Source organism: Coregonus clupeaformis, chromosome 2 (genome assembly GCF_020615455.1).
Source record: "Coregonus clupeaformis isolate EN_2021a chromosome 2, ASM2061545v1, whole genome shotgun sequence".
NCBI lineage: Eukaryota > Metazoa > Chordata > Actinopteri > Salmoniformes > Salmonidae > Coregonus > Coregonus clupeaformis.
The window spans coordinates 24,283,986-24,354,883 of NC_059193.1; the positions used below are offsets into that span (position 1 = coordinate 24,283,986).

General features: G+C 42.4%; 6 protein-coding genes, 1 long non-coding RNA gene and 1 other non-coding gene across 10 annotated transcripts in view; 5 read left to right on the forward strand and 3 right to left on the reverse strand.

The window, feature by feature from the left end:
• Positions 1-7,228: 7,228 nt before the first annotated feature.
• On the reverse strand, positions 7,229-7,301 carry trnaa-agc. The gene has a single exon. It is a non-coding gene; the product is annotated as a tRNA-Ala (tRNA).
• An 867-nt stretch (positions 7,302-8,168) lies between these two features.
• LOC121531834 lies at positions 8,169-42,567 on the reverse strand. Its single transcript, XR_005994201.2, has 3 exons — positions 42,456-42,567; positions 41,791-41,870; positions 8,169-8,753 (listed from the first exon to the last, which is right to left on the reverse strand). It is a non-coding gene; the product is annotated as an uncharacterized LOC121531834 (long non-coding RNA).
• LOC121531812 (ras-related protein Rap-2c) lies at positions 9,014-14,432 on the forward strand. Its single transcript, XM_041837291.2, has 3 exons — positions 9,014-10,180; positions 12,250-12,568; positions 13,320-14,432. The coding sequence occupies exons 1-2, from the start codon at positions 9,908-9,910 to the stop codon at positions 12,526-12,528; spliced, it is 552 nt and encodes a 183-aa protein (XP_041693225.1). The 5' UTR covers positions 9,014-9,907; the 3' UTR covers positions 12,529-12,568; positions 13,320-14,432.
• zgc:92907 (uncharacterized protein LOC436733 homolog) lies at positions 18,009-19,778 on the forward strand. Its single transcript, XM_041837302.2, has 4 exons — positions 18,009-18,353; positions 18,502-18,664; positions 18,776-18,914; positions 19,068-19,778. The coding sequence occupies exons 1-4, from the start codon at positions 18,273-18,275 to the stop codon at positions 19,177-19,179; spliced, it is 495 nt and encodes a 164-aa protein (XP_041693236.1). The 5' UTR covers positions 18,009-18,272; the 3' UTR covers positions 19,180-19,778.
• On the forward strand, positions 25,084-27,998 carry LOC121531825 (uncharacterized protein CXorf65 homolog). The gene is made up of 4 exons (XM_041837313.2): positions 25,084-25,285; positions 25,415-25,483; positions 27,148-27,260; positions 27,393-27,998. Exons 1-4 carry the CDS (start codon positions 25,084-25,086, stop codon positions 27,480-27,482), a joined length of 474 nt encoding a protein of 157 aa, XP_041693247.1. The 3' UTR covers positions 27,483-27,998.
• Positions 42,568-42,706: 139 nt separating the features above from the next.
• LOC121585911 (sestrin-3) lies at positions 42,707-51,697 on the forward strand. The gene is made up of 9 exons (XM_045227032.1): positions 42,707-42,953; positions 48,253-48,453; positions 48,750-48,932; positions 49,261-49,506; positions 49,651-49,765; positions 49,885-50,009; positions 50,239-50,405; positions 50,662-50,806; positions 50,996-51,697. The coding sequence occupies exons 1-9, from the start codon at positions 42,888-42,890 to the stop codon at positions 51,083-51,085; spliced, it is 1,338 nt and encodes a 445-aa protein (XP_045082967.1). The 5' UTR covers positions 42,707-42,887; the 3' UTR covers positions 51,086-51,697.
• Positions 51,698-59,439: 7,742 nt separating this feature from the next.
• Positions 59,440-66,193, reverse strand: LOC121531840 (forkhead box protein O4-like). Its single transcript, XM_041837335.2, is given in 4 exon segments — positions 59,440-61,951; positions 62,087-62,988; positions 62,991-63,555; positions 63,780-66,193. Coding segments are annotated over 3 exon segments (1,863 nt in total). The 5' UTR covers positions 64,206-66,193; the 3' UTR covers positions 59,440-61,951; positions 62,087-62,116.
• Positions 66,194-67,735: 1,542 nt separating this feature from the next.
• Positions 67,736-70,898, forward strand: part of LOC121531847 (sorting nexin-12) — a 7,036-nt gene continuing 3,873 nt past the window's right edge. For 2 of the 3 annotated variants that reach the window (XM_041837366.2, XM_041837348.2), the window contains exons 1-4: positions 67,736-67,974; positions 69,616-69,711; positions 69,847-69,971; positions 70,128-70,218. In XM_041837366.2, coding sequence (XP_041693300.1) covers positions 67,810-67,974; positions 69,616-69,711; positions 69,847-69,971; positions 70,128-70,218 — 477 coding nt within the window. In that variant the 5' untranslated portion in view covers positions 67,736-67,809. The remainder of the gene's footprint in view (positions 67,975-69,615; positions 69,712-69,846; positions 69,972-70,127; positions 70,219-70,898) is intronic. The other variant, XM_041837357.2, reaches the window with a different exon arrangement.

Below are 70,898 nucleotides of genomic sequence, written 5' to 3' on the forward strand. Positions count from 1 at the left end.
TTTCTGTACTTGTAATCTTCTGTAGGAAGTAACTTACTTTTACTCTGTTACATTTTAACAAATTACTTCAGTTACATAGCTTCATATTATTATATTGTCGCTGTCAGATGAAAACTTTGTCACGCCAAATGATACTTTTTTTACATGAAGCGATACTATTTGTTCCCAGTTACGTCTGTAAAAACATTTCACGACCTTTGACCAATGAAATGCATTCAAAATAGGTTGCCATCAAAACTCTTAAGTCCATTGGCTCTCAAAGTTGTCCGTCAAAACCTGTATCTCCACCACGGCTTTTGAAGTGAAGCCAGAGATGTGGATATAATGACGAGATACCTATGTCTCCACCATAACAATGGGATTCGTTATCCATAGAGCAGAACGGCGGGCTGTCAAGCTCCCACCTATTCCTCTCTTTGGATTGGTGGATACATGTTGTTATTTTAATACTTTTTTGAGTATTCAATGAGGGGTGTGGACGTCAACCGCCTGTCTTCAATGGAGAGAGATGTTACGCTACTAGCCTCATGTCATGAATTAGCATAGCCATCTCCAGACAACTCCGATATATAGTGTTTTTTCTCAAAGTTGCCGGGATCAGTGTTGCACACTTAGCAACTTTGTCGCTATATTTAGCGAGTATTCAGACCCCTCTAGTGACACATTTTCAAAAAATCGACTAGCGACAAATCTAGCTACTTTTTCTGGTGTTATTGGAGACTTTTGGAGACTGACGTGAAAGCACGTATCGTTCTTACTCTTCTCAACGAGCAGCAGGTGCTGCCGTGGGCCCCACCCCCGTCCCAAAGCACTCACAGCTGGCCCAGTCCTCACACAGCAGTCCCTCCCAGCTGCAGTCAGAACAGGAGATGTTCACCCCTCCGCGTCCAGACTGCAAATGAATCACGCATGCGGGAAGCCGCCGCTGGCGGGATGTAAATGAAAAATAAATCACTGCACAAAAATAAATCACTGCATTTGACTCACACAGCCTCAGTCACTTACTCACCTCTTCCACTGTGTGTGTGCCTCTATGTGACATAAGCTAAACATCTAGCTGGCTAGCTCATCATGTCTCAGTCTAAACTGTACACTCAAAAATACAGAAAGGAGTGGGAATCAAACCCTGAATTCAAAGGCTGGTTGAAGCCGTTTATTGGAGATGATTCACAGGCATACTGCCTGTATTGTAAGGCTGATTTCTACGCCAAACTTAGTGATGTAAAAAAACACATGACAACTCAAAAACATACTCAAAAGGCAAAGCCTTATAACAGTTCCACCCAAAACAAGCTGCCATTTATGGATTAAAAAATTGACTCTGCAAAAAAGGCTGAGGCCCCCATGGCATTAGCTATCGCTGAACCCTGTTCCATGCTGGCATGTGATCCCATTGGAGAAACATGTAGAGCTGCTTTCTCAGACTCCACTGCTGCTACCCACTTCAAAATGCACAGGACAAAGTGCACAGAAATGATTAATGGTGTTCTAGGACCATACTTTCTGAAAAAGTTGGTCGCAGATGTGGGTGACCAGCGTTTCAGCCTCCTCCTCGATGAGTCCACGGATGTAAGTGTTTCTAAGTACCTGGGGGTTGTGATAAGGTACTTTAGTGACACCAAGCAGACAATTGTATCAACATTTCTGGGGCTTGTTGAGTTGGAGGGAGGAGATGCCAAATCTATAGCACGTGCTGTTGTGGCTTTCCTCGAGAAGTGTTGTCTTAAAAAAGAGAAACTCCTGGGGACATGGACTGACAATGCCTCTGTTATGACGGGGATTAACAATGGGGTCCATAAAGTGCTGAAGGAGGAGTATGGCCTCAAAGATCTGGTTCTTATTCACTGTGTGTGCCACTCTCTGCAGCTTGCTGTAAGTCATGCTTCCAATGACACCATCCCCCGTAGTGTGGAGTACTTGGTTTTCAGTGTCTCCAAAGCGCAGGGAGGCCTACAAGGCCATATATGAGACCATCAACTGTGGGGAGAAACCTTTACAGATAACCAAGGTGTGTGCCACACGTTGGCTCTCCATTGAACCCGCAGTTTCACACATTTTGGACCAGTGGGAGGAGCTTAGGCTGCATTTCGCAGTCACCAAGTCCAGTGAACACTGCTACATGGCTGAGGTTTTATACTCCATGTACAGTGATCCTCAAAACATATTGTATCTGACTTTTTTGAAGTCAGTGCTGGGTGAGGTACAGTTGGCCATCAAGGCTTTTGAGGGAGAGCAAGTAGATCCTCTTAAGCTACTTGACAGCTTGGTTAGCCTGATCAAGTCTGTGAGCAGCAGGGTGCTGAATCCACTGGCAAATGTTGATGTACTCAAAGGGCCAATAGATGGATACATCAGTCCCAAACCATACCTTGGTTACCTTTTTGAGTCAAAGGCAGCTGAGCTCCACCTTGCGCCTGAGGATGAAAGCAATGTCCGAAAGCGGTGTGTAGCCTTCACCATCTCCCTCACTATTGAGTTGAGGGTGAGACTGCCGGACAACATCGAAGCATTGCAGTACATGTCAGTTTTCAATGTGGAGGAAACTCGAAAGCACAATAAGAGCCCTGGAGAAATAGAAAAAATAGCCAAGCTCCTTGGCTACTCCCCTGCAGAGATAGACAAGATTGTCCAGCAATGGCGTGCCATCCATCTTAGTAAATGGAATGAGACAAAAAACACACTGGGCTTCTGGAGTGAGATTTGGAAGTTCAGGGATGCAGCTGATATCAACCCTTCAAGAACTTGCCATGGCTGCTGTGTCTGTGTTGTCCTTGCCACACTTGAATGCTGAAGTCGAGAGAGTATTCAGCCAGATGAGTGTGGTAAAAAGCAAACGTAGAAATCGGATGTCCTTGCAGACCCTTAACTACATCCTGTACATTCGATATGGACTGAAGCTGTCTGGTGAGGCTTGCTATGAGCACCAGCTGCCTGATAATGTTTTGCAGCTTTTTGGCACATCAGCTGCTTACTCATTTAAGTCAGCTCCCTCAGTTGCTGAACCTGCCATAGAGAGCCTTGACCAAAATGACGACGACCCACTCTTTCTGTGAGCCAGCACAGCCTGTGTGTGTGTGGAGGGGGGTCTGATTTTTTTTTTTTTATAACCTGAATTAGGGCCAGACTAGTTACCATAATTTTCTCACATTGCCATTGACAGTTTTTTCTATTGTCTCTTTTTGGTCCATTTAGATTGTTAATGTAGATTGTATACAAAAAAAATGTATATAGATGTTATGGTTAAAAATGTTCCTTTTTTACTGTGACTTGTTGTAGGCTCCTAAGTGGACCATAAGGTTAAAAACCAAACCAAACTTAAGAAAACTAAACTAAAAAAAACGAAGTAACTCCGCCAGAGTGTCTCTTTTGGGTCACTTTTGCCGGTCCCAAGCCCGGATAAAGGAGGAGGGATGGAATTGCGACATTAAAAAAAAACAAGAATTGACAGAAGAAAGTTCATTTGTAGTTCTAAACATATTTAGGGTGTTTTTTACTCACTTTTTGTCTCTCCCACTATGTTATTCCTCTCTCCTACAGCGTCCATCACAATTACAGTGGGGGAAAAAAGTATTTAGTCAGCCACCAATTGTGCAAGTTCTCCCACTTAAAAAGATGAGAGAGGCCTGTAATTTTCATCATAGGTACACGTGAACTATGACAGACAAATTGAGGATTTTTTTTGTTTGTTTCTAGTGTCCTTTGACAGCTCTCTGGTCTTGGCATAGTGGAGTTTGGAGTGTGACTGTTTGAGGTTGTGGACAGGTGTCTTTTATACTGATAACAAGTTCAAACAGGTGCCATTAATACAGGTAACGAGTGGAGGACAGAGGAGCCTCTTAAAGAAGAAGTTACAGGTCTGTGAGAGCCAGAAATCTTGCTTGTTTGTAGGTGACCAAATACTTATTTTCCACCATAATTTGCAAATAAATTCATTAAAAATCCTACAATGTGATTTTCTGGATATTTTTTTCTCATTTTGTCTGTCATAGTTGACGTGTACCTATGATGAAAATTACAGGCCTCTCTCATCTTTTTAAGTGGGAGAACTTGCACAATTGGTGGCTGACTAAATACTTTTTTCCCCCACTGTACATGCACATGGACAATTATGCAAATTAGGTGATGACGTCATTTAGCGACTTCTAGCGACTTTTAGGACAGCCAATAGCTACTTTCCTTACTGAGGAGTTGGCAACACTGGCAGGATGTCACGTCCTACTTTTATCAGTACACTCTTAACAACCTAAACATTACGAAACTTCTATTCAATCAAATAAACCTCACGGAGCAAATAAGCTATTAAATTTTTTTGTTGACCAAATTCGACACTCTCATTGACCTCCATACAAAAACTCCTCGATGCCACCTGCTGAAGAAAACAGATTTTTGACCCAGCTATCCCTCTCCCTTCTTCCTCTCTGGTGAAGTGCACGTCTTCACTCCTGAGGATATTTTTATTAACAACTTGTAACCTCACTTTTGAGAAAATGGCCCTTGAATTCTTTGGTACCTACTGGAGAGCTCTTCATCTACACCCATTCAGTATCGTTCACACCCTCTTAAGCTTTAGCCCCACCCATCTCTTTAAGGATTCACATGTGAGGCTATGCACTAAACAACCAAAGACTTCAAGACTAAAGGCTGGCTTATACTACGGGTGTGTTCGTAAATTTAATCTTGAGTGCCAGAGTGTGCTCAGAGAGTTGTCAGATTGGCCTTTTGTAAATTCAGAGCGTTTCGCTCTCAGAGCATTCAGAGCGCACACTGGACGCTCTGGCCGAAAAGTAGGGTTGATCCGACCGTTCTGACCTAACAACAGCAGTCAAGCACCCAAGCTAACTGGCTAACGTTGGCTAGCTTGCTAGCTACTTCCAGACACAAATGAGAGAACAGCTCATTCTGACCATTTTACTAGCCCTAGCAGAGCTGGTTAGGCTGGTTTTATGTTATCCAGAGCATTGGTGACAATTTAATTACGTTTTTTTGCCAATGTTTACTGACACGGGCCATATTCAACGGGTGTTGAGCGTTCGTAAATTTGTCAGTTATTCTGCACTCTGGCACACTCAGACGAGAGTGCTCTGAAATCGGAGTAGATAGCCAGAGCGAATTTACCAGATACGTCTATCGACAGTCGTCGCAGTGACATCATAAACATTCTATTGAAATAGTTACTTGCATAGTGGAGTCTTTTGTTTAGACATGTAGCTAGCTAGCTAAACAATGAACCATAATCCCAACTCATAACGTTACTACCCTGCATGAATCTGCAGGTAGCTAACCAACCAGGTTCAATGTTAGCTAGCTACCATTAGGCTTAACTAGCAATGCAAATGGCTCTGAGATACGAATAATATTACTACACAGATCATACAAGTAATGTTAGCTAGCTAGCCAGCCAGCTAATGTTTGCTAGCTAGCTAACAGTTCACTTTAACTTGAAATGAAAACGACCTTCTGACAAAATTAGAAATGTGTAATATCTGAAATGTAGCTAGCTAGATTCTCTAACCTGTACACATGGATGGACACTTCTCCCTCTCTGTCATGGATGCCATGGTTGCCCTTAGTTTTAAGATGTAATCCGGAGACAGGTGTTTTATACAACAGCCTTCTGTGTGTTCTCTTTTCGACTCCGTCTGCATATTTGCAATCAAACGGCAGAATTTTCTCCATCGCCTTAGCTATCATACTCTTATTCCACTGATTACAAAACTTGGTCCTCCAGAAAGTGGAGAGCAATACTTATGCAGCGCTACTACGTGATATCTTTCAAAAAAGGATTACCTACACATACTGACCAACTCGTATTATAGACAGAAACGTGCTACATGGCAGACCAATCCAAACTCATCTCTCGGCATGTCCAACCCACTCATTATCTCAGCCAATCATGGCTAGAGGGAAGGTTGCTGTCTTTTTCGGTGGCTAAACCAACTAGGCTCGTAATTTAACTATTTTATTCGTATTTACAGATGGCATACAAGTTTGTTATTAAGGCACATGAAAGTTCACATATTCCAGAAGGCATTTCTGCCAAAAAAATGCATTTAGATTTTTAAAAAAAAGTTTATGTTCAAAAAATGTCGCGCTTGTGAAGTAGTGACGCGCGACACGCCTAGTTTCCTGAAACGAGTCACATATCGCAAGCCCATAATAAGTCAATAGGGCTAACTGACTAGCCTCTGTAGCTCAATTGGTAGAGCATGGCGCTTGTAACGCCAGGGTAGTGGGTTTGATCCCCGGGACCACCCATACGTAAAAAATGTATGCACACATGACTGTAAGTCGCTTTGGATAAAAGCGTCTGCTAAATGGCATATTATATTAGTACTGTTAGCTAGCCAGATAGCCACGAATAATTGTTAGCTAGCTACTGTACCCACGAATAATTTACAACTTTCTTGCATAATATTAGTTCTAGGTCATTTTTTCCTGTTTAACTAGCTGGCTAGCTAAATTATTACGATTTACATATCTAGTTGATAATTATTAAGTAAAACGTTTGCTTTGTGTATATCTTGTTTCATCTATTGTTGCCATTGTCCTGGCTGGAAGAAGGTTCAGTGAATGGGGAGGTGAAGCGTGAGGTAATACAGTAGGGGGGATGCGAGTGCTTCTCAAATGTATTGTTTTATGCATTCTCCACACTCTCGTCGTCACAAGAACATACTCAAGAGAACGTAGTCTGAGAATGCACTCGAAGCATGAGAGTGTGGAGCATAGTAGTATGCATATTGAGAAACATCCCTAGAGTTTGAAAGCTACAACCCCCCCACCCACTCTGTATGCATATTGAGAAACACCCCTAGAGTTTGAGAGCTACAACCCCCCCCCCCCCCACCCACCCAGTAATTTTCGAACTGTCCCTAAATAATCCTATTAAAACACTGCATGAGAAATATGTCTGAAACTCAAAACAATTGACAGTACAGGGTATAAAACACTACTTAGCCGAATATGCTATTAACAGCCATCATAGCATTGCCTACCGATAGGCCTATTTTGATTACTATTTCAATTCGTCACCACGCTCTACCGTCTACTGGTGTTTCCCAACTGCCGTCCTCGAGTACCCCCAACACACAGACTAAGATAAACATTTACATTTTAGCCCCGGACAAGCACACCTGAATCAACTTGTTAACTAATCCTTCGATTAGTTGAATCAGGTGTGTTGGTCCAGAGCTACAACAATAATGTGTGCTGACTGAATCGACTAAATAATTGGAGGATGCGGGCATCGATCCCGCTACCTCTCGCATGCTAAGCGAGCGCTCTACCATTTGAGCTAATCCCCCTGTGACGGAAATAAGAAGTATGAGATCTCAATGACGGCACTGCCAAATCCCTCGTCAACTAGAAAGGGTCATTTTTATGAATAAAAAGTATGCTCGCTTCAACTGTCTAAATGTATTTTTCATGGTAGTTCAGTAAGCCTAGTGGTAAAAATAGTTGTATTGTATTGTTTGTGAGTTTTGTGTGTTATATAGCAGAACAACCTGTGAGTCTGGAGTTCCCCCTGCTGGCTGTCTGTGGAATAAGATCAGGATCAGCTCGTGGGGAAATGAATGTATGTAGCCCGAACAGCCACTAATGTTCACTGTTTTCCTGTCTTTTGTCGTTCTAGTGCTCACTTGGTCTCAGTGGATTGGTCCAAGGCCTTTCTACAGTAAACAGAGGAGAGGACAACCTTTCAGTAGAATAGATTGAGAGTCACAGCTCCCAACATTTACTAACAAATTAACAGCTACTAAATGAAAGATCTGTCTCATAAACTACACATGTGCCTACATATGATAACGAAAGTTGATTTTTGCATCACCCCAAGCGACCATAGAATGTGTCCCTTTAATTTAAGCAATGATTAGGTGGTTTGGTGGGATTTTTTTAATTCCAGTGTGTTTCTGCTTGCCACAACAAAGGCAAAAGAGAGAACGAACTGGCACACAGACTAAGATATTATAACCTGTTTAGAAGTGGAAAGAAGGCTGTCCATCATATCTCAAAGCCATTATGACCAGGGCTCCTCCTCCACTGTAGGATAAATAATAATAATAATAATAATAATGATTTATTCTATATAGCACTTTTCATTACACACAGAATCTCAAAGTCGTGTTAAAAACAAAAATAAATTCAAGGTGATCTGATACATACTTGGCCGATGGCTTCCACAGCTTCAGATGATAATAATAAGATGGAGAGTGATGGAGTCTGTAGTTAGAGATGAGTTGAGTTGAGGCAGTAAGGCAGTTCACTTCAGACATTTAGCTTGCACTTGTATGTGCTAGAGAACTGTGCTACAAGCCCATTATTTTCACCATGTATAAATATATAGACAGAGATACATGTATGACTCCTGTTATTTTTGTTTTACCTTTTAATAAAGCACTTAAATGTTGATCTCTCTTAATGGTTCATGAGTAATTTGGTATTGTTAGTGTTTTTTAAATTGTAAAATGAGAAAGACAATGTAGCAGTGTGTGTCTGTGTCCCTGTCCGAAGTTAAGTTTCACTTGTGTGGTCATCTGGGTATCTGTTTTGGTTTGTCCACTAGCCCATTGACTACCTCTGTAGCATGGGTGATACGTTGATTAACAGAGGTCAACCCTAGACCTTACAGTCATCAACAACAACAAAAATAAGAGTCCTGAGCAAAAGTATCCAGAAAAAGAGGTCCAAAAAAAGCAGAGGAGAACATACATTCACATCAATGTTTGGAGTCTCCCATTCCACCTGCTGGGGAAAAGCTGAAACACACACACAAAATATATGACATATCAGACAAATTATTTCTTGCCAATAACATATAATATAGTTTCTGTAAATAGCGCACTAAATTTTGAAACGGAATCCTGAAAGTTCCATTCTATGCAGCACATTTCTATGTGCAATTTATAAACCTTCTAACGTTGTGATCTACTGTCCCGCCTGAAGTTATAGTTTAACCAATGGGAATGCCAATAGCTCTTCAAGGTGACCAATTAAATTGCACATTCCCCACCATGGTCCTTCCTTGACATTATGGCCTGCATTTTGGACTGTCACGTAGCGTTTTAATGTCCCTGCTTAGGACTTGAACATATATAGTATTCGCACCAACAAATTTGGTACTCCCTCATTTGATAGATTTGGAAAGAAAATACGAGTTGCTAACTTACTCGGTTCCACAAGACATTACAGCTCAGTGGTGGGCGCGAGGGTGAGGCAGTACCAGTCGGGAGAGGCCGTGAGGACGACATTAGGGAAGGGAGTGGGAGGTCTTCCACCGACTCATCCTAAACCGCAAGCAGTGTACTGTGGACAACATTGTACTGAAACTCCAACCCGAGGTTCCTAGACGCTATCTGGCTGCTAAGTGCAGCCCGCTCGGGATAAGGCCAGACGTTGGAATTGCGCTTTTGCGACACCGGTATGGTTTATGATGTGGTAGTATGTGAGCGAGACACATTCACATGCTCTCCAAAAATGGACACAATAGGAAATCATTCTTATATTGTGCATCTTAGCTAGTTAGCCACCAAGTCAGCTAATGCACAGTTTTGGGGCAGATTACTGATAGCAGCAACTGCCCATATTAGTGTCAAGGTATGTTTACTGTCTGTGTAGGATTTGGCATAAGAAGGCTCCTTTTCAAGAGCGAGCATGGAGGGGCGTTGTGGATTTAGCCAACTTTGCTAGCTAGCTAACTCAGTCCAAGACATCTATTTTTAACCAGATTGGTGGTTGTTTTAACTAGTTGCATGTTTGTCAATTGTAAAGCATACATGTTAACATTTTAACAGAGAGGTTGACTTGTTAGTTTACAGAGGAGTGCTTTCAAGGTTTGCTTGATTAATGTTGTCAAAGGATATAACAATCCAGCTAGCCAGCTAAGTAGCCCGGGTCAAGCTCGTGCACCCTAATGAAGGAGTACAAAGTGGTTGTGTTGGGAAGCGGCGGCGTTGGCAAGTCCGCGCTGACTGTCCAGTTTGTCACGGGCACGTTCATCGAGAAATATGACCCTACAATTGAGGACTTCTATCGGAAAGAGATTGAAGTGGACTCGTCGCCTTCGGTGTTGGAGATCCTTGACACGGCAGGGACAGAACAGTTCGCCTCCATGAGAGACCTGTACATCAAGAACGGCCAGGGTTTCATACTTGTCTACAGTCTCGTCAACCAACAGTCATTTCAGGTAAAGGCCCTTACTACCTGTTGTTACCAATACCTGCCCACATGTCAATGAGTTTACATCTTGATAGCCTCACCAGCTATCAAGATGCACTGTAGCCATGTTTTAAATGGGCCTACTGAGCAATCCCAGTTGTCTAGATATAATTTCGAGTCCTAACCCCATTGTTGACAAAGTACATTTACATTTTAGTCATTTAGCAGACGCTCTTATCCAGAGCAACTTACAGTTAGTGAGTACATACATCATTTTTTTTATTTTTCATACTGGCCCCCCGTGGGAATCGAACCCACAACCTTGGCGTTACAAACGCCATGCTCTACCAACGGAGCTACATCCCTGTAGGAACCAATTGGAGAGATCCTGCCATAGCCTTAATCTCTACAACTATGGGCCAAGTCCAAAATTGTATAAACTCAACAGGTTGGAAGAAGGGCCAATGGGCTGCTACTTAACCCATTGATATACAGTACCAGTCAAACGTTTGGACACACCTACTCATTCCAGGTTTTTCCATTATTTTTACTATTGTAGAATAATAGTGAAGACATCAAAAATATGAAATAACACATGTGGAATCATGTAGTAACCAAAAAAGTGTTAAACAATTTGAGATTCTTCGAAGTAGCCACCCTTTGTCTTGATGACAGCTTTGCACACTCTTGGCATTCTCTCAACCAGCTTCATGAGGTAGTCACCTGGAATGCATTTCAATTAACAGGTGTGCCTTGTTAAAAGTTAATTTGAGGAGTTTATTTCCTTCTTAATGCGTTTGAGCCAAACGCATGTGTTGTGACAAGGTAGGGGGTGGTATACAGAAGATAGCCCTATTTGGTAAAAGACCAAGTCCATATTATGGCAAGAACAGCTCAAATAAGCAAAGAGAAACGACAGTCCATCATTACTTTTAAGACATGAAGGTAAGTCAATACGGAACATTTCAAGAACTTTGAAAGTTTCTTCAAGTGCAGTCGCAAAAACCATCAAGCGCTATGATGAAACTGGCTCTCATGAGGACCGCCACAGGAATGGAAGACCCAGAGTTACCTCTGCTGCAGAGGATAAGTTAATTAGTTACAGAAATTGCAGCCCAAATAAATGCTTCAGAGTTCAAGTAACAGACACATCTCAACATCAACTGTTCAGAGGAGACTGTGAATCAGGCCTTCGTGGTCGAATTCCTGCAAAGAAACCACCACTAAAGGACACCAATAAGAAGAAGAGACTTGCTTGGGTCAAGAAACACGAGCAATGGACATTAGACCGGTGTAAATCTGTCCTTTGGTCTGATGAGTCCAAATTTGAGATTTTTGGTTCCAACCGCCGTGTCTTTGTGAGACATAGTAGGTGAACGGATGATCTCCGCGTGTGGTTCCCACCGGGAAGCATGGAGGAGGTGGTGTTATGGTGTGGGGGTGCTTTGCTGGTGACACTGTCAGTGATTTATTTAGAATTCAAGGCACACTTAACCAGCATGGCTACCACAGCATTCTGCAGCGATACGCCATCCCATCTGGTTTGCGCTTAGTGGGACTATCATTTGTTTTTCAACAGGACCCAACACACCTCCAGGCTGTGTAAGGGCTATTTGACCAAGGAGGGTGATGGAGTGCTGCATCAGATGACCTGGCCTCCACAATCACCCGACCTCAACCCAATTGAGATGGTTTGGGATGAGTTGGACCGCAGAGTGAAGGAAAAGCAGCCAACAAGTGCTCAGCATATGTGGGAACTCCTTCAAGACTGTTGGAAAAGTATTCCAGGTGAAGCTGGTTGAGAGAATGCCAAGAGTGTGCAAAGCTGTCATCAAGGCAAAGGGTGGCTACTTTGAAGAATCTCAAATATATTTTGATTTGTTTAACACTTTTTTTGGTTACATGATTCCATATGTTATTTCATAGTTTGTCTTCACTATTATTATACAATGTAGAAAATGACAAACCCTTGAATGAGTAGGTGTGTCCAAACTTTTGACTGGTACTGTACATCGAAGAGCTATGCAGCAATAACTGTTCCACAAACGTTTTCCCACAGTTCCTGAGAATATCCTTTCTATCCATCCCTAACTCCAGGACATTAGGCCGATGCGAGACCAGATAGTGCGGGTGAAGCGCTTTGAGAAGGTGCCACTGATCCTGGTGGGCAACAAGGTGGACCTGGAGTCTGAGAGGGAGGTTGCGGGTGCAGACGGCCGTGCCCTGGCTCAGGAGTGGGGCTGCCCCTTCATCGAGACCTCGGCCAAGAGCAAGACCATGGTGGACGAGCTGTTTGCTGAGATCGTCCGTCAGATGAACTATGCCACGCTGCCAGAGAAACAGGAGCAGTGCTGCACGGCCTGTGTGGTGCAGTAAGGGAGTAGGGGACACTGTCCTCTCCACAACTCTCCCCCAGGTAAGAGGCTGAAGCACTACACTTCACCCTCCACACACGTAGTAATACTAAGAAGTGAAAATGCACACTGATAGGCTTTTCACTGACAACAGGCAAGAATTCACAGGTTGTCAAAAGACTTATGGGCATGGATAGCAGCAGTGTAGAGTTCGTAATGCGTGTACAAAAATGTGCATGCGGAGGCAGGGAGATGAGAGGATCAGGGGTGGCACAAAGGGAACGAAATGACAGCTGTTAGAAGAAGCAGACAGGGAAAGGGTTTGCTGCACGGACTGATAAAACCGTTGGTTTAGCCTGTTATGATTAGATCAGACAAAGAATGTGGCGTGAAGAAGCCAACTGTCTAAGCAGTGAGCACAGGGGTGGAAAAGAGGAGTGAGAGAAGTGAATGGTAATGTACAAGCAGAGAGATGAGACCTATGAGCAAGAGGGCAGATCCCAGACAAAGGAAAAGGAAAACGCAACATCCTGAAATATAAATTGATGTTCCAAAACAGGAAGCAGATTTTCTTCACTGTGAACTACCTTCCCCACACATACAGTAGACACACATAAACATTGAGGTATTGGTCATTGTAACTGGGTTTCACAGTTTACATATTGATGAAATGCAAATGTCCTTAATTGTAAAGGTGGTAATTACTTAAATATTAATATCCTCATACCTACGAGTGTCTCAACACCTATTGTCTTCAGTCTTTCCTCTACTCTCAGTAACACAGTACTTTTTTCTTTTTCCATTGTTGTAAAGTTCCTGTTTTGATGACCTATGACCCCAGGAACCACTTCAGCTCCATCACAGCTTCTGACCTCTCCAGCTGGCAGTGTTACCTACCAGAGGGCAGATTCTTGTCGGTTCATAAACCAATTCAAGGGAGTCTTGAGCCTGCCCAACCTTTGATATCTTGACTGTGGAACACATTCACCTGCAGACTCACTGGCCTTCATGGTGAAGGCCCAGGGAATAACTACTTTTCAGTGTGTATAGGACAGATTTACAGGAATGAGGATGAAGGGTTGTCTATGGATTTCTATTTTCTCATTTGGGGTTGGGGAGTGCTAGAGCAATGGGCAAATAATCTGCTCGGGACCACAGCGTCCCTTTTGAAGCTGCTCAGTCATTATATCACCAAGTTTTACTTTGTACTTTTATCGGTTTATTAAATCTGGTATATCATTTTGAAGTGATAACAATAATGCAGGTTTGGGCCTCGGGCCAGAATTCAATCAAAACATGGTAATTATATGATTGCTGTGCTCTACAGCAGTGTTTACCAAAATACCTGATTCAAGTCATTAGCTAGGTTTCCATCCAATGGCGACAGATTTTCAGAATAATATTGTAAAATATGCATAAAGGAAATATGTGCATTTCCCCACCAGTGGTGTTTCCATCAAATGGACTTGTTGCAGATAAAAATCAGTTTGTGATGACCGTTTTCATGTACCGAATAAAAATCTAAAGTTCAATGTGTTAGTTTTGTCACACACTATTGTGTTAAATAGAAGATGTGCCAACTCTGGTCTTGGCACGTGTGCTCTAGCCAACCGCCTGCAGAGATAGTTCCGGTAGGCTAGTCTACATGATGAGATTATTATGGATAAGAACAAAAATATTTGTATATGTCAAGCATCGATCATCATGTCACCAGAATCAGACCCTTGATAGTTATTGGAAAGGAACATCAAGATCACCGTGCACTTTCACCCCCCGTGACCTTCATACATTATTTAATCTGTCACCTAATAAACTGCGTGGTAGTTGGAGGACCACATCATCGCGTGACTCAAGTTTACTTCGATATTATGGTTATATCAATATTTGCGCATAAAGGAATTCCACCGCCACTTCTCGCATAATACATTTTAGACAAAAAGATCCCACCGTGTCGAACGAACAAATTATCTGTCTGCATTTATAAAATTGTACCGAAACTTCCTGTTTCCATCACAGCTGTCGTGATTTTTTTTATACAGTATGATTTTACTCGCAAAAACTGTGGATGGAAACATGGTTAGTGAGGGCTTAATGATTAGTTGACTGGAGTTGGGAAACAATGCTTTACAGGGCCTAAAACCAACTGTATGGTGGTCATAGAAGCAGCCCAATTTTCAATTATTTCGACGGGCCTGATTCTGGTGACATGATGATCAATTTGCCCCCAAGCATGAGACGTTCACGTTGAGATGACTGAAGAGCACATCCATGGTTGTTTTCTGATTACCGCTGTGTGGTTGCTTGAGATACAGGTTCCTCAGTCATTTGGATGATGACTGTGTTAGATGGTTTGATCAAATTCTGGCCCTAAACTAACTTTTACATTATATTATGATTTTTTAAAAAGTTTTTCTCATAACCTATTTATTAAAATATCTAATTGCATTGTTAGCCAATTATCAAAGTTTTCTTTTATACTTGCTTTTGGTTTTGCGACTTTACAGTGTCGTTTTAATTTTTAATTTTTAAGTTGAGTATTAACACAGCCTTAAATGATTTCAGTCTTACGTTGGTTTCTGTGTGGTTATTCAGTCTCATACGTTCATCTCTTCAACACAATTACTGTCATGTAGTACAAATCTGATACTAAGATAGGACACTGACCTCATCATGTGGTCACAAGTTTGGTATCCTGATTCAAATGGTCTTACATTTCTGGTTTAGACTGTTCATTACAGACTGTGATAAACACTATACAGCTCTGGAAAAAATTAAGAGACCACTGCAAAATTATCAGTTTCTCTGGTTTTACTATTTATAGGTATGTGTTTGGGTAAAAATAAATGTTTTGTTTTATTCTATAAACTGACAACATTTCTCCCAAATACCAAATAAAATATTGTCATTTATTTGCAGAAAATGACAAATGGTCAAAATAACAAAGAAGATGCAGTGTTGTCAGACCTCGAATAATGCAAAGAAAATAAGTTCATGTTCATTTTTAAACAACACAATACTAATGTTTTAACTTAGGAAGAGTTCAGAAATCAATATTTGGTAGAATAACCCTGATTTTCAATCACAGCTTTCATGAGTCTTGGCATGCTCTCCACCAGTCTTTCACATTGATGTTGGTTGACTTTATGCCACTCCTTGGTCAAAAATTCAAGCGCCTCGGCTTTGTTTGATGGCTTGTGACCATCCATCTTTCTCTTGATCACATTCCAGAAGTTTTCAATGGGGTTCAGGTCTGGAGATTGTGCTGACCATGACAGGGTCTTGATCTGGTGGTCCTCCATCCACACCTTGATTGACCTGGCTGTGTGGCATGGCGCATTGTCCTGCTGGAAAAACCAATCCTCAGAGTTGGGGAACAATGTCAGAGCAAAAGGAAGCAAATTTTCTTCCAGGACAACCTTGTACATGGCTTGATTAATGCGTCCTTCACAAAGACAAATCTGCCCGATTCCAGCCTTGCTGAAGCGCCCCCAGATCATCACCGATCCTCCACCAAATTTCACAGTGGGTGCGAGACACTGTGGCTTGTAGGCCTCTCCAGGTCTCCGTCTAACCATCAGACAACCAGGTGTTGGGCAAAGCTGAAAATTGGACTCATCAGAGAAGTTGACCTTACTCCAGTTCTCTACGGTCCAATCCTTATGGTATTTTGCAAACCTCAGCCTGGCTCTTCTTTGCTTCTCATTGATGAAGGGCTTTTTTCTAGCTTGGCACGACTTCAGCCCTGCCCTTAGGAGCCTGTTTCGAACCGTCCTCGCCGTGCACTTCACCCCAGCTGCCGTTTGCCATTCTTTTTGTAGGTCACTTGATGTCATCCTACGGTTGTTGAGTGACATTCGAATGAGTTGGCGGTCATCCCAGTCAGTAGAGTCGTTTTCGCCCTCTGCCGGTCTGTAGCTTTGTTGTCCCCAATGCCTGCTGCTTGAACTTGTTCTTATGAACCGCCATCATTGAAATTTTAAGGATGGAAGCAACCTGACACTCACTGTATCCTTCTGCCAGTAAAGCCAGAATTTAACCCTTCTTTTCCTCACTCAAAACGTTCCTTTTCAACTCTTTTGGCATGGTCATAGTTATTTTTTTATTAATTTTACTTTTGAGGCACTATTAGCACTGTTTTTGCCATTGAGCTGGTCCTATTGCAAGAGGATAGTGATGACCACAGCAGTGGTTTTTATACTTTTCCTCGTTAAATAAGATTTGGTTCAGGTGATCACCTAATCAGTACCTAATTCAGTAGAATGAGGTGTGCCTGTGTTGGAATTCAACAGACACTGGAATGGAATGGCTGTCATACATGTAGAGATGCTGATTTAAGAAAAATGTGCAGTGGTCTCTTAATTTTTTCCAGAGCTGTATATAGAATATTGTTTCCTACTTCACATCAAATGTAAATCACTTCATGCAAAGTGCTGTCCTTCCTTCCACTGCACATAATGAGAACTGGCACAATATTCATATGACCCAACTCGAGTGGCCTTGAGGTTGGGCCATTCTGAATATGGTGTAGAACAGATATGAGTTTCTGTCATGTAGAAAGAATAGTCTGTTCTATATAATATATTTATATCTGCAACGTTGAATGTGTTGCACATAGTAAGGCCAAATACTGTCACACAATCAGCCACAAGAGGGCAGCATTCTCTACATTATTTGAAAGCAGATGTTAATCTATAGATCTGGGGGCTTTTTTAAAGTATCTCAAACCACGTTTCCATCCACAGATTTTATGCGACAAGTCATATTGTATTCAACAAAATCACGACAGCTGTGATGGAAACAGGAAGTTTCGGTGTAATTGTATAAATGCCGACAGATAATTTGTTCGTTCAACATGTTGGGATCTTTTTGTGTCGTAAAATCAATTTGCGGGAAATGGCGGTGGAAACGCCTTTATGCGCAAATATTGATATAATCATCTCGAAAATGCGATGATATGGCGTGTGGTCCTCCCACTACTACTCGGGAAACCATACACTTTATTAGGTTACAGATGAACTTCACAGGGTGGTGAAAGTGCACGGTGATGAGTTTGATACTGCCTTCCAATAGATCGAGGGTCTTATTCTGGTGACATGATGGTCGATGCTTGACTGCCGTTTGACAGATAAAAAATATTCTCGCGTTTACCCATAATCTCATGTAGTAGACAAAACAACCCGCACTGTATCTGCTAGCTGTTGGCTAGAGCTCACGTGCCAAGATCAGAGTAGGCAACGTTTTCTATTTAACACAACCGTTTTTGTCTTTCAACTATCGGTAGAGTTGAAAATGCGATGGAAACACATTGAACTTTAGATTTTTATTCGGTACATGAAAAAGTACGTTTTGTGTGCACTATGTCATCATGCAGGGATTTTTATGGGCAACAAATCCGTTTGGTGGAAACACACCACTTGCGGGAAAATGCGCATATTTTATTTATGAAGATTTTAGAATATTCGCATGAAAATCTGTCGCCAATTGAATGGAAACCTAGCTACTGGTTGTATTTTCAAAATGGTCATAGACATACTACTGTTTCTTCAGTAGATCAATACTACCATACTTATTATTCTGAAAAAAATGTCTAGACTGCAGGTACATGTCCAAACCTTTAGGTGGCAGAGTGATGTATTCTTTTGCGGAAAATGCCAAGGAAATGAAAGAAAAACGTGACGTCAGGCTACTGAAACATGTAAACAAACGGGACATCTTTGGTACAAGTACTGCAAATTACATTTGATAACATTAGTTACACGAGTAACCATGAAGAGGGTATTTGTAACTGTAGGAACAACAAGCTTTGATGACCTAATCGAACGTGTTACTTCCCCTGAAGCTGTTCAAGTGAGTATGATCTGTGATGGCTAGTACAGAAGCTAACGTTAGCTAGCTAGCCAACTGTCCTCAAAAACTAGACAATAATAATTTGAGTAGACGTGCCATACCCTCGCATTGTTATATTTCTAGAAAGTTCTTTATCTCTCTCTTGAAGGAGTTGAAAGCCCGCGGCTATCAACATTTGGTCCTGCAGGTCGGACAAGGCTCTATTCTCCCAGATTCAGACAGCTGTCACGAGCTCACGTTAGAGGCCTTTCGATTCAAGGATTCCATCGCTGAAAATATCAGATGTGCCGACCTGGTTATCAGCCATGCTGGTGTGTATCTCTTTTTTAAATAAATTAAACAAACTAGCTAAACTACCATACCATTGTGCTGGTCAATGATGTTGTTTAATTATAATAACATGTCTGGTCTTGTATTTTCAGGGGCAGGTAGTTGTCTGGAGACCCTTGGTGCAGACAAGCCACTGCTAGTGGTGGTCAATGACAAACTTATGGACAATCACCAGCTAGAGCTGGCCAAACAGCTACACCAAGACTCACACCTACTGTACTGCACCCCCAGGTCAGTGTAAATCCTCAACTTGATCATGAGGACTCACACTTTGTCACTGACATATTGTATATGTAGATTTCTGCTAATAAAGTCCTAGAGTTGTCAAACTGTGATTGAAATTTAGTAGGTCAACATACCCTTTTGTCTCAAATTATTTCACAGCACTCTTACTGAGACCCTGAAGACGATGGACCTTGCTGTTCTCTCACCCTTCTTACCTGGACAACCAAAGCATTTTGCCAATTTCCTGGACAAGGCCCTTGGTGTTCAATGATTCCAACGGAGGGCTGTCTCTGAGGTCAACTCAGTGTTCTGTTATGGACTCTGGAGATGTTTGCACTCTTCTTCTTCGTGTGGCTTTCCAGCAGACTAGACAATGTACTGCCTTCCGCAGGTCGGAGTGTGGATTGCACATTTTGGTCACCACCATCTAACCCTGCACCTATACACTATCCCCAAAAACCCACCGCTCCATCCCACTACGTTGGGATGGGAGGATGGAGCCCCTTCTCTCAAAACTTCCTGTAGCTCTTCTGCACTAAAATCTCTCACCCCAAAATATTTCTCTGCTGCTGCAACTACCACATGTCTTCTGTGATTTCCGCTGCATCAGCGCAGTACAGTTGATCACCATGGCTATGATGTTTGCACTCTGAAACTCTCCTCATCTTTGAGATGAACTAGACGTGGGGTTGAGCAGAGGGTAGCCTACATTCTGTTTCCCTCTACGACACCCACAAGCTGGGCAGGACACATTAGAACAGACTGTGACAAAACCACATGATCTTCCCTTATTTTTTCCCGAACTTTCCAATTTCTGATACAATTCTCTCACTTTTTGATGCAAATTAAAGTTGTTACACCTTTCCCATATTCAAGTCATTTAACATATTTTCTTATTAGCTTTATGAACATAGAACTTGGTTGCAATTTGTATCTGTGCTAGAATGGCCATAATTGTATTTATTTATTATTATATATACAGTACCAGTCAAAAGTTTGGACACACCTACTCATTCCAGGGTTTTTCTTTATTTTTACTATTTTCTACATTGTAGAATAATAGTGAAGACATCAAAACTATGAAATAACACATATGGAATCATGTAGTAACCAAAAAAAGTGTTAAACAAATCAAAATATATTTTATATTTGAGATTCTTCAAATAGCCACCCTTTGCCTTGATGACAGCTTTGCACACTCTTGGCATTCTCTTAACCAGCTTCATGAGGTAGTCACCTGGAATGCATTTCAATTAACAGGTGTGCCTTGTTAAAAGTTAATTTGTGGAATTTCTTTCCTTCTTATTGCGTTTGAGCCAATCAGTTGTGTTGTGTTGTGACAAGGTAGGGTTGGTATACAGAAGATAGCCCTATTTGGTAAAAGACCAAGTCCATATTATGGCAAGAACAGCTCAAATAAGCAAAGAGAAACGACAGTCCATCATTACTTTAAGACATGAAGGTCAGTCAATCTGGAAAATTTCAAGAACTTTGAAAGTCTCTTCAAGTGCAGTCGCAAAAACCATTAAGCGCTATGATGAAACTGGCTCTCATGAGGACCGCCACAGGAATGGAAGACCCAGAGTTACCTCTGCTGCAGAGAATAAGTTCATTAGAGTTACCAGCCTCAGAAATTGCAGCCCAAATAAATGCTTCACCTAGTTCAAGTAACAGACACATCTCAACATCAACTGTTCAGAGGAGACCGTGTGAATCAGGCCTTCATGGTCGATCTGCTGCAAATAAAGCACTATTAAAGGACACCAATAAGAAGAAGAGACTTGCTTGGGCCAAGAAACATGAGCAATGGACAATAGACCGGTGGAAATCTGTCCTTTGGTCTGATGAGTCCAAACTCTGTGTCTTTGTGAGACGCAGAGTAGGTGAACGGATGATCTCCGTATGTGTGGTTCCCACCGTGAAGCATGTAGGAGGAGGTGTGATGGTGTGGGGGTGCTTTGCTGGTGACACTGTCTGTGATTTATTTAGAATTCAAGGCAGACTTAACCAGCATGGTTACCACAGCATTCGGCAGCAATACGCCATCTCATCTGGTTTGCACTTAGTGGTACAATCATTTGTTTTTCAACAAGACAATGACCCAACACACCTCCAGGCTGTGTAAGGGCTATTTGACCAAGAAGGAAAGTGATGGAGTGCTGCATCAGATGACCTGGCCTCCAAAATTAATCCTACTTCAACCCAATTGAGATGGTTTGGAATGAGTTGGACCGCAGAGTGAAGGAAAAGCAGCCAACAAGTGCTCAGCATATGTGGGAACTCCTTCAAGACTGTTGGAAAAGCATTCCACGTGAAGCTGGTTGAGAGAATGCCAAGAGTGTGCAAAGCTGTCATCAAGGCAAAGGGTGGCTACTTTGAAGAATCTAAAATATATTTTGATTTGTTAACACTTTTTTGGTTACTACATGATTCCATATGTGTTATTTCATAGTTTTGATGTCTTCACTATTATTCTACAATGTAGAAAATAGTAAAAATAAAGAAAAACCCTTGAATGAGTAGGTGTGTCCAAACTTTTGACTGGTACTGTATATAAAAATGTAAACGCAACATGCAACAATTTTTAAGATTTTACTGAGTTACAGTTCATAGAAGGAAATCAGTCAATTTAAATAAAATCATTAGGCCCTAATTTATGGATTTAACATGACTGGGCAGGGGCGCAGCCATGGAAGGGCATAGGCCCACCCACTGGGGAGCCTGGCCTAGCCAATCAGAATGAGTTATTCCCCACAAAAGGGCTTTATTACAGACAGAAATACTCCTTAGCACACAATTCTCTAAAACAATGTTGGAGGCAGCTTATGGTAGAGAAATTAACATTACATTCTCTGGCAACAGCTCTGTTGGACATTCCTGCAGTCAACATGCCAATTGCACGCTGCCTCAAAACTTGAGACATCTCTGGCATTGTGTTGTGTGACAAAACGGCACATTTTAAAAGTGGCCTTTTATTGTCCCCAGCACAAGGTGCACCTGTGTAATGATCATGCCGTTTAATCAGCTTCTTGATATGCCATGCCTGTCAGGTGGATGAATTATCTTGGCAAAGGAGAAATGCTCACTAACAGGGATGTAAACAAATTTGTGCCCAACATTTTTGAGAAATAAGCTTTTTGTGCTTATGGAACATTTCTGGGATCTTTTATTTCAGCTCATGAAACATGGGACCAACACTTAACATGTTGCGTTTATATTTTTGTTCAGTATAACTACAGTCTACAGAAGCTGAAACATATTCCAAAGAAAATTTAAATCATGTATTGACCCAGAATTTCCATATCGGTGGATCCCTAACTAAAATCTCGGACTGCCCTGTGCCTTGGGCCTCCAAATCACTAAGTCCGCCCCTGTCTGTTAAAAGGTCTGATCTGGCCATGTTCTATTTTAACCAGTTGAAGACAGGCTGATTAGGTATTAGATGCTTGTGGAAGGGGTATATTTTCAACTCGAAATGAGAGGAAAAACAGTAATGGATGTACACTGAGTATACAAAACATTAAGAACACCTGCTCTTTCCATGACATAGACTGACCAGGTGAATCCAGGTGAAAGCTTATTGATGTCACTTGTTAAATCCACTTCAATCAGGGTAGATGAAGGGGAGGAGACGGGTTAAAGAAGGATTTTTACGCCTTGAGACAATTGAAACATGGTTTGTGTATGTGTGCCATTCAGAGGGTGAATGGCAAGACAAAATAGGAAGGTGTTCCTAATGTTTGGTATACTCCGTGTACTGAGTGTAGATACAGTATATTGCAAATCTCATGCTGATTATTTGTTATGAACAGAACAAATTGCAAATATATATAATTTGATACACTATATATACCAAAGTATGTGGACACCCCTTCAAATTAGTGGATTCGGCTGAGTGGTTGCTGACAGGTGTATAAAATCGAGCACACAGCCACGCAATCTCCATAGACAAACATTGGCAGTAGAATGGCCTTACTGAAGAGCTCAGTGACTTTCAACGTGGCACGGTCATAGGATGCCACCTTTCTAACAAGTCAGTTCGTCAAATTTCTGCCCTGCTAGAGCTGCCCCGGTCAACTGTAAGTGCTGTTATTGTGAAGTGGAAACGTCTAGGAGCAACAACGGCTCAGCTGCGAAGTGGAAGGCCACACAAGCTCACAGAACGGGACCGCCGAGTGCTAAAGCGCAAAGTGCTTAAATATCGTCTGTCCTCGGTTGCAACACTCACTACCAAGTTCAAAACTGCCTCTGGAACCAAAGTCAGCACAATAACTGTTCATTGGGAGCTTCATGAAATGGGTTTCCATGGCCGAGCAGCCGCACACAAGCCTAAGATCACCATGCGCAATGCAAAAAGTCGGCTAGAGTGGTGTAAAGCTCGCCGCCATTGGACACTGGAGCAGTGGAAACGCGTTCTCTGGAGTGATGAATCACGCTTCACCATCTGACAGTCCGACGGACAAATCTGGGTTTGGCGGATGCCAGGAGAACGCTACCTGCCCCAATGCATAGTGCCAACTGTAAAGTTTGGTGGAGGAGGAATAATGGTCTGGGGCTGTTTTTAATGGTTTGGGTTAGGCCCGTTAGTTCCAGTAAAGGAACATTTTAACGCTACAGCATACAATTGACATCCTAGACGATTCTTTGCTTCTAACTTTGTGGCAACAGTTTGGGGAAGGCCCTTTCCTGTTTCAGCATGACAATGCCACCGTGCACAAAGCGAGGACCATACAGAAATGGTTTGTTGAGATTGGTGTGGAAGAACTTGACTGGCCTGCACAGATCCCTGACCTGAACCCCATCGAACCCCTTTGGAATTAATTGGAACGCGGACTGCGAGCCAGGCCTAATCGCCCAACATCAGTGCCCGACCTCACTAATGCTCTTGTGGCTGATTGGAAGCAAGTCCCCGCCGCAATGTTCCAACCTCTAGTGGAAAGCCTTCCCAGAAGAGTGGAGGCTGTTATAGCAGCAAAGGGGGACCAACTCCATATTCATGCCCATGATTTTGGAATGAGATGTTCGACGAGCAAGTGTCCACATACTTTTGGTCATTTAGTGTATATTAAATCTGTTTTAGAAGACTTGCTGTATTGCTCATATTTGCTATTGTCTTGATATGGTTGTTATGTTGTCTGTACGTGTGATTCAGCTTGTCGTTCACGAATGACGACACTAGTCAGCACACTGTAATAAGGCTGACATAGGTAGGAGTAGGATTGTGCTCTGGCATCAAAACTAACACCACATCCTGTTCAGACAGAGATTAAGGCAGACAGTAAGCAGGCTCCAAAATAAAAGACCAACAAAAGGAGAAGAAAACATCTCCTTTTGTGTCGCAATTAATATTATGACTTCATAATCATGTATCCAATCCATGGAATGTTTATCAAAAAGCTTTCGTGACTTAGGCTTCTCATTCTCGCGAGGGACTCCGGTATCTCACAGCTTCTTGAATGATGTTCATCTATATTAAACACGGAGGTAAGACCAAAGTCATATTATGAATTCAACTAGTTTCACATTTTATGTTTGCAGTATTAGAAATTGTATTTAAAATAATTTCCTTATTTCTATCCTACCTTTGCAGACAATGATCAGTTTCTGGCCAACACCAACTGCCCTGTGGTTCTCCTGCTGCAGTACATGAGAGCTAAGATGGGCCTGCTGGAGACGGGTGGGAGTTCAGAGGGGGGGTCATCAGGGAGGGTGGGATGGAGGCCTGGAGGGTGATGATGACAGTTTCCTGATTGAAATGCTGCTGTGCCAATGGTCCCTAAGGCCATTGCTCTTACAGGCAAGGGGGGGCTTGAGTCTATCCCAAGTTTAGTGCCACTGTTGTAACTAAGGCAGGGAATGTGGATGGAGAGTGCTGATGTGAGAATCATGGATGTGGTTTGGGGTGCCGAAACGTGTGTGTGGGGGTTCACCGGAGGCTGGCGTTAAATATTTCACACTGCTCAACTCCAATGGTGTCTGCTTACACCTGCTGGGTCCTGCTACACTCACCACTGCTTTAGAGCAAGGCCCAGAGCAAGCTTCCTGCAATAATGATGCTAGCATTACCACTCTCATTAGCACTGACATTAATGGGGCTTGCTGATGAGTGGGTGTGACCATCGCAAGGCTATCAGCTGTAAATCACACACTCAGCCATCTCTAATGGACACCAAGCATGTTATATTCAACCAGTCTTGGTTCTCTCTTCAGATGGATAGATGTCTTAAATGTGTCTATGTGCATGTGTGTTTCAGAGCTGGTGGATCTGTGTGATGACCACGGGGCTCTGAAGCTTCTCTTTCTGTCCCAGCAGCCTCAGGAGAGTGCCAGCCGACTACTTTCTCCCCGCTGCTCCCTCACATTCTGCATTGTTAATCGTGAGTTCTATGAAAGTAGAACCACTAGAGTGGACAAGGCCTCTATGAAACTATTTATAATTGCCGAAAAAGGAGTTTCTATCTATACATGGCTCTTCTTTGTTTTGAAGTATTTGTTTATCTTATCAGGTAACCCAAAGGATGGTGCCTATGTTTCCATTACTCCCTTAGTGGCCAACCCAGACCCTGCACTTCTGGGTAACTATAAACTCTGCTTGTTAATTATGTGTGTGCATTTGCATAAAGTAGTTCATGTGTATCTTCTGTAGGATATACACTGCTCAAAAAAATAAAGGGAACACTTAAACAACACATCCTAGATCTGAATGAATGAAATAATCTTATTAAATACTTTTTTCTTTACATAGTTGAATGTGCTGACAACAAAATCACACAAAAATGATCAATGGAAATCAAATTTATCAACCCATGGAGGTCTGGATTTGGAGTCACCCTCAAAATTAAAGTGGAAAACCACACTACAGGCTGATCCAACTTTGATGTAATGTCCTTAAAACAAGTCAAAATGAGGCTCAGTAGTGTGTGTGGCCTCCACCCCTACAACGCCTGGGCATGCTCCTGATGAGGTGGCGGATGGTCTCCTGAGGGATCTCCTCCCAGACCTGGACTAAAGCATCCGCCAACTCCTGGACAGTCTGTGGTGCAACGTGGCGTTGGTGGATGGAGCGAGACATGATGTCCCAGATGTGCTCAATTGGATTCAGGTCTGGGGAACGGGTGGGCCAGTCCATAGCATCAATGCCATCCTCTTGCAGGAACTGCTGACACACTCCAGCCACATGAGGTCTAGCATTGTCTTGCATTAGGAGGAACCCAGGGCCAACCGCAACAGCATATGGTCACAAGGGGTCTGAGGATCTCATCTCAGTACCTAATGGCAGTCAGGCTACCTCTGGCGAGCACATGGAGGGCTGTGCGGCCCCCCAAAGAAATGGCACCCCACACCATGACTGACCCACCGCCAAACCGGTCATGCTGGAGGATGTTGCAGGCAGCAGAACGTTCTCCACGGCGTCTCCAGACTCTGTCACGTCTGTCTCATGTGCTCAGTGTGAACCTGCTTTCATCTGTGAAGAGCACAGGGCGCCAGTGGCGAATTTGCCAATCTTGGTGTTCTCTGGCAAATGCCAAACGTCCTGCACGGTGTTGGGCTGTAAGCACAACCCCCAACTGTGGACGTCGGGCCCTCATACCACCCTCATGGAGTCTGTTTCTGACCGTTTGAGCAGACACATGCACATTTGTGGCCTGCTGGAGGTCATTTTGCAGGGCTCTGGTAGTGCTCCTCCTGCTCCTCCTTGCACAAAGGCGGAGGTAGCGGTCCTGCTGCTGGGTTGTTGCCCTCCTACGGCCTCCTCCACATCTCCTGATGTACTGGCCTGTCTCCTGTAGCGCCTCCATGCTCTGGACACTACGCTGACAGACACAGCAAACCTTCTTGCCACAGCTCGCATTGATGTGCCATCCTGGATGAGCTGCACTACCTGAGCCACTTGTGTGGGTTGTAGACTCTGTCTCATGCTACCACTAGAGTGAAAGCACCGCCAGCATTCAAAAGTGACCAAAACATCAGCCAGGAAGCATAGGAACTGAGAAGTGGTCTGTGGTCACCACCTGCAGAACCACTTCTTTATTGGGGGTGTCTTGCTAATTGCCTATAATTTCCACCTGTTGTCTATTCCATTTGCACAACAGCATGTGAAATGTAATGACAGAAGTGTGATTGACTTGGAGTTACATTGTGTTGTTTAAGTGTTCCCTTTATTATTTTGAGCAGTGTATTTGTTTACCCTAGGTCTTAGTGTGTGTCTATATGTTGTACCTGTTTGTTTGTGTTTTAGAGAGCCTGCAGACTCAGACTGACAGCCTGGAGAGGGCTCGTCTCAGACAGCTCCGCTCTCAGAAGGACCGCAGAGCCAAAGAGGCGCCCACTCAGACTCAACCCACACAGACCGTGAGTGTGTGTGCATGTGTGTCTATGTGCTCCATCAATTACTTGGGCATATAGAAGTTTAAAACAAAAATATAAGTCTTAGAAGTGTTTTTATTTTATTTTTGTACCCAACTTTTGTGCTGTGTCCCAAAGGCTAAGAGCCGTGGCCGTGCGGTACATATGGACGCCCCTGACGACGAACCCTCCAATCGCCGGACTGGAGGCAGGAGGAGCAGGAACTGAGAGAACCTATCAATTTTACAATCATTTATGTACACATAATGGTGGAAATATGATCAAGTGGACCCTGAGTCTATGTAAGTCTAAGCTAGCCAATAGTCAACAATGTTGAATAATACAGTCGTCGTGAACCCTTCGTGGAACTCTTGATCAACACGACAATCCTGGGATTCTTGTGTTTTCACAATCATACCTAACCAGACCCTGTTATACACTGGATTGTGTAGGGTACATTTCTGGGTTTGATCCTCTTGGTGTACCCCCATTCAGACCAAAGGTAAGTCCTGGGTCTGTATTGCATTGTGGAAGATGCAATGATCATTATCAATGATTTACAGAGAACAAGGTTGTTGTACCAAATATGACCAGAAGGGAGAGATAAGATTCAACAGGTCCAGTGAAGTATTTTTTGTTTGTTTGTTTGTTTAAGCAAGTGTTGTGAGTGCCTATGATGGTGCTGCTAATGTGAATAAATATTCACATTCTTGTCTTTACAGACTTGTCTGGATTAACAATGTTTTTGATCTGTAGTGGGTGCTATAAAAAGCCCTATTATTCATATATACATATATTCTAGAAATCGTATGACTATAGATAGAAATAGAAATCTCTTATCCAATTGTTACACTCCCACGTCTAATACGCTTTAAGTTCTGAAAGGAAGAGAGTTTTAAGATGGTCCCTTGAAATTAAGTGATGTCACTTTCTGCTTCTGTGATTGGTGGGTATGAATACCTGTTTGTTACCAAGCTTTAATCAGTTGGGAAAATTGGATGAAAATAACTTAATTGGGGAAAATATATTTAGAATGGGTGTGAAATCATAACTGAAGCTCTGACATCAGTGTTTATTTTCCAATAGTGAGAGTTTCTTTTTGTCTCTTAATCTTTCTTTTCTTTTCGTCGAGTTGTTATTGCAATAATTATGTGTCTTGCAATATGATCAACATGCACATTTTGCTTTTTGAGGCTTTATCAGATTAATTTTCTTCTTGAAATTCATTCATCTTGACCAGTGAGTGAACTTTAAATTAGGGGTGGTATGTTCAGACTAACTGACTGAGGGACTGAGTGGTGTGACAGTGGGCTAACTAACTGAAATGTCTTACAGTGGGCTGACTGACAGAGGGACTGACTGAGTGGTGTGACAGTGGGCTAACTGACTGAGGGACTGACTGAGCTGTCTTACAGCGGGCTGACTGACTGAGGGACTGAGTTGTGTGACAGTGTGCCAGTCCCTCTGCTAAAGGTTTATTTAGCCACCTCTGGTGGGTGGCTTGGCACTGTGAAACAGGAAGTCGTGGGTGAAATGCCAGCAGGTGGTTCCTCCCAGTGTTTGTGGTTTACCATATCTTCTAAGTTATGTACAGGCCTGGATCAGATGGTTTCAACGGCTCCATAGTGTACGTGCCTGGTAACATTTGGCACATTGTTGTTCGTGGGGTGACTGCCTGGGGGATTTTGAGGAAGAGTTACCAGAGTGTGGAGGGTAGCATTACTGCACAGCGGCAGAAGATTATGAAATAACTTGTTCTCTTGCTGCTGGTAGATGGCTATGAGCCAGAGTTTGATTAGTAAAAGATTACTAACTTCCTTCCCTAGAATCACTGGATTCATTTGTTCATGTATGTCTGTGAAAAGCCCATTAACGGCAAGGAACAAAGTCCTTGATTTTGCTTCACCACAGCACCCATTTTGTTGAAGTGCCATCTTTTTCAACTATTTATTCCTAAACTGAAACAAACACCTCAAGAAAGGGAAGAAGGATGCATTTTAGAAGTGTTTTTATAGGGCTACTGTGTCAGGCCATACTATGTAGGCCATTACAGCTGTGTCTTGCAGATGCCCTAACTAACCACTTGCTAAAGACTATAAAATAGGGAAGTAAGTCAGCTGTTGTAAAAAGTTACACTGAGAGTCTAGACGTCATTTAGAAAGATGGAGAGTTGTGACATAGGAAACTCAGAAAGGATGCTCTTTGAGCAACTATTCATCAGTGGTGGAAAAAGTACCCAATTGTCATACTTGAGTAAAAGTAAAGATCAAATCAAATCAAATGTTATTTGCCACATGCGCCGAATACAACAGGTGTAGACCTTACAGTGAAATTCTTACTTACAAGCCCTTAACCAACAATGCAGTTTTAAGAAAAACAAGTGTTAAGTAAAAAATAGATAAGTAAAAAAATAAAAATAATGAAAGAGCAGCAGTAAAATAAAATTACAGTAGGGAGGCTACAGGGGGTACCGGTACAGAGTCAATGTGCGGTAATATGTACATGTAGTTAGAGTTAACGTGACTATGCATAGATAATAAACAGAGTAGCAGCAGCGTAAAAGAGGGGGTGGGGTGGGATGGGGGGACAATGCAAATAGTCCGGGTAGCCATGATTAGCTGTTCAGGAGTCTTATGGCTTGGGGGTAGAATCCGTTAAGATGCCTTTTGGACCTAGATGTGGCGCTCCGGTACCGCTTGCCGTGCGGTAGCAGAGAGAACAGTCTATGACTAGGGTGGCTGGAGTCTTTGACAATTTTTAGGGCCTTCCTCTGACACCGCCTGGTATAGAGGTCCTGGATGGCAGGAAGCTTGGCCCTAGTGAGATGATATCTCTTCCCTCAATGAATATTCAGCTACTTCACCCTCACATGGGGATGAGATAATGAATATAGGCCTTAGTTTAGCTAATGAACAAAATACAGTTAAATGAATACAGTTAAACAAAGGTCCAGTGAAATGTAGTAGCCTCATTCCTTAAAAGGAAATGACTCAAGTAAAATGAAAGTCACCCAGTAAAATACTACTTGAGTAAAAGTCTACAAGTATTTGGTTTTAAATATACTTAAGTATCAAAAGTAAATGTAATTGCAAAAATGTCCTTAAGTATCAAAAGTAAAAGTGAAAGTATAAATAATTTCAAATTCCTTATATTAAGCAAACCAGATGGCACCATTTTCTTGTTTTCTTAATTTACGGATAGCCAGGAGCACACTCCAACACTTAGACATCATTCAGAAACAAAGCATTTGTGTTTAGTGAGTCCGCCAGATCAGAGGCAGTAGAGATGACTAGGGATGTTCTCTTGATACATGTGTGAATTAGACCATTTCTGTCCTGCTAAGTATTCAAAATGTAACAAGTACTTTTATGGATGGAGTAAAAAGTACATCATTTTCTTTAGGAATGTAGTGAATTAAAAGTAAAAGTTGTCAAAAATATAAATAGTAAAGTAATGTACAGATACCCCAAAAAACGACTTAAGTAGTACTTTAAAGTATTTTTACTTAATTACTTTACACCACTGCTATTCATTCGATATTTTCATTAGCCTACTTAGTAAATCAGAATATTGTGTATGAAAACATGATTTAGTGTGCCATGTAATACTAACATCACTAACATCATCATGAACCTTGGAGATGGGATAATGGGGTTATTAACTATTCCAAGAAGTGTTATGAGTCTTTGCCCTTTGCTGCAAAACCGCTTGCTCAGGTTGCTATCAGTCACTTTATGCAACCCTTGTTGCATTGTCAAATTGTACCTTTAGAAACATATAATGGAATGTTCTAACATTATTTCATGAAAAATTACACTTATGAAATGACCCCTCCAGTTCAATTGTGGAGAGGTTGCTCTCTATTCTGATCATTTAGATTAGAGTTAGCTGGTTCAGACTGGTCTTGTCTTACCCTAAATGGGTAACGCATTATATTGTTGTGGACATAAACGTGTGTTAATCTAATATGTATTCAGGCCTTAGAATCTAGTGGCTCAGCTTTTCTCCTCTCTAGTTTCTCCAGCAGTTACAACGATTACATCTAGCACATTCAAAGGATATTCAAACATTTAAAAGTAAAGTCATATGAAATATGTCATGGTATTTCATCAGTTATTATGACATGTGCAAGGGGAAATATTTCAGGCTGGTGCAATTTCAGTGACCAGCAGTCCATAGCTCTAAGGGGTGTGCTAACAAGGCTGACTTGTCATTGCTCTGAGCTTGTTTTGTGTGCCTGGATGTGTTTTTAGCAGCAGCAGAATGAGAATGCTGGTACAGCAGTCCCCTCTCCCAGTGGAACTGGGGCAACGATGACTGTGAGCTGTCATCATTAATGGGGGTGAATCTTGGGTAACTGTCTCTCTCAACATTCACTGGTAGTTTATTGATTCCCTTCACAGATGACTCAGTCAATGTCAATAACTCCTGATATTATAGACCCATATAAGGCCCAAGATCTGAATAAACTCCTTGTTCTAGAAAAATAGCTAACACTGATGAGATTGAAGGGGGGGGTCAAGGTCTTTGAACTCAGCAGGCTAATTACGGAAAATATTTAGACCTCATATGTTCCCTTGAAGTAAACAGATGCGTTTCACACTCACTCCCTGTAGGTCTCTCACTTCACCTCTCTTCTCTACCTCAGCCTTGTTGCTTATTTTTTTAAAAATTTTTAGTAATTTGGCAGACGCTCTTATCCAGAGCGACTTACAGTTAGTGAGTGCATACATTTTTTTTCATACTGGCCCCCCGTGGGAATCGAACCCACAACCCTGGCGTTGCAAGCGCCATGCTCTACCAACTGAGCTACACGGGGCTTATGCCGTCTTTCTCCTGAGGGAGGCAGAGGCCAATAGTGTAAGAAGCTACTTTTGGCAATAAAACAAACTACATTTAAAATCTTTAGATTGTAAATGTAAAATGTAATAGAATAACATTGACATAAATCTGAGTTTATTCGTCATATACACAGGATACAGCGGGGTGTAAATGGTACAAGGAGTAAATGCTTACTCCTCTCAACAGTGCAGTAACCATAAAATATAAAGTAAAACTACTCAATAACAGTCTTGTTTGTGTCTCAAAGACCCACCATTTTCTTTAAAGGTCCAATGCATCCATTTTTATCTCAATATTAAATCATTTCTGGGTATCAATTAAGTACCTTACTGTGATTGTTTTCTATTAAAATGGTCAAAAAGAAACAAAAATAGCTTCATAGCAAAGAGCAATTTCTCAAGCAAGAATGTTGCTAGGATTGTCTAGGAGTGGTCTGAGTGGGGAGGGGAAAACTGAAAACTAGCTGTTATTGGCAGAGATGTTTGGAACTGTCTTTTTTATTGGTCTATTAACTAATTTACCGCCTGGTGATGACACCAGGCAGGCCAAAACTCTATCCCACCAAAACAGGCAGACATTTCAGGCGGTGTTTTCAAACAGCTCCTACACTAAAGGCTTCCGCATGCTTCAGTTCAGCTGATGCCTAGCCTAGGCAAACCAAACTAGTGTGCTTGTATACACCCTTAAAAGACCTTCGCTTGAAAAACGAGAAAAAAGCGGAAATAGAACTGCTTGTCCATCTTGAGATGCTGTAGCCAGTATACGCTTCCTCAAAATAGTCAGAATGAATCTAAGATAATTTAAGAAATCTGTCATAATTTCTTCTTTTTTTGCAGAGGAGATCTTAGTCGCGCAATTTTACATCTAACTAAGATGTTTGGTGCAGTATTTCTCAATGAAAACATGTGCATGAAAACGAGTCGTCTCTCGTTGAATTACAACAAACACTTAATTGAAGAATCCCTACTGTTGACCAATCACCACCGAAGGGGCGTCGACTTCGCCTTCTGAACTTTGGCTTGCCTCAAGAAAATGTTTTGTGCACGAACAGCTGAAAAAACCCTTACCAAAATGAACAAAAATGTCACAAAATGTCATCATAATATATGCACAAACTCTTCCGAACTGTTTCGGATGGGAAGTATGTTTTGCCTTAAAAGGGCATTATCATCATTTTCACAATTTCACAGTATTATTCCAACTTCATAGTGTGGAAATACACTGCTCAAAAAAATAAAGGGAACACTTAAACAACACATCCTAGATCTGAATGAATGAAATAATCTTATTAAATACTTTTTTCTTTACATAGTTGAATGTGCTGACAACAAAATCACACAAAAATTATCAATGGAAATCAAATTTATCAACCCATGGAGGTCTGGATTTGGAGTCACCCTCAAAATTAAAGTGGAAAACCACACTACAGGCTGATCCAACTTTGATGTAATGTCCTTAAAACAAGTCAAAATGAGTCTCAGTAGTGTGTGTGGCCTCCACGGGCCTGTATGACCTCCCTACAACGCCTGGGCATGCTCCTGATGAGGTGGCGGATGGTCTCCTGAGGGATCTCCTCCCAGACCTGGACTAAAGCATCCACCAACTCCTGGACAGTCTGTGGTGCAACGTGGCGTTGGTGGATGGAGCGAGACATGATGTCCCAGATGTGCTCAATTGGATTCAGGTCTGGGGAACGGGCGGGCCAGTCCATAGCATCAATGCCTTCCTCTTGCAGGAACTGCTGACACACTCCAGCCACATGAGGTCTAGCATTGTCTTGCATTAGGAGGAACCCAGGGCCAACCGCACCAGCATATGGTCTCACAAGGGGTCTGAGGATCTCATCTCGGTACCTAATGGCAGTCAGGCTACCTCTGGCGAGCACATGGAGGGCTGTGCGGCCCCCAAAGAAATGCCACCCCACACCATGACTGACCCACCGCCAAACCGGTCATGCTGGAGGATGTTGCAGGCAGCAGAACGTTCTCCACGGCGTCTCCAGACTCTGTCACGTCTGTCACATGTGCTCAGTGTGAACCTGCTTTCATCTGTGAAGAGCACAGGGCGCCAGTGGCGAATTTGCCAATCTTGGTGTTCTCTGGCAAATGCCAAACGTCCTGCACGGTGTTGGGCTGTAAGCACAACCCCCACCTGTGGACGTTGGGCCCTCATACCACCCTCATGGAGTCTGTTTCTGACCGTTTGAGCAGACACATGCACATTTGTGGCCTGCTGGAGGTCATTTTGCAGGGCTCTGGCAGTGCTCCTCCTGCTCCTCCTTGCACAAAGGCGGAGGTAGCAGTCCTGCTGCTGGGTTGTTGCCCTCCTACAGCCTCCTCCACGTCTCCTGATGTACTGGCCTGTCTCCTGGTAGCGCCTCCATGCTCTGGACACTACGCTGACAGACACAGCAAACCTTCTTGCCACAGCTCGCATTGATGTGCCATCCTGGATGAGCTGCACTACCTGAGCCACTTGTGTGGGTTGTCGACTCCGTCTCATGCTACCACTAGAGTGAAAGCACCGCCAGCATTCAAAAGTGACCAAAACATCAGCCAGGAAGCATAGGAACTGAGAAGTGGTCTGTGGTCACCACCTGCAAAACCAGTCCTTTATTGGGGGTGTCTTGCTAATTGCCTATAATTTCCACCTGTTGTCTATTCCATTTGCACAACAGCATGTGAAATTTATTGTCAATCAGTGTTGCTTCCTAAGTGGACAGTTTGATTTCACAGAAGTGTGATTGACTTGGAGGAGTTACATTGTGTTGTTTAAGTGTTCCCTTTATTTTTTTGAGCAGTGTATATATAAAACACAGGAAAATCAAGTTTTTGACTGCACTGGGCCTTTAAGACAATTGATATCTCTTGCTTAGGAAGAGTATTTTATAAACGACAAAAGCTACATAAGGTAGTGAATTAGGAGGGAATGTTCATGTCTCTAACAAATGTCTTGTGGATCCCAGCGTCCAAAAAGAACGAAAACATTCTCATTTAGCAGGACATAATTGAATGATGCCCAGATTACTGTTTTAGAACAAAAGCACTATTCAGTCAAGACCCGTGTGGGGACTGAGTTAGTCCAAGCAGAAAGCAACAACGGGGCAGAAGGTCAATAAAATTATAATTATTTCCGAAGGCAATAGCCATTGGTGGATATCACGTTTGGGGAGAGAGCAATGACACTTGTTTATCTCCAGACCACAGTAGCAGGGAACCATGAATGGCTGTGATCTAACCTGGCATTTACAGAAAGGGCCCACCCACTTCTTGGCCATGTTTAAGAGGCAGGGAAAAGGGGGTCTATTTTTCACAAATCTGTATTAGCTCTGTGGCTCTGATGACATATGCCCGAATCTTGGTCCACCCTCTCTCAAATGTTTTTACTTGAACAGGAAATATTTGAAATGGTTGACTTGGTTAAAAAAAATTTTTTTACACAACAACAATCATACTACGCCTCATATTCATTCATATGGATTGGGGACATTGCTGCAGTAGCAACTTAATCTCGTTTGACAAAGATTTGCTTTCTTTAAGGAATTTATATAATTTCTTGTCCAACCAAAATAGTATAATCCCAGTGGTGCTCTGAGATATTGGTTTTCTCCAGGTTGGAGAGCACGTCAGGCTCTGAGACAAACTTACTAAATACAGACAGGCAAGAGCACTCCTCAGCTAGAGTCCCCCCTGGGGCCCTGCTGACAGTGCTATGAAAGGGTGGGATTTTATGTAATCATTTAATATCAAGCAATAAATGGATTACCCTGTCTATTGTTGTCTCAGCCTGCTTTGCTTCTCCATGCCTCTCCTAGGGATTTGAATTATGCAAGCCATTATAGAGTTCTGGGCCAGGGTGAACCATTTCATGTTTCAGCTTCTGTAGACTGTAGTTATACTGAACAAAAATATAAACACAGCATGTAAAGTGTTGGTCCCATGTTGCATGCGCTGACATAATAGATCCCAGAAATGTTCCATACACACAAAAAGCTTATTTCTCAAAAATGTTGTGCACAAATTTGTTTACATCCCAAGATAATCCATCCACCTGACAGGTGTGACACATCAAGAAGCTGATTAAACAGCATGATCATAACATAGGTGCCCCTTGTGCTGGGGACAATAAAAGGCCACTCTAAAATGTGCAGTTTTGTCACATAACACAATGCCACAGCTGTCTCGTTTTGAGGGAGCGTACAATAGGCATGCTGACTGCAGGAATGTCCACCAGAGCTGAAAATGTCCCAGTTCCATGGCCTGCATTCTCACCAGACATGTCACCCATTGAGCATGTTTGGGATGCTCTGGATTGACATGTACGAAAGCGTGTTCCAGTTCCCGCCAATATCCAGCAACTTCGCACAGCCATTAAAGAAGAGTGGGACAACATTCCACAGGTCACAATCAACAGCCTGATCAACTCTATGCGAAGGAGATGTTTCGCGCTGCATGAGGAAAATGATGGTCACACCAGATACTGATTGGTTTTCTGATCCACGCCCCTACCTTTTTTTAAAGGTATCTGTGACCAACAGATGCATATCGGTATTCCCAGTCATGTGAAATCCATAGATTAGGGCCTAATGAATTTATTTCAGTTGACTGATTTCCTTATATGAACTGTAAGTCAGTAAAATCTTAGAAATTGTTGCATGTTGCGTTTATATTTTTGTTCAGTGTATATATGTTTCCTTAGATGAAGGCTATTCTACTATCAGTAAGATGATTGCTTATTTTTCTATATCCCAAAAATGATATTCTTGGCGAGCATTTGTATTTAGTCAGTGTGTATGAATCAACGTCTACAGAGAACATTGTTACAGATTCCCAGCCAAGAAAAAGCGCTTTGGTGTCAGATTCCACACAAGAATAACGTTTTCCCCTATTCCTTTGTACAAATAAAACAGGCTAATATATTAGCACCAATTAACCTATTAGCAGTTGAAGAAACAGAATCGTGTGTTTTTCTAGTTATATCATATTGTCACAAGTGCAATCTCAGATGTGTGTTTTGTTTCTATACTGTTTGTCAACTACTTTTCTATTGTTCTAGCCTGCTTTTGTGATGTTAGGGGCCACATTTTGAACTGTAGATGAATTAGTTAAGGACAGTTTATAATTTACTGGGGGGATGGGGGTCCCAACTCAAGGTGTAATAAAATAAATTGCACCCCCCTCACAATGTTACAAATATTTTCACATGATCCTCCCCTTGTACTGTCAAATAAATTGCACACTCTCCCCCCTCATAGAACTAACAAAAAAATAATGTTTACGAACACAAATAACTGTAATGACCCTGTGTTGCGCAGTGGTCTAAGGCACTGCATCGCAGTGCTAGCAGTGCCACTAGAGATCCTGGTTCGAATCCAGGCTCTGTCGTAGCCAGCCGCGACCGGGAGACCAATGGGGCGGCGCACAATTGGTCCAGGGTAGGGGAGGGACTGGCCGGCAGGGATGTAGCTCAGTTGGTAGAGCATGGCGTTTGCAACGCCAGAGTTGTGAGTTCGATTCCCACGGGGGGCCAGTATAACAAATAATGTATGCACTCACTAACTGTAAGTCGCTCTGGATAAGAGCGTCTGCTAAATGTTTATAAATGTGGATATCGACTTTGCCACTTCAGCATCCTTTTGAGGCACATTGGATACCATGCAGGGCTACGGGCCAGAACGTTAACGGTTTGCCGACCACCACAGACGAGCTCACTCTCCCTCCCTGTTTCCTTACACTACGATCAAAGGCGGCTGCAGACAATGATCAGCTAGGGGGAAATCAGATTTTCAACATTTTGATGCCATATTTATTATTATATAAAATATACAGTGAGGGAAAAAAGTATTTGATCCCCTGCTGATTTTGTACGTTTGCCCACGGACAAAGAAATGATCAGTCTATCATTTTAATGGTAGGTTTATTTGAACAGTGAGAGACAGAATAACAACAAAAAAATCCTGAAAAACCCATGTCAAAAATGTTATAAATTGATTTGTATTTTAATGAGGTAAATAAGTATTTGACCCCTCTGCAAAACTTGACTTAGTACTTGGTGGCAAAACCCTTGTTGGCAATCACAGAGGTCAGACGTTTCTTGTAATTGGCCACCAGGTTTGCACACATCTCAAGAGGGATTTTGTCCCACTCCTCTTTGCAGATCTTCTCCAAGTCATTATGGTTTCGAGGCTGACGTTTGGCAACTCAAACCTTCAGCTCCCTCCACAGATTTTCTATGGGATTAAGGTCTGGAGACTGGCTAGGCCACTCCAGGACCTTAATGTGCTTCTTCTTGAGCCACTCCTTTGTTGCCTTGGCCGTGTGTTTTTGGTCATTGTCATGCTGGAATACCCATCCACGACCCATTTTCAATGCCCTGGCTGAGGGAAGGAGGTTCTCACCCAAGATTTGACGGTACATGGCCCCGTCCATCGTCCCTTTGATGCAGTGAATTTGTCCTGTCCCCTTAGCAGAAAAACACCCCCAAAGCATAATGTTTCCACCTCCATGTTTGACGGTGGGGATGGTGTTCATAGGCAGCATTCCTCCTCCTCCAAACTCGGCGAGTTGAGTTGATGCCAAAGAGCTCGATTTTGGTCTCATCTGACCACAACACTTTCACCCAGTTCTCCTCTGAATCATTCAGATGTTCATTGGCAAACTTCAGACGGGCCTGTATATGTGCTTTCTTGAGCAGGGGGACCTTGCGGGCACTGCAGGATTTCAGTCCTTCACGGCATAGTGTGTTACCAATTGTTTTCTTGGTGACTATGGTCCCAGCTGCCTTGAGATCATTGACAAGATCCTCCCGTGTGGTTCTGGGCTGATTCCTCACCGTTCTCATGATCATTGCAACTCCACGAGGTGAGATCTTGCATGGAGCCCCAGGCCGAGGGAGATTGACAGTTCTTTTGTGTTTCTTTCATTTGCGAATAATCGCACAAACTCTTGTCACCTTCTCACCAAGCTGCTTGGCGATGGTCTTGTAGCCCATTCAAGCCTTGTGTAGGTCTACAATCATGTCCCTGACATCCTTGGAGAGCTCTTTGGTCTTGGCCATGGTGGAGAGTTTGGAATCTGATTGATTGATTGCTTCTGTGGACAGGTGTCTTTTATACAGGTAACAAGCTGAGATTAGGAGCACTCCCTTTAAGAGTGTGCTCCTAATCTCAGCTCGTTACCTGTATAAAAGACACCTGGGAGCCAGAAATCTTTCTGATTGAGAGGGGGTCAAATACTTATTTCCCTCATTAAAATGCAAATCAATTTATAACATTTGTTACATGCGTTTTTCTGGATTTTTTTGTTGTTATTCTGTCTCTCACTGTTCAAATAAACCTACCGTTAAAATTATAGACTGATCATTTCTTTGTCAGTGGGCAAACTTACAAAATCAGCAGGGGATCAAATACTTTTTTCCCTCACTGAATGCAACACATTTTCCACCAGTATCTGTGCCAATACACCATACAACCAATAAACAAAGCATACCGACTTCAGGCACCTCAATATCATGGTTTGCATTTTCATCACCTCAATAAATAGACTGTCAATCTGGACAAACAGAACATACATCCCTCCTTACCTTGTAGTCTTACCCAGTATCGAAGGCTTGCCTTGACAATCTCAGAATGTCATTAAACTTCTCTTTACATTCATCAAATTGCCGCTGCACAGTTTGTATTTACTGATTTATTTTATTTGTCAGTTGAAAAATATACATACACTGACTGTACAACACATTAGGAACCTTCCTAATATTGAGTTGCACACCCTTTTCCACAGGGATGCTGGCCCATGTTCACTCCAATGCTTCCCACAGTTGTGTTAAGTAGGCTGGATGTCCTTTGGGTGCTGGACCATTCTTGATACACGCGGGAAACTGTTGAGCGTGAAAAACCCAGCAGCATTGCAGTTCTTGACACACTCAAACCGGTGCGCCTGGCACCTATTTCCATACCCCGTTCAAAGGCATGTAAATATTTTGTCTTGAAATCCCTCTGAATGGCACACATACACAATCCATGTCTCAATTGTCTAAAAGCTTAAAGATCCTCCTTTAACCTGTCTCCTCCCCTTCATCTACACTGGTTGTAGTGGATTTAACAAGTGACATCAATAAGGGATCATAGCTTTCAATTGTATTCACCTGGTCAGTCTATGTCATGGAAAGAGCAGGTGTTCCTAATGTTTTGTACACTCAGTGTATATTATTTCCATTCAGTACAAAGATTTGTAAAAGTGACCGGGATTGCACAATAAAGTCGGGAATTTACAGCTCGCAGATACAGTGCGGGTATAGCCTCCATGATGAGATTATTATGGGCAAAAGTGAGAGATTATTTGTATTTGTCAAACGGCAGCCAAGCATCGATCATCATGTCACCAGAATAAGACCATCGATATGTATTGAAAGGAGCATCAATGTCATCACCGTGCACTTTCGCCACTCTGTGAAGTTCATCATAACTTATTTCATCTGTCGCCTAATAAACTGCATGCTTTCCCATGATGTCATGACTTTTTTTTGTACTTTTTTTGTACTTTACTCACATAAAAAGGATGGAGGGAAACCTGGTTAATGTCAAGCCATTTTGAGGATGCTGGAATTATATTTTGGATGAATGTGCGCATGACTACAGGAGACTTTTGAAGTAGCCTAATCAGATTAAAACATTCTGACTTGTTCTGTTTATGCCACATATAAAAGGTAATACATTTTAGAAGTTAAATAATCAATATTTAGGCTATATTGAATCATTAGGTTCTAGGTGCGCGAGGAATAGCCACTAGGATTGTAGAGGAGGCAGAGCATGTGTTAAGCTTTCCTGAATAACTAGGCCTGCCTGGAGCATATGTGGACACATTATTATAGGACGACTTGGGAGAATGATGATCTACAAAAGATATCTCAGTATCAGAAGTAAGAAATACAGCCAGACTGGTCTGCTACTGTGCCTTTCTAGACCTTATAAACTGTCAAGAGTAGACCCACAACTGATCCAAATGGAATGAAACATTCAAATCACATGGCTTTTGCGCCGTTATGCAAATAACATTTTCACTGCAGCCTAGAGTAGAATTTTGTCCTCGCTTGAAAACAATTATTCATTGCATTGTGGTGTTGTAGGCTAGTTTAGGTAGGATACTTGTATTTTCACTAAACAAGTTCAATAGGGGAGCTTGTTGAGCTGCGTGTGTCATGTCTTCACTGTTCTTTCATGCACAATGATGCACCTGGCCTTTCCGCTGCCTATCAGCTATTCCTATTTGTTCTTGTGGATTCATATTTTAAATTGATGCAGCTTTGAATGCTTTTATGTGTGGTATGATTGTTAGTTAGCCTATTGCAGATCTGGACAAACGATCCACCTACCACTATTGCCACTATGAATGGTGGATAGAGGGCAGGATAGACAGTTAGACTGGTAGACTATATTGACCTGTGATATAGTAAATGTTAGCTCTCGGAAAAGCATAGTGCATACGGGAAATATGGCTAGGGGAAAATAAATTATATAGTCAAACCTGCAAAATAGCTAATATAAACCAGGGAAAAAACACTCTACCCTGCCCTGTGCCCAATAAAAAAAAGCACACAACCCTCCCCAAAGCAAAAAAATTAAATTTAAAAAATTGGTTTGACAACCCTCCCCTATTTTGGACCCCCCCCGTCATTTTTTCGATCTGTCCCTTACCTCTCTAGATGACTCGCTGGTAAAACATGCCTGGACATGTGCCCTTACAGACTTGGCTTGTGTAGTCCACTTGTTGTTGTCTTACCAAAGTGAAAACAAGTCCCAAGTCAAACTCTTGACGATGAAGATATGAATAAGTATACAGAGAAGAAAAGTGTTTTAGCTCACATTTCTTTGAGCCCATTCAATTTTAACATAGTAATAATAGCCATATTATACTCTAAGAAGGCAAGTTAACATGTAACAGAAAGCAATGGAGAACTTGGTAATGCCTGTCGTTTTACTTTTCTTACGGAATTTCAGGTTAATTTCACTTTCTTTTTTAGGACAATCTTCTGTTCCTCTATTTTGTATACCACATACACTGAGTAGAGGCTGCTGAGGGGAGGACGGCTCATAATAATGGCTGGAACGGAGCCGATGGAATGGCATGAAACACATAGAAACCATGTGTTTGATACCATTCCATTAATTCTGCTTCAGCCTTACCACGAGCCCGTCCTTCCCAATTAAGGTGGCACCAACCTCCTGTGATACTACTAGGAATCGTGTATCTGGAGTGACGTATAGGGAACGTTATCTATCTAGTTCCTCAACACTATTACCTACACACATACACAATCTATTGTTCTCTATTGCGTGCTCTTTCTATCTCATATACCAACCTATAAGCACGCCTGCCGATGTCCTGCTGGGTATGCATATATGGATTCTGGAATAAAGAAAAATACATTGCAAATGTATCTAAAAGTTGAATAGATCAACAACAACAAAATCCACCGGATCATCGCAGTGACTGACTTTCATATCAGCCATTCAGTCAAAGAGTTGAAGCTTAAAATGCCATCTCTGTAAGTTGATTGGCCTTTAGCATTTGCACAGCCTACTCTGTACTCCGCCCCTATATGCTTTGATTGGGCACACTGTTACTGGAGCAGTTGTCAATGTATGGCAAGTTTTTTCTCCTCTTTTTTTTTTTTTACCTCTAGCTAAATGCCCAGGCATGTAGTTTAATTTTGTACCGGATCCGCATTGTTAACTGGGTAGGTGAACATCAAGAGATACAGAGCCGTATCCATGCACTAACTTGTTGGAAAATGATCATCTGTACGAAAAAAATGGATTACCCCCTCGGAACCCAATGTCAGCGCGTCCAGAAGCAGGTATTTTTCTTGGTACTAAAAAGCCAGTCAACATTAACATTTACGATTAACTAGCTGGCTAGTAATGAAGTTAAATCGACAGTGTCGTTCGTTCATTCATTTGCCCTGAAAAAACTTAAGGCAGATATTGTCTCCTTTCACGAAACTAATGTAAAACTAACGTTAACGTTAATTAGATGGCTCCAGAACCACTTCATATGATGAGGTTGGTTTTAGGCTCGAGCTAAAACTTTTACTTTATCTAGCTAGCTAGCTAACGTTAATTATTTAAATGTCCTAGATAACTGCCTTGCTAACTCAGACAACTGAATTGATAACTAACGTTAGATGACAGTTGACCAGGGGCAGGTGAGCAGCTAACTATCAAGTGGCAAGCAGTTTAGCTAGCCTGCGAATTAACATGAGCAAGCTAATAAGTTAGCTCTAGTTTACTAACGTTAGCTAGTGACTTATTGTTTCTCATCTCTGAAATAACATAGCTAAGGTAGTTAACTAGTTTAACTAGCCAATGTGCCAACGGCAACAATGCAATGGCCATACATTGTCAGTCTGGCTAGGTAACTAGCTACTTGAGTGGAAGATAAGCTTTCAATCATTTTGTCAGTCAATGAATGGGAAGTTGCTGTTGTTGCAAAATGGTTTAGTCAAATAGCTAGCTAATCGGTTAAGCGAAATGTCTAAATTATGTGGACAGGACATATTCATTCAACTAAATTAATGGGATTGAGTGGTTACCTAGAATGTAACGTTAGCTAGCCAAAATGGATTGACAACTAACACCTGTTAATATGTAAACTATAATACTGTAATTCCTGATGTATTCCAATCGTATTTTTCCTGCCCAGGTTTGATATGCAGTGCTATCAGCCGCCTACTCTTTTCTCTTTTTGTGGGAGAATGTGATAATGACATCATCTCTAGAGATTTGCTCGTGCAGAAAAAAGTGTCTGCTAATGCAATGTCATTCTATAATTTTGCCATTTAGCCAGTCTCTTATGACGGTTTACAAATAATCTAGGTTACAAACGAACAAAGGTTTGTCGTTGACAATCAGAATTCGAGGAGCTGATTTTCTGTTCTGTTTCAATCCGCCTCATGCGTTGTCCTCTGCCATAATGTAAAACGTTTGGTAAATATATTTATTTTGTGTGTCTTTTTTCACTAAGATGTTGACTTCTTTGTGCTCTGTGATGCTGGGTGCACTGCCAATCAAATTTGTTTTTCTCTTTTCTGTGCTGATTTTCCCATGTACAGCCGAAAGGGGGCAGTGCGGATAGGATAACTTGTTTACTGCAATTCAACATTCAGAAGTTGCTAGAACAATAGAGGAATGTGATCAGTGACATTAATTCCTTAATATTTTATATGAAGATAGACCTGACCTGTGCCTACGCTTCGTCTACAAGTGCACTTGCATATAAGGGTTCAGAGACCTATGTTCAATGCAATTTATTTATATGTCAGATGCGTCACCTTTATGTCCTGCAGCAAACCTGTCATAAATAAATATATGATAAATACCTTAAGAGATTTTCACCAGGTGTTTGCAGATTTCACTAGACAGGAGCAATATGTTGATCATGTTTATGTGAGGTATATTTCTCATTTGAATAAATAAGATCCTATAAGAGGTTTACAGTTTGGACATTTGTTGCGGCTCTGGTGAGAAAACAACAGGCATATTGTTGCATCATGTTTTTGGGTGTTCTCTCTTTGCGCAGAATAAAAAACGTCACATCATAAATAAGCTTGCTGCAAAGTGTGCACACTTGCCCAAAGTAGGGTCCCCTTACCACCTTATCTCCTGTCAATTAAAGTGCCACAGATAAATGGCAGGCGTTGAAAACGGTCTTATCTGATGCCATGGATATGATTTGGCCATTCTTAGGCATGGTTTTAGTTTGGGAAAAATGCAAATCGGAGAGAGGGTTGAAAAGGGGGGATTATGAATGTGTACCTAACCAGGTTACAAAAGATAACTAGATCAAGCAAATAAAGTAACCTGAATTCTGAAATACATTGTGTGCATTAGGACTTGTGTTTCTAGTCTTTATGTTCAGCTGTATGTAGGCTGGCAAGAGTGCAGGTTTGTGTGTGTGTGTCTTATCCTGTCTTTCTATGTAGGCACCATATCATCTGGCTCTACCTGTCTGTCACCTTTTCTGAAGTTCTGTTTCGTGTTATACAAGTTTGCCTGTGTGTCTCCATATGAATTCTGGTATGTTTGTGTTGGTCGTCTATAGCTGCTGTCCTGCCCAGCTCCCCCCTCCTCTCCCCCTGCGGGCTGCAGCTGGCTGTTTTGCACTCCTCCCTGGGTTCAGGTTGCAGAGCCAAAAACAGGGCTCGCCGTTTGTGTTTCTGGTGAAGAGGGACGAGTGTGTTAAAGGCAGGCAGCTGGGACACTAGCAGAGCAGCGCATGACAAGGACAGACCCCTTCAGCCTCACTCAGAATGCAGATTGAATATCCCCCTCTCTCCTCCTCCATCTGCAGCTGACCCCCTCCTCTGCAGCCCCCTGCACTACCTCCCTCACTCCCTCCCACATTTACCCTTGGAACGACTACTGGCATAATGTTTCCACTCTTTGTTCTCATCTCTGCATACCTCTCATTTCCTCTCGTAAACGCAACAATTTTTTAGGCCATTGTTGTCTATTCGTCTGTTTCCCAAACCCCTTTTCCCATCTTTGTTTGTTTGTTTCTTCTACGTCTTTCCCTCCCCTCACCACTGCCACTTTCTTTTGCATCTCGTTTATACCTTGTGATGTTCTCTGATCAATAAACAAATGTATGGACGTATGTAGAATTTATGTAATGTGTAATTTCCTGTCTGGGACTGATGCCATTTCAATTTGACTAGGCAACTTTTTATATTGGAACATGTCCAAACATGTTGGAGATTAATTTCCCTATTAGAGCATGCCAAGATGTCTGGGTAGATGAATTGTACCTTATAGAAAATGTAGGCCAAATATATGCCGGTGTGATAGTTTGAAGTGTCTGCGATTTTCTGGTCTGGTTTGATTCATTAGTGACCCATTAAATAATGCCAACAACAATGAATGGAATGACTAGTTCTATGTCTTCAGAATCAGATCACTCATCATGCCTTTTAAATGGTGACTGACTTGTTGAGAGGTGCTGAACGTACATGTCTTTATTGTGGCTCTGGGAGCCTGTTTTTCTGGGTCAGCCGTGAGGTGGGGTGTCGTCAGGCTTGGTTATCGGGCCCTGCTGAAATGGGATATATTTACAGGGGGAGTGGGGCATGGAGTCTAAGGCTCGGAGCATCCTGGTTGGGAATGGGGTTCTATCTGGGACACTGACTGGTCTGGAACGTTGTCATTCCAGCTTTAACGCATCGATTGGACAGACAGTATTAATAAAACACATTAATAATGTGGTGTCATGGCACAGCACCATGGCAGGCTTTAAAAAGCCTGGCAGAGCCCTGACATGATTCCCCCTACTGAAATGAAACTCGTGTTTCATTCGCTTGTATGGAAGTTGATTCTCAGAAAGTTCCTCGAAATACCCTTGGAGGCTTGGTTGGACTGAGTTCTTAAAGAGTGGGAGTTTCTTGAGGCTTGTTTATTGATGCCTGTTGAAGCCAGAGAGAACACTACCATGGAGCGTGGGTCCACAAATGAGGTGTGTGTGTGTGTGTGTGTATGCGCAGACACATGTCTGTATGGTTGTGAGTAACAAACACCTGTGTCAGTGCCAGAGACATTGATATTAGACAGGCGAGGCCCCAGTCATAGAGTTGAGTTCCCATGTTCCTTGAAAGTGGGTCGCGTCCGAGTCTGCATGTCGGAGCGTTCACTCCTGTTTGCTACGCTCTCTATCACTGAATCTCTTCATCTTCTCTCTCTTCAAAGGCCTCCACACATCCATACAATGCATGCTTTATATAGGCTTACCATGAGATTGACAGTCAATAGCAGTTGCGTGGTGATAAAACGGACTACGGTCATTGTGAATGAGGACTCATACTTGAAGGACATAGAAATGGAATGCCACATTTAATCATTGAGGCAATGAATTCCATGGGCTGTCAGCTGAGTGATAAACCCCCTATGCCTGTCCTGTTTCCCCTCTTGACATCCACCAACACATTGTATTCATTTTATATTGGAAGGTCTTTGTCCCTAATGCTGGAGGAAGAGCTGCGCCACCTGCTGGGTAAGGCGTGAAGTGTTTTTATGAAACAGAGAAGCCAGTGAGATATGCTAACCTGATGGTCAAATGCCAAGGAGCTATTCCATAAGGCGGTGGAAATAAATAACGACTACTGATATAGATATAGCTTTGGTATGACGGGGGTCATAACTCTCTACAGTGGTGGGTTACTGAAAACACCAGGCTCTGCCAGCAGAGGTTGCTGAGCCACTTGGCCCCTTGGTAAGCTGGCCTGGCCTCTCACATTTCACACACTGGGGAACCGACTCAAGATCTGCTCTCAGCCTCTCTCTCTCCGGCCTGGTGCCAACACCTTTTCCTAGAAGCCGTTGTATGAGAGTGAGAGAGGTAATAAATGTCTTTAGCCTTTACAAAACCAGGCTCTTTCTCTATTAGTCCATATTTCTCTTGGCCGATGTCTCTCTCCTTCTCCCCAGCCAGTCTTTCGCTCTCTATTCCTCCTTCGTTGCTGTGGTTCTTCCCTCATTGAGGCCACATTCAGTTGCAGCCTGGTATGTTCCCATACACCTGAGCTCCTCTGCTCTTCTCTACTCAGGTTATCAACTCCTCTCATCGTAAAATGGAGGACTTTGAGCAGTTTTGGTATTATTCAGGGTACCACTCTTAATTCACTAATCTCATTGCATCCTCCTATGACTATTGATCTGTTTGTCTTTTGGTTGATCCTCCCTGGTAGTGCGAATGTGTAGGATGCTGGGCTCTTTTCTTTACCAGCAAGTCTGTCTCTGCCTGAAAAGTGTGCAGATCGGCCTTGTTTGTGTTTTGCAGGGGAATATTGTGAGGAATGTCTAGTGGTACAATATCTCTGCTGCTGTTACAAGAAGGCTCCTGTCGAGGATTGATTCAAAGTTTATAACCCACAGCTCAGTCCTGACGTGCCTGCAATGCACATACTGATCTCACTGTAGGCTGACACCACAGGGACCTTCAAAACAGAGGCTATCCTGCAATTATTTTATTTTCCATTTTGTTATAAACATTGATTTTCACCTGGCAAGGAGGAAGATGCATAGACCTAGTTGGCACTTGCTGTGTGCATTCAGTCAGTGACATATTGTCTCTGCCACCTGTCTCACCCTCCTCTTCCGCTGGTCCAGGTGATGAAGGTGAACGCTGAGAAGGAGCGGGCGTCGCTGTGGTGCATGAAGGCTCTGGCCAGCAGGGGGTGTGTGGACGCCGTGTCCCAGCAGATGGCCTCTCACCCCCAGTACCTGGAAAGCTTCCTCCGCACCCAGCACTATATCCTCCACATGGACGGCCCCCTGCCCCTGCAGTACCGCCACTATATCGCCATCATGGTGAGGCCACTGGACACACACACACCGCATGATGCACAGAAATGCATCTTGTATTTGCACCAATCATGCACACCCACGCATAGTTGCACACACTTGCACAGACATGTAACCACCTCAATCCACCCACACTCAAGGACGCCAAAGCACTTTCATATACATAAACAGTCACTCGTTCTCGGCTCAACCCACCCACGCACAATGACACAAACACGGTCAACATGCTGGAGACAAGCCTGTTATTGTTGTAGATGTACTTGTATTTAAGTGCTTCTCTCGCTCTTTCTCCCCCCTCCCAGGCTGCAGCGCGGCATCACTGTGGCTACCTGGTGTCTCTGCACTCTGCCCAGTTCCTCAGGGTGGGGGGCGACCCACTGTGGCTACAGGGGCTGGAAGCAGTCCCCCCTCGCCTACAACACCTTGACCAACTCAACAAGGTTCTTGCCCACCAACCCTGGCTCACCGCCCGCTCACACATACAGGTACCACAGGAACCAGCTCTTAGAAAGAATATGTAACATTCCTACAGATCAGATATTTGGATGCTGATTCTTAGCTTTGTGGTTTAGTGTCATATCCTTGATCAGTACATTTACATTCTAGTCATTTAGCAGACACTCTTATCCAGAGCAACTTACAGCAGTAAGCCTTGCTCAAGGGCACATCAACAGATTTTTCCCCTAGTCTGCTTGGGGATTCGAACCAGCAACCTTTCGGTTACTGGCCCAATGCTCTTAACCGCTAGGCTACCTGCCAGCCCTGTCTAATCTCCACCATGAGGCCCACTCTGCTGTGTCCTTCCCCCACCAGGCGTTGCTGAAGACAGGAGAGCAGTGCTGGTCTCTGGCTGAGCTGGTTCAGGCTGTAGTGCTCCTGGCCCACTGCCACTCCCTCTGTAGTTTTGTTTTTGGCTCGGGCACCGACCCCGACCCCGTCCCCCTCCCCAGAGCCCCCAACGGCACCCCCCCGGGATACTGCCTCTGTGACGCTGCCAACGGAAACGTCAGCGTGCCTCCGCCTCTCACCACGCCCTCAGAACACACACCACGACGACGGGTAAGTGTTGTGTACTGTATCAGACTGAATATGACATCAGAGCTATTCCACAACAGATCGTTGCCTGAAACCACAGTTTCATGTTGCTTCACTCTTTGACTTCACAAGTTTACATGTTTTATTGTTCTCTTCATGTCTTGGCAGTCTCTGGACTCCAGTTGTGAGATTGTGTGTTTGAAAGAGAGGATCAAGAAATCCCAGGAGGAGAAAGAGAGGAGGGGGGAGCGCCTTCTACACACCCAGACACTCCAGCACACAGGTACATTGTTCCCACTCACTTTCACACCTGAGGTTGTGAGAGCTAAACTCATGTGAACGTTGAGTGACGGATCCCTGTTCAACTATGTTTATTGACCCCCTCTCACTGTCACCTCCCAGATGTGGAAGATAAGGAGGAGATGATCTACTCAGCAGACCCCTCTCGTTTCATAACAGACCCTGATTTCGGCTACCAGGAGTTTGCCCGTAGAGAGGAAGAACACTTCCAAGTATTCCGGGTGCAGGTAAGTACACCGCTGATATTATATACAGCTTATATTCTATGTTGGAATATGTGACACCCTGCTGGGAGGCGACAGGTGTCCATGTCAGTAAAGCAGTAAATCAACCTTGGTGGAATGTGAGTACGGTATACTGCCTCATATGTCTATGGGTCTATAGTTAACTGAGGTGTTACAGGAACCATGTGAGTATTTCAGGTTTATTTGACTGTGTGTGTTTTTGTCTGGACAGGACTACTCCTGGGAGGACCACGGCTTCTCCCTGGTCAACCGGCTGTACTCGGACATCGGGCACCTGCTGGACGACCGTTTCCGCAGCGTCACGGCCCTCCCCTCGTCCCACGGGCCTGACCTGAAGAGAGCCATCTGGAACTACATCCACTGCATGTTGGGGATTAGGTGAGGGCACGCTACTAGTCTACACACACGTATACATACACCGGCACAAGCGCACATCAGACATACACACACTGCATTCATAGTTAGAGTTCTTGTAAAGTGAGACGCTATCATGATCGTATGCATTGCAGCCGGGTTGGTCCTAGGATTCAATGCTTGTGATTCGCTGCAAAGGACCCGCTTGGTCAGCATTCACGTTTGCATGACATGTGACACCTGTGTGTGTGTGTGTGTGTGTGTGTGTGTCTGTCTGCAGGTATGACGATTATGACTATGGGGAGGTAAACCAGTTGCTGGAGAAGGAGCTGAAGCTTTATATCAAGTCTGTGGCCTGCTACCCTGACGCCACCAAGACCCCACTGTGTCCCCTGCCCTGGGCACCACTCAAACCTTCTGAGAGGGTACACACCTCACCTCACCCCACCCCATACCAATACACCCTGCGTCCATATACAGCTGAACTATATATTGGAACTAAATCTACTGCATCAAATGCAAAGTGGTAGTTTTGTGTTCTCTGTTTCAACCACATTCCATCTCTTGTGCTCTCTAATGATGTGATCCTCTCTTTTTTTATTCTCTTCTCTTAGATCCATGTGAACTTGCTGATAATGGAGGCTCGGTTACAGGCTGAGCTTCTTTATGCCCTGAGAGCCATCACCCAGTACATGATAGCTTAGGTCAGTTGGTGGGAGGGAGAGGCACAAAGTACAATCGCCAACGGTACAGAAAGACCCAGCTAGGAGGCCTCAGGGTTGGGAACCTCTTACAGCAGGCAGGGATATGGGGGAAGAGACTGGTAATTATGAGGGAGAAAGAGCAGCATGCAATGCAGCCATGTCCTACAAATGTGCGACTGTCTGTCCTATTTGCAGTTAAAAACGAGAGAAAATATTATAATGCAATCATTTAAGCTCTATTTGCGTGGTATGCACACTGCAGTGGAAAGCTCTTTGCCAAAGTCAAAGCAAACCCTCTCTTCCCCTCTCTCTGCCTTCTCATTTTCCACTCTGCAAGGTTGGTCTGTCCACTTCATTTAATGTATTTTCCTCTTATCAAACATATCTGCTATTGATGGTTAATGTGCAATTATATTATTATAATAGATATTCATTATTTTCATTTTTAGTAATGTATTGTTTAGGCTATGTCTCAATTCTGATGACTGTGATGAAAGCAGACGGTTGGTTCTGCAGTGTAGCAAGGAGATGTGTACCCATGGCCAACACAATACCCCCTTTCTTGGTTTGTGATTATTTCTGTATTTTCAACATTGCATTTGTCAAAACCAATTGTTCAACCTTTTTTATTGGATTGAGTTTGTCTTGTGACAGTCAGTGTTGGTGTAGGTAGGTGGTAAAGGTGATGGACAGTTGTTCATCGTAGCTCCCTTAACGTTTAGCATTAGTACTGAAAGTTCAAGAACAAAACCCAAACACTGCAAGACGATATCACACAACTATAGTTCCTTTTTAAAAGCACTTTTTAGATATAGATATATATTGTAGGTAGTGCAGAGATGGAGATCCATGTTGGTCTGAGTCTTTTCTTTCCACTGTATGGTGTCTAATAGAAATTATAAACTGGGCGGTTCGAGCCCTGAATGCTGATTGGCTGACAAAACATGTATTTTTACTGCTCTAATCACATTGGTAACCAGTTTATAATAGCAATAAGGCACCTTGGGGGTTTGTGATATATGACCAATATACCACGGCTAAGGGCTGTGTCCAGGCACTCCACGTTGCGTCGTGCATAAGAACAGCCCTTAGCCGTGGTATATTGGCCTTATATCACACCTCCTTGGGCCTCATTGCTTAATGATCCTGGGGCTGCTTCTTGGGTACCTCTGTATTCAGATCAGCTGATCTCCACTCCTACAGTCACCCTTTAACCCTAGTCTTCTTGTGTAGGTGGAGTAGTGCAGGGCTACACATGGACCTGACAGAGGCCATGGCCCCAGATCTGAAGGAGATCACAACTCACTTCAGTATCTTCGATAAATCTGCAATCGCTATGACTATTTAAAATAGTTTAACTTTAATACACACAAAGAGGTGGACAAAGTAATGTTTTGTAGAGTAAAGAATAAGCTCAGCCATATGAATGTCCGTTTTTATAGATCATAGATCAAATGAAGGAATCTCCATTTCAAAGAAAACCATCCCTAAAACTGCATTGATGCATTTAAGTGGTTGTTGAAGGTCTGCAGCACTCTGAACTGGAATATTGCAACATAAAAGTCCCCGCAAGTGACCTGCATTGGGTTTGAATTGTTGTTAAGAATACTCTACTATGCTACAGAAGATGTAGACTAAGGATCAAATGTCATCGATGGTCTGTGTATGATCTTATGCATGTGAAAAGTAGGTCTGTCTTTTTCAATTATTTATTTGGTGAGCTTTATGACCTAAAATAAAGATGCTGGTCATGGTACAATTTGCAGAGCAGAACAGCGTGGGTAGGTACTGCAAACTAGATTTTTTAAATTGAATTTGATCCTTTCTTGTTTTGTTTTACACTTTTTTTGTAAGCTTTGCATTACAGTACTATAATTGTTGAGTTCTTGATGTTGCTTCTGGGTTCGCTGCTATGTCCTGCCTGTTGCGCTGCACCCTGAATATTTTAGAGGCAGCGGGGTGGAAGACCCTTTCAATAGGCTTGACCGTTTGAAATGACAGGAGAGAGAAGAAAAATGTGCATATCAACAGAAGCGCTTTTTAGCGCAGGTGCCTTTAGGCCAAACTGGACTGGTGCTTGAGTGGGCAGACATGACTACTCTGGGCTAAGTGAGGGCCTCGTTAGAGCAGACTGCCCCGATGGCTTCTCAGGAACAGTGTTCTGTGGCCCATATAGAACGCCCAGTGCCATCACTACTGGACACAAGTGTGCACAGTAGCTCGTCTGCTACCCACCTTTTGCGGGAAAATGAGTTGAAGTAGATGTACTGTAGCGCAAAAGAGCACTACAGTCCTCATTGGCTGCTCGTCAACACCTCTATGACATCGTTATGGCTCCAAATGCAGGAGCGAAAGAGTCTGTGTTCCTGTCTGAAGCTTCCGACCACCAGGCCAAGGAACCAAAACGATAAGAGCCACTGACACAGAGATGGATGTTACAGTTGTTCAATATTTACCACGTAAATGAATGGACAATAAAATAAAATAAACAAAAAAATAGTAAAACATAAGTAAAAAAATAAAAAAAGAACTTGTTTTGGAAATGTGAAGACTTATTTTTTCTATAAAGATGTTCTATCAAGCGAGTGTTTCCACTTTTTCTTTTTACTGGGGTTCCCTAATTGTGCTTTCACATTTGCCATATGCTGTACTCATTTCATATTCAAATCTAAATCAACAGTGCGTACAACTGAAGGACTCAACTACAGCAGTACATCAAGGAAACCAGTTTAGTCATACCATTCACAGTACTATTGGAATAAGTGCAATTCAGAAATGTAAATACCACATCACTGACACATATTTCCAAAAAATATAATACAAAGGGGGGGAGTCCTTACATTCAAAAGTTGAAAGGATGGTTGTCTTAGGTCATTGAGGAGGAGTAAGGGTGGAGCTAGCCTGGATCCATAACAGAATCTGAGACAGGAGACAGATGGCATGGTGATTTGAGCATGTCTGAAATCAACTCATCACGCATCCCCGACCATTGGCCGAGTTCCCTTCTGATCCCTCACCCCTGTGATCATCTTACTGAGAAATCCACATTTAACCTATCATGCTGTTGTGCAATATGGAACAGTCAAGCAGTTGTGCTCATGCTGCATATTGCTAACAGTTGATATGTCTCACTAACATCAGGCATAGTCAGTATGACTTCTGCACATTGATCTGATCCTGGTACTGCCTGTATAGAGCTTAATTCTTGTTTCGAGTTTATTTTTTAACTGCATCGTTGATTTGATTGCTTTTGAGGGACTAACTGATTCCAGCTATGATAAGTGAACGGATGAAAGATGAATGAACTGGGTTCAGCTTTGTTCTTATTCTATTCTCCATTCCACTCCCACAGAGTCCTCACATGCTCCTATTTTCTGATTCTCATAAACACAGCCAGCAGGTTGCAACAGAGGCCTGAATGAATTCATAGGGTAATTTCCTACATACATTTGAAAGGCCTCCGTCCCTTGTGACAACATGATTAAACCATTGTAGTTGCTATTGGATAACATCAGAACATGTTAATGTATTAATAGTTTCTTAGAAATGTGGGGATCGAGGTGCACCCGAGAAACATTTTTCTATACATTTAGACCCTCTAGTGGCAGATATTAAGCATTGTGCATTAATGTTAAAGGCCCAGTGCAGTCAAAAATGTGATTTCCCTTTGTTTTATAAATCAAATCAAAGTTTATTGGTTGCGTACACAGTTTAGCAGATGTTATAGCGGGTGCAGTGAAATGCTTATAATAATATGCCATTTAGCAGACACTTTTATCCAAAGCGACTTACAGTCATGCGTGCATACATTTTTGTGTATGGGTGGTCCCGGGGATCGAACCGGCGTTACAAGCGCTGTGCTCTACCAGCTGAGCTACAGAGGACCACAACACTGCCTAACAGTGAAGTAAAATTCCAAACAATCTGAGAGTTTTGGCATTTCATGGTGACATCACCATGGGGTAAATTAGTTAATAGACCAATAAGAAAGAGAGTTCCAAACATCTCTGCCAATAACAGCTAGTTTTCAGTTTCCCCCTCCCCACTCAAACCACTCCCAGACAGTCCTAGCAACATTCTTGCTTGAGAAATTGCTCTTTGCTAAGAAGCTATTTTTGTTTCTTTGTGACCATTTTTAAAGTAACCTTAATTGTTAGTTGATATTGAAATTGAGATAAAAATGGCTGCATTGGACCTTTAAAACATGAAAAACGTCCCAATGTTATATTCGTTGATACCATGAAGTTCATGAACAATATAAATGTGAATACTGGTGAACCAATAAAATAAAGAACGATTCGGCTAAATGAGTTAAACAGATTACGTTTATTTCCACTTTCCAGAAGGGTTCCAAAGCCATCTTTGGCTTACTTTACAATATGTAAAGTAAGATTGGGAGAGAAATAAGACAAAAACGATCAGAATTAATCGAAGTAATTAACACATTTGGCTAGGCACAACTCATCAACACCTGATCACACACCCCTTCTAAAAACCAAACAAAAAACGTAACTCTGTCCACATACTGTATTATTAAAGTGGGGCCATTTTTTATTTTTTTAAAGAAGGCCATTACTAACAGCTACTTTTATCATGAGAAAATGAGTATTAAAGAAATTGAATACAAATATAAAGAGTGGAAATATTACAGGGAATAGGGGATACAAAGTCAAAAGACTATAATTGTAGTTGACAGTGGGGGAAACTCCAGCAGATTACTCAAGGTATGACCTAGCAAATACAGTCTATGGGAAGAATGTCCCCTATACCGTGCTTTTAAACACGGCCACCATACTTTCAGTCAACACTTAACAACACAGTTACACCACTGTCCGACAATGACACATTCCCTTTCATACAGTCAATCCTATCAAACGCTCACACCCACACTAAGATGCATATGGAGAGGACATCTCTCAAAGACCCAGCCAATAGTGTTAACAATAGTATGACCATAGAAATAGAATGGGCTTGGAATCTCTAACCCTGGCAATTTGACATGGTTACACTCCCAATGGCTGCCTGGTATTGTGACGCAATAATTTCCATGGTAATGTAGAATGTTCATTCAAATGTTTTTAACTGATGTGGCTCATGCAATGGAATGTATTTTTTCTAATGTCAGTTAAGTTGAATCAACAAATCACAGCACATATTGATGGGTACACTTCCTGCTTTTACTTCCTGCATGGCTCCTATGGTTACACTCGCAATGGCTGCAAGTCCACCTATTATGCCATCATTGACTTGAATGGAGACGCCCATTCTATTCATTCTATTTCTATGAGTATGACTGCGGAATCCATCACAGCAACCAATATGATTTGCTGTTTATCAATGGGACTTTCATACATGATTATTAAAATACCTCAAACTACACGGTATTCACTTTTATTTCAAATCTATTTTTAATTGACAAAGTTTGGGGATCACTATATAACAAAATAATAATAAAGGTTTGTTTCTTTAAAGGCCCAGTGCAGTAAAAAAAAACTTGATATCCTGTGAGGTTGGAATAATACTGTGAAATTGTGAAAATTATGATATGCCCTTTTAGTGTAAGTATGAAGATTTGAATGACCGCCTTTTCGTGGGATGGGGTTTTAGCCGGCCTGGTGACATAATTAGTTAATAGACCAATAAGAAAGAGAGTTCCAAACCTCTCTGCCAATAACAGCTAGTTTTCAGTTTTCCCCTCCCCACCACTCACAGACAGTCCTAGCAAAATTCTTGCTTGAGAAATTGCTCTTTGCTAAGAAGCTATTTTTGTTGATTTCTTACCAATTTAATTGAAAAGCAATCACAGTAAGGTACCTAATTGTTACCCAGAAATGAAATGAGAGATAAAAATGTCTGCATTGGACCTTTAACTAATCACTACCTTTATACTCACTCAAGATATCCATCCGTGTGAGGCATACAAATGATTCAAGGCCCTAAAATAATCTAAATATGCACCCATTGCATTATGGCCCTCTTAAGGTATGTCATGAATGACAACTAGCACCGATCAATAGGAAAATATTTGTGAGAAAAAGAGTGCTTTATACAAATTAAAAGCTAATGTATTCACATGGTTACAGTAACATTATTAATAATGATGTCAAACTCCATATAGGATGCATTTCAGATGAAAAACTGGTCAACACAAAAACAACTTTACAATAAATGATAACCTTTTTTCTGTCATGAACAAATAATTAAATACAAACTTCCGTCTAACACAAAACACATCTTCAAAAAGAAAAAAAAAACATGGAAAATGACATGGTGCATCTTGCTATTGAGTAACATGTTATAGTGTTCAATATTGGCAGTTTAACAACCTCGAACGAGACTATTGTTATGATATACGACTAAAGATCTCTTGTATACTTCAGTCTTAAAGTGTTACATTGAAAGTGGCTTGAATCCAAGAAACTTGTGTCAAGGATGCCACACTCAAGAAAACGGCAGAACATGAGGGGCTGTTGGTTTCCAGTCTTGTATTTTAACAAAGAAATTCACCTTAAATAAATGTTATTCTGATGATTATCTGATTACTCCCTTAAGGAAGATGTTTCCATTGTTATTCTTTTTGAATGACCATGAGAGATCACTGCTGAAAGCAGAATGTCCTCCATTGTGTAAATTCCATGTGCAGGTTTTTATTTGGATTAAAATTTCACAATAGTCAAGTCAAATGAACGAAATAAGTGGCAAGTCAATTAGGAAAATCAAGGTATACTGGTCCACGCATGCACTTTGCCTCACCTCACCTGCCTTGTCATTTGTTAAAATGACAGATGTCTTTGAACAGGCTCCACTTGCAAAGCTTATCTGCACTGAAATACTTTTTGTCCCAAGCACCCCCTTATCTGCCATGCAATTCTTAGTGTTCCTTTGGTTATGTATAAAATCTACATGCATCTCATCTTTTACAAAAATAAAAGAATATATAGAAAATGACCATTAAATGATCTTTGAAATAGTTTCTCCAATTTAAAAAAAGAATTCTGATTAGTAATATATTCATCTGTTAATATTTCACGTATAACCTCCATCTAAATTGTATATTAAACTATAGTCAAATACAATAATTTTTTTTAAATGTTACTTCTCACACATTGTATTAATTTAATTAAAAAGACGGTTAGTAATGTATAACAAAGTGTAATTAGTGAGAAATTATTCCCACATGAAGCCCTGGTTTCCCTTACTTAAAGCGATTTCAGGAAAACATTAAATAGCAGAACTCTTCAAAGGGAGATCTTAATTTCCTTCAAGACTTATTTTTAGTTATCCTGATTGATCTGCATAGCATGTCATGTCTATGTGCATAGCACGTATACAACCTTCCTCCTCTGATGAAATGATTCAACCTAACTTGGATGTAGGCTCTTCTTTTGCCATTAGAGTACACGTGCCACCTGACAGGAATATTCCCAAGTGCCTTGAAACACAACCCGGTTCCGCAAAACCTTCAAGCAGCCCATATAGCAGTGGAGGAATACTGCTTTCAATGATATAACACTTGGCCAAACCAAATAATTTGTTGGCAAATAAAATTACCTTTGAATGCCCCCTTTAAAAAGTACACAAATCACATTTCTTCATATTGTTGGTGAAATTGCACATCAGGAGAGAAGAAAATACTCCCCCAAAGTGATTTCCACCCTGCTCTTTAGCACACACTGGGCAGAGTCATGAATGCCAAACTGTGAATGCATATCACATATGTGGCCGGGACGATACCAGTATCGCAATATTTTTTCCATTGCAAAAATGAAAAGACGAAGCAGACCAACTCTTTTGTCCTTTAAAAACCTGCTGTATGTAAAATAGTGTGCTTTAGCTTGGAAAATAAATACATGTGACTCTGGATGACAACATAATGATGTTTGTTTCCAACATTAGGGCGGTTTTCCTAAAGAAGTTAAATCTGCTTCATGTTTTATTTCCTTGCCGCAATACTAAGGAGTATTGCGATACTTGTGTCGTCCCAGCACTAATCACATACCCCGTACTGTTCAATTACTGAATTACCACTGAAATAACTCCTAGTTACTTTGCAGCTCCGGGCTCTTCAATGAAAAATAAACAAAAAGCACATGTTTCGTACCATCAAGCGACCAAATAGCGTTTGGTCAACATGCAGAGTCCAAAGTCAAATCAAGCATCCTTAACTCAGTCTCCTCCAATGACCTTAAACATCTTCAGACTTTGCCCATGTCATAGATGGGTTGGCTGACGTCACGAAAATGACGTACGCGCATCGATGGGGCCGGAAGCAGAGCTATGTTATGATTCTGAACGGTCAGATGGCTAGCAACAATGACAAGAAGTTGCCATGTGGGGAATCATAGGTGGCTTGTTTCAGCTAGTTTTATCTTGTTCTTGATACCATGTCTTGTTTTGAGGTGTTTGGACCGATTTCATGTCAATGCTAATATAGCTAAAATTTGCTAGCTAATCAACAACTGTAACAATGTATTTGAGACAATTGCTCATTGTGCAAATGTGTTTTTGTTTTCAATAAACATTTGGAGATGAAATATAGTTTACATGTTGTCAACAATCTAAGCCAACCCCTGCAGTAGTGTAGACAGAAATTAGTTGGTCCCCCCCTAATTTACTGCAATTCTACACGTTTTGTCATGAGGCAGATAAACCTTTTTTTTTTTAAAGCGAATTAAAGCTAAAAAAATAGGTGTGTTGACTGTGATAAAGGCACTGGATTATGAGCTGTCTTGTTTGCTAAATGAACAAAGTAGGAGGTGGTATGATGCATATATATAGTGCATATCGCCACAGAAGCACAGTGACATATGCCTCAATGCGGTCATATTCATGGCTTATTGGGAGTGTGGCTTTCAGTTAGTTATTTTTGGCCAACCATCCCATGAGAGTGAATGTCATTCCAGTGCACTTCTTGTAGAGATGTTAACGGTTAACCGTTAATAGGTTAGCCGCCGAAATTACATTTGACCAGTCATGCTTATCAGTCTACAGGTTCATTTGCATAATTTAGTGGAATTAAATTGGCGTGCATCTTAGTTATCACAAGCAGACAGAGCCTAGTTTGAGGAGCAGAATAACCTATAACCTGTCAGACAGCGCGAGAGTAGCTCCTCAAAAAGCTGGGTACTGTAGTGAAATGTGTTTTTATAAGCCCAGTCATTGCGCAGCAACTAATTCTAAATGCAATCGCGTGTGAACTGTTTTGATGGCCACGACTAAAAATAATAAAAGATATTCCCATTTGAGTGCATATGCTATTGTCAACGGTAGGCAGGCGATCAGCTCGTCACCCACCACTTTACAATGTGAGCTTGAGGCAGTATAATTGTTTGAAACCTGATCATTTTACTTTACGTTAAATACGTTAAATAATGTCTTACCTTGCTTCAAAGTAGTCTTGCCAAAATCCAACCATAGAAACGTGGAGGCAATTATTTTTTTTCTTTTATAAGGACTTCCTCATGCCATTAACCAGCATTTTTCTACTGCTCTATTGGTTTTCATATCAACTTTCTTTCGTTGTCCAGAAGCCAAAGACACAATGCTAGTCATATTAGCAACCCATCTTAGTTGTTGCTATTAGATTCCCCATCTTTCTAAGTTTGATATCTGTCACATATGGAACCATTTGCAATAGATGTGCTGTTTAGAACTGTGTTTTACCGCGAATTGCATTTTGGCAAATGTTTGAAAATGACATTTTATTAGCTGCTTCATTACAGGAGTTGAATGTTCAATAATAGGCTATAGCCTTTTGACTGCAAGACGATAGGCTTGCTATTGTTGCATGTTTCCATTAAGCTCACAATGGAAAATGTCCGTTCCTTGTATGCATGCATAGTAGGCTATTTTCTGTTGGTGATATAATTTTACTATTTGGAAAAAATGAAACTGTTTGTTGACCGGTTAATGAGGGTTGGTTAGTCGGCAGCAAAACTAACCGAAAATTGCATCCTTAACTGCTTGCTATGAATTCTATCTGATGGTGTTTGCATGTTTAGGTAAAAAGACGATTATTATTTATATTTTTTTGCTCAATCTGATTGGATGGGCCTGGCTTCCCAGTGGGTGGGCCTGGGCCCACGCAGCTGCAACCCTTTCTGTTTTGCCCCATAGTTGCTCACACGTTGGTTTTGTTGCTTAACAACCAACCCGTCCATAGTCCCACTGCATCTTCTCAATCTTTTCCTTGGGGAAAGTCCAGAGGAGTTTGTGTGTGAACCCCATTCTCTCATACAGATGCAGCAGCTTCAATTCATGTCTAAGTTGGCGGTGGTCGGTAATCGTTCACCTACAATTTATACGAAAACTGGCCATTTTTTCCTGTGTGCACCGTCCATTTCACCTTCAATATCAAAGACATCAATGAGGTGTACCATATCAATCCTAAAACTACTTTGGTATAGTAATAATATTAATTGTTATATTAACTCCAAGTAGTTTAGAGTTGTTTGTTGTGTTTAGTATTTTTACTCCAAATAAATTCTGTCACACTTCTCTCAAAAACACTCCAAGAAAATACATACGGCAAACTCCCAAAAAGTTGCAAGTGTTACTATGGGGGCTGGGTCTCATGTATGATGGATCTCCTGACCATCCACTCCTATTGGCACGTGACATGGATGTCTGAGGTCTGTTTTCGTCCTTAAATCCAAAAAAAACTCAAAAGTACAAACGCTAAGATTTAAAAAATAAAAATAAAAATAGCTTCGGATCTTCAGCCGATAGAGAGATGAGGAATGGGAATGCACCAGGTTTGTTCTTTATTGTGGGTGTCGTTGAGTGTGTGATTGGGGATCCTTACCCGCAACAAAGAGTCAAAGACAAATGTTGACATTGTACTTCATGATGTTCTTCATTAATCTCCTGCACAAAGCAAAAGATACAGGGAGTGAGTGAAGGTGAGAGGGAACCAAGGGCCATCATGATGAGGATAAAGAAAGCAAATAGGGAAAGACAAGGGTGATATAGTTAGAACCTGAAAGTATAATTTCAGCGTACCTGGCTAACACTGAAAGGGTTGCTGGGAAGTTAGCTGGGTACCCAGTTGTGGGCGGAGCTCTGCGTGGTCGCAGGGCCGGAGTAGCTTTGCCCCCCCTGGATTATGGGGTCAAAGTTGAAATCGATGCCCTCTCCATCCATGAGGTCGCTGTTGATGATGTAGTCCACGTCACAGTCCAAGTTCTCTGTGAACATCTCGATGTCCAAGTCGGTGGGCAAGCGGTCTTGACTGGGCAGGAAGCAGCTCGGCGTTCCGAACTGGCCCATCCCTGGCAGACCTCCTCCTGCATTGGCGGAGAGGCCCCCTCCATGGTGAAGCCCCATGCCTGGCAGCTGTGCATGCTGGGCTTTGAGGCCTGAGAACTGTGGAGAGTCCTGGGCCATACCTGACAGAATCATGCCCAGGCCCAGCTGAGAGTGCTGCTGCTGCTGGGACTGGAGTTGAGATTGCATCCCCATGGGTGCCACAGTGTTGGGCTCAAGCCCCTTACCCAGCAACAGCTGGTTGGGCTTGGCCCGCCCTCCTACCATGGGCCCCCCCATGCCCATCATCCCCACACCACCCGGACTGGGCATCAGCGGATCCACCTGGGTCATCATGACATCACTGGGAGGCGGGGAGTCCGAGGTGAGCAACGCCTCCAAGCTGGAGGCTACATGGGTGCCATAGTGACCAGTCCCACGGGAGCCGGGGCTAGGCATAGGGTTGAAGAGGGAGTTGCCATAGTTTGAGGGTTTGGAGTTGTTATTGTTGCCACATTGTGTGCCTGAGGACTGTCCCCCAGTCTGGTTGGCGGCCTGGGAGAGGTTGGGTGGCTGCAGCTGACGGAAAGAGGGGAACCCGGACCCCCGGGGAAGCAGGGTGGAAGCGGAGGGAAGAGGGGTGGGGGCACCAGGGGGGCCGTGCTGGGACTAGCCCTTCCTTGCTGCTCGGTCATCAGCGTCAGGCCATCGATCAGGTCCAGCTCCTCCATGAGTGTCTCGGTGAGGGTGGGGGGTAGGTTGCCCGTGGAGTAGCCCAGTAGGCCTTCCTCAGGCAGGTCATCCTCATCCTCCTGGCCGGGACCAATGGGGGACAGCCGGCCACTCAGAGTGCTGGCGTTGGAGCTGGTGCGTGGACGGAAGCTGGTCCACATGTCAGGGTCATCTAGGCTGCCGCGGGATGAAGGGCTGCCACAGTTCACCCCCCATTTGGGGAACTGCTGGGAGGAGTTGGGACTGTCTGCGCCGCCGTCGCCGTCTCCCCCGGTGGTCCCGCCCAAGCCTGCTGCTGCCTTCTTGGTCTGCTTGGCCCGCATCCGACTCTTCAGCAGTTTGCTGCTGTTGTCCATGGAGGCAGCACGGCGACGGGGGGCTTTCCCAGTCTTGCCCCCCTCTGGGTTGAGCATCCACCAGGAACTCTTGCCTGTGGACTCATTGTGAACTCTCAGGAACTTGTTGTGGAGTGATAAGTTGTGGCGAATTGAATTCTGAGGTATCGGGAAGGGGAAAGAAAATGGGTTTTGTTTAACATTGGAAACCATTCAACATCATTTGATTGACAATAGATTTTAAGTAATTACTTCCATTGTTCACTAACTAATGCAGTGAAATAATGTATCATGTGATCACATCAAATGGGTCTGTATAACATAGTTATAACAATGTGTATAACAATAATGAAGCGCATTAAGGTAAACATCGTTTTTTTTACCTTCCACCCTGCTGAGCTGTTGCTATCTCCTTTATCTTTGAAGTAAGGCACGGTTTTCACCATCCAGTCATATATCTGTGCCAAGGTTAAGCGCTTCTCTGGAGAGTTCTCAATAGCCTGACTAATCAGGTCCGCGTAGGACTGGTTCCCCCATGCATTGCGCCGGGATGATCCCTTTCGGGGCGTGGCTCCACCCACTCCGGCTCCTCCCTCTGAGACCACAACTTTCTCAGGCTCACATATGATTTGTTTTTGCTCCTGCTTATCCTCATCGGCGGGCGGGGTTCCCGCAGCGGATTCAGGGCCGTCTGCCCCCTCCGGTTTAACAGCTGAGATGTCGGGTTTGGGGAGCGGCCATGTGCACGACCTAGGTCTGCTTTGCGGCTCAAAATCTGGGTCAATCGTGGGAAGCTTTGAATCCTCCATTGTAAGGTTTTGTTCAGAGATTTTCCTCAAAAGGTTTTCTACACTTCTGAGCTATCCTAAATGTTGACAACTAAGAGATAATACTTAAAATATAAATGACAAAATAAATAGTAGGACTGAAAAATCGGAACTAAATCACAATAAAAATAATATTTAAAAAATAATCTGGGGAGGTTTGTCGACACGTGTTTGTAACAGGCACACCAAAATGAAGGCCTATTAAATCAAATGTTATTGGTCACATACACATATTTAGCAGATGTTATTGTGGGTGTAGCGAAATGCTTGTTATTATTATCTGAGGAGTCTATGTTCAAACTAGATTTTCTAATAAAATTATTGTAGAACCAAAAATTCAATTTAAACTATCGTACACAAAAATGCTATTTTCCATCCTCTATTAAGGGGACTAGTAGAAGAAAGACACAATAATCTGGACACACCAATATAGCGTCGGTTAATCCTGAGATTGGAGATTAGGGGACCCAAATAATCTCCTTAATAGTAACTATTATAAACCTTCCGATTTACAGAGCAAAGAAAGGCTGGGATGAGGGTTCCTTTGTTTGTATAAAAGAACAAAGAGAACTCAGGGAGGAATGCACACCAAAACATCTGGATTGCAATCACAATACAATGCAATTGTATGGTAAACGTTGCTGTGGGGTATATATATATATATATATATATTAAAAACGTATCAGTTTAGTTTTGGTAGTTTGTTGGAGACACAGTAAATCTCTGCGACGTTTGTGAAAAGGTGAGCTAATTAAAGGGAAAGTAGCTATACAATTATATAACACTATAAATTGAAATTACTTATTTATTGTGTCTTCCTTTAAAAATAGTATTGCCCTTTGAGTTTTACCATTAGAAAATAAAAAGTCGCCCTCAAGCACATATACTTGCAAAGAACCCACAAATTAGGATTACACAGTGGGTCACTGTTACAAAAGAGCGTTCGTTACAAATGATCAACTAGCTAAATTTAACGATGCCTCGTTCCGCACTTGTAAACAACGTGCCGTATCGCTCCTTCTCACGTAGAAATAACCTCGCGCGCGCTTCAATAGAATACTGGAGCCGATATATAGTTACAACATTTATATCAACATTCTAATTAATTTTGTAAACAACAACTAATTGATAACAAAATACACAATACATCTAGCTGTCACTGATCCCCGTGAAACAATGTTACTTTGTGGATTCATGGAGCTATAGCAATAAGATGATCAATGTTTCAAGTAAAAAATTATGCTATATTTGATTATCTAACCAATGCCACGTTTACTGCTGAAAATAAATCCAAACAGTAATGTTATGGTGGATGTCGTTTCTTTCCACTACAGCATTATAACTTGGCTAGCTAAGTAATTTAAGTCGACTGACAAAAATAAATGTTGAGAGCAAAACCTTACTGAACAGTTTGATCATGATGGTCTGTAACAACAATTAGAGGAAACAAATCAATCAGAAAGTCCGTGGTTTTCTGATTTAGGTTTGCACTCTCCTCCACATTGTGGGCAAGCGCGTGTCGCCATCTGCCATGTTTCTCGACACCGAGGAGCGGCAGCACACGATGCTCACGCGGGCATAAACCTTCAGAAGGTGCCTAACTTGAGTCAGTCCTCGTCCCCTGGACACTTTAAAGCACGCTTCGCAATCCACGGTTTCTTGAAGTTTACTCTCTTACACCTCGGCTGCACTCTCACCAAACGTAGTTGTGGAAATAGCGTAATAGCCACCTAGCTAGCTGGCTAACTCCAGTTATTTCGGAGTTTAAAAATCCTTTCAGAAGTCGGAAAAATGGCTTCAGTACCTTCCTTTGGAATTTGCCCCTTTCAGTAGTTAGTTTTGCTCGACTTGTGTCTATTATGGATGTCAAAATATTCAGTCATCGTAGATCTTTTTTGGTTTTGTTTTGTTTTGACTCGAGGCGATGACTCCCTTCTGACGTCTATTTACCACTGCCAGACATCGTGTACTGCGCTTGCGTGTTGAGGATTGCTGGGAAATGCAGTCAGTCATGTGACGATTTAAAGCGCAAAAGTAAACAACGAACGGCTGGCGAGCTAAAATAGCTGTTTCGGTGCTGAAAATCCGGATTATGCAACACTTCCTAAAGTGTACGCAACACCTACACACACCTAAACCAAAACTGGAAAGTTACCCGTCAATGATCGTAAATCAGATTTCAGTTGACCAAGTAGGTTTAGGCTACATATCTATTCAGCCCCAATCTAGTTTTGAAGCACATGCATCCCTCTTTCATTTGACACTCAAACTTTCACCAATAGTCCCGGTGTGTCGGTGCATTGTCTTTAAAAAAGTAGATTGTCGACAGGTTACTTTAAAGTTGCTATTGTTGTACAGCTACGTTCAAAAATAATTATGTGTGGCTAGGAAGATCTGATACATTTTGTAAAGAATATCAGTGCCAACATAGAAAAGCATAGAAATGCCCTATTTGTTACGTAAACGACATGTCTAATTTTAATTTTGAAGATCAGCCTAAATCAGCATGGTGTGTTTATTTTAACAATAATCTGACAGTGTGCACAAGAACTACAATTCCCAGTGTATTTTACAGTAGAACTTTGTTTGAGGAGTGGTTGGCCGAATAACCCTTTGGCGAATGCAGCGCGTGATGTAAACAGAATAATAGCCTATACAGTAGAGATAGACTTATGTACAGCAAACATATACATCTGCTCTGATTTAAGCTATTTTAAATCTTTATTCTGGAAACGTATAATTTTTTTGCTATAGAATAAGCCGTTCTGTAGATTTGTAAGACTTTCAAATGATACACTTTCGTTCTGTTCATTGATAATATTTTAATCCCATTTTGTCAGTATGATTATTGTTTCACACTTGTTTAATTTTGGCACAATTGTTTCATTCTCTTCTGCAATTGGTCAAAATTAATCCAGTAAATGCGTTTGCTCTGATTTGATTGGCTGAGGAACAAGAACCTTCACACCAGTTTGCGTTTCCACTAGCTTCTATAGCCACAAAATCAGATTCCAAAGCCACAAAGTCAGATTCCACAGCCACAGTCAAAATTTGCTACAAGAATTCACTTTTTGGTCTTAATTTAAGGTAAGGATTAGTGGAAGGTTAGGACGGCAGGTAGCCTAGCGGTTAAGCGCGCATTGGGTCAGTAATTGTAAGGTTGCTGGTTCAAATCCCTGAGAAACTAGAAAAATCTGTCGATGTGCTCTTGAGCAAGGCACTTAACCCTAATCGCTCTGGATAAGAGCGTCTGTTAAATTACTGAAATGTCAGGTTTAACATTTTAAGAAGATCAATTGTATAAATGGGCAGGGTTTATGACTTGGCTATAGAAGCACGACCCCGTTTATGGTTTTCCACTAGATAACACAGCCACAAAGTCAGATTCCAAAACGACAGTCTGAGTTTTTTGGTCTTAATTTAAGGTTAGGCATAATGTTAGCAGTGTGGTTTAAAATCAGATTTTAAGAAAATAAATTCTAGAAATGGGCGGGGTTTAGCCATAATTATGACTTTGTGGCTGTGTTAACTAGTGACGGACGACCCCAATTTATCGTCTCGAGATCAGCAGCAGCTGAAACCAAAAATGTCGGATCCCACGGTTGCAGACACTCGCCGATTAAACTCTAAACCGCAGGATCTCACAGATGCGTATGGCCCCCCAAGCAATTTTCTTGAAATCGACGTTTATGACCCACAAACTATTGGAGTCGGCCGGAACCGATTTACCACCTATGAAGTGCGAATGCAGGTGAGGAGCGCCAGTATTGAAATCGAGGCCGGTGATTTTGGCAGGGCCTGTAGGTGACGCTAGTATGGTGCGGGAACATGGGTTGGGACGTGTTTTTGGAGAGACTCGACTTTTTGATGTTCAAATGCTTAGCCTTTCACTTTGTCATTTTAAGTAATCCTTTCATCCAAATTCCTGATGCAGTCATTACTAATATGGCTACCACCAACATCAAATAGCCAGCATGTGAAAGGTTGTCTGATTAGGTAGTGTTTCTGACAACCTACATTACTGACTAGCAAAGGCTATAGCTAGCTCGTTTATTCAATTATGTAGGATGTGTAGGCTTTTTCTCCAACCTAGAAGAAAACCCTGTAAACCCCCAGGACCAAGATTGGAGAATATTGGGCCAGTTAGTACTGTAGATATGAGATGGGCAGCCAGCCACTGGGGTGTTAAACCTTCATGGTATAGAAAGAACGGTGTTTGTACATGAGCTAGTCTCACAAATCACAGACCGAGGGCATGCTTGTACATTGTCTGTCTAGCAAGGGTGTCAAACTCATTCCATTGAGGGCCTAGTGTATGTGGGTTTTTCGTTTCAATTAAGACCTAGACAACCAGGTGAGGTGCGTTCCTTACTAATTAGTGACCTTAATTAATCAATCAAGGACAAGGGAGGAGCGAAAACCCAGACATTATACCAGCATTTCCCAAACTCGGTGCGCGTTTTGGTTTTTGCCCTAACACAGGGAGTCAAATGATCAAAGCTTGATGATTATTTGAATCAGCTGTGTAGTACTAGGCAAAAACGAAAACGTGCACCGAGTTTGGGAAACCCTGTACTAGGCCCTCCATGGAATGAGTTTGACACCTGTGGTCTAGAGCAGGGCTGCCCAACCCTCTTCCTGGAGAGCTACTGTCCTGTAGGTTTTCAGTCCAAACCGCTTCCTAGAGATCTACTGTCCTGTAGGTTTTCAGTCCAACCCTAATTTAGCATATCTGATTCAGTTAGTTAAGGTCTTGTTGAGCAGCTAATAAGTAGAATCAGCTGTGTTAAATTAGAGTTGGACTGAAAACCCACAGGACGGTAGATCTCCAGGAAGAGGGTTGGGCAGCCCTGGTCTAGAGAGACTATAGTTGGACAGTGTATACCAGGACTGCCCAGCCCTCTTCCTGGAGAGCTACAAGCCTGTAGGTTTTTGCTCCAACCCTAATCTAGCACACCATATTCTAATAATTAGCAAGTTGATAAGATGAATCAGGTTAGTAACACCTGGGGTTGGAGCGAAGACCTACAGGAGGGTAACTCTCCAGGAACAGGGTTGGCCAACCCTGGTGTATACCCTTACTACTACAGACCTCAATGTATTAATGCAACAATCTCATGGACACTCTCCTCTGGGTTTCCCTACTCCCTGAAGATGTGGTTGCATTATGAAACATCCACTATGACTAGATACACCACACCAGTGTCACAACTGAACAGTGGTGTTCACCAATTGAGACAAGATGCTGATCAAATTATTCATTAATGAAGGGTGTAAGTACTGACGTCTGACCGCGTCACTGGACATGTGTATGCTGTACTGGAAATACCACTCCCCAATCTGGATTGCTGTCATTTAATGTAGTGATTAATATAATTGTTTTCACATGCAGACAAACCTTCCCATCTTCAAACTTAAGGACTCTGTTGTGCGAAGAAGGTACAGTGATTTTGAGTGGCTGAAGAATGAGCTGGAGAGAGACAGTAAGGTAGGCTCTCACACTGCGTAACTACTTGCCTGAATGTCTCACCAGTATAATGCCAATTTATTTTGTTGGAATTCAAGTGTTTGTTTCTATGTGACTAAGTAACAGATTTATTGATAAGTTGTGCGCTTGCTACAGATTGTGGTGCCCCCTCTCCCTGGCAAAGCTTTGAAGAGACAGCTGCCCTTCCGAGGAGATGAGGGTATCTTTGAGGAGTCGTTCATTGAGGAGCGGAGGGTAGGCTTGGAGCAGTTCATCAACAGGTGTGTATTGTTTCTGTCTATAGGATTTCTCTCTGTATGGCTGTCTCCATTTCAGTGCATTATCAAATTAACTCTCAGCCATCTGCCTTTTGACTCCACTAATAATCAATTAAGATTGCTAATTACCTGAAACCTACTTCTCTCCACTGCCACCAGACTCGCAGGTCATCCCCTGGCCCAGAATGAGCGCTGTCTTCACATGTTCCTTCAGGATGAGTCCATTGACCGAAACTACATTCCTGGAAAAGTACGCCAGTAGGATGGGCAGGGTTTAGGGTTGAGGTGCCAACTAGGGCAGGGAATTGCCAGGGACCTCACGATATGATATTATAACGATACCTAGGTGCTGATATGTATTGCGATTCGATATTGCGATTAATGTTCCAAACATATTGCTCACGATACACTGAGAATACAAAACATTAAGAACACTTGCTCTTTCCATTAGACTGACCAGGTGAAAGCTATGAACTCTTATTGATATCACTTGTTAAATCCACTTCAATCAGTGTAGATGAAGGGGAGGAGACGGGTTAAAGAAGGATTTTTAAGCCTTGAGACATGGATTGTGTATGTGTGCCATTCAGAGGGTGAATGGGAAAGACAAAATATGTAAGTGCCTTTTGAATGGGGTATGGTAGTAGGTGCCAGGCGCACCAGTTTGTGTCAAGAACTGCAACGCTGCTGGGCATTTCCATGCTCAACAGTTTCCCAGGTGTATCAAGAATGGTCCACCACCCAAAGGACATCCAGCCAACTTGACACAACTGTGGAAAGCATTGGAGTCAACATGGGCCAGCATCCCTGTGGAATGCTTTCGACACCTTGTAGAGTCCATATCCCGATTAATTGAGGCTTTTCTTAGGGCAAAAGGGGGGGGGGGTGCAACTTACATTTACATTTAAGTCATTTAGCAGACGCTCTTAT

Bases quoted from the DNA above. Each gene is read 5' to 3' on its own strand.
- LOC121585911 (XM_045227032.1), top strand. From the start codon at position 42,888: ATGATCATCTGTACGAAAAAAATGGATTACCCCCTCGGAACCCAATGT. The intron at 49,507-49,650 runs GTAAGTGTTGTG...ATGTCTTGGCAG, and splicing joins AACACACACCACGACGACGG to TCTCTGGACTCCAGTTGTGA. The intron at 49,766-49,884 runs GTACATTGTTCC...GTCACCTCCCAG, and splicing joins CCAGACACTCCAGCACACAG to ATGTGGAAGATAAGGAGGAG.
- zgc:92907 (XM_041837302.2), top strand. From the start codon at position 18,273: ATGAAGAGGGTATTTGTAACTGTAGGAACAACAAGCTTTGATGACCTA. The intron at 18,665-18,775 runs GTGTGTATCTCT...TTGTATTTTCAG, and splicing joins CCTGGTTATCAGCCATGCTG to GGGCAGGTAGTTGTCTGGAG. The intron at 18,915-19,067 runs GTCAGTGTAAAT...ATTATTTCACAG, and splicing joins CTACTGTACTGCACCCCCAG to CACTCTTACTGAGACCCTGA.
- LOC121531812 (XM_041837291.2), top strand. From the start codon at position 9,908: ATGAAGGAGTACAAAGTGGTTGTGTTGGGAAGCGGCGGCGTTGGCAAG. The intron at 10,181-12,249 runs GTAAAGGCCCTT...CCCTAACTCCAG, and splicing joins TCAACCAACAGTCATTTCAG to GACATTAGGCCGATGCGAGA.
- LOC121531825 (XM_041837313.2), top strand. From the start codon at position 25,084: ATGTTATATTCAACCAGTCTTGGTTCTCTCTTCAGATGGATAGATGTC. The intron at 25,286-25,414 runs GTGAGTTCTATG...TTATCTTATCAG, and splicing joins CACATTCTGCATTGTTAATC to GTAACCCAAAGGATGGTGCC. The intron at 25,484-27,147 runs GTAACTATAAAC...TTTGTGTTTTAG, and splicing joins CCCAGACCCTGCACTTCTGG to AGAGCCTGCAGACTCAGACT.